The following is a 72089-nucleotide window of genomic DNA, read 5'->3' as shown; positions in this document are numbered from 1 at the left end:
GAACAGTCTTTATTTCCACATCAGAGTCAATAATAACATTGCATATATATATAATTTTGGTACTTTGACATTTCTTAAAACCTTCCCAAATACTGACAAACAGTAATACCATATGGTTGTTGACACTTTGCAGAGAGCAAACCTGTTTCCAAATGCAATACAACAAATATGTTAATGGATTGTTTCATTTCTGAATTTTAAATGTTCAACAGAAAACCAATTGCACCAAATGTACATGATATTTCTTAATGTACACCAATTACATTACAGAAAGACATAGAACTGAAACATTCATTTATTTGATTATGAACCAAGCCATCATCTCTCTGGGTCTCAGTTGAGGGGAAAGACATAAGAGCTAGGATTTCCAGACTTTTGGGATTTAGTAAGCCAATTAAACTAAACGAATCAAGAAGGAACCAACAACTAACATAGGGTTGCCAAGGAACTAAAACACACACACACACACACACACACACACACACACACACAAAAAAAAAAACCCACTATCTATCAGGAAATCATTCATAAATAACCTCAAAATATGAGGAGGGAGACATAGTCTTTGAATTAGAAACATCCTTTAAGTTGAGTGCATTTAACCTGATATTTTAAAATAATCTGCTCCAATGTTCATATTCTTCGGATGCGGCCCTGGAGGGTAAAAGCTGTGTCACTGACTTGTTTTTAGACCATTGATTCTTGACCAAAAGCAACTCCTCCATGTAACTCCTAAATTCTTCCTAGTTCTAAAATGTTTTGATTTTATGGTCCTAAATTTTATTCTAGACTTTTTGTAACAAAGTAGCTTGCAAACACGTTTCAAATCCAGTCTCTCGCACCTCATTGACACCACCAATGAGTGGATTCCATAAATGGGGTCTGGGCACTTTACCATCTAACAGACAGCAAGGGAGGGCCTCCCGAGACCAGGCACTGGGCCATGCAGTTGGGGACACAGAGACACAAAGCACAACTCATGCCACCTAAAATAAAGTTGCTGTAGGGCACATCCAGTGATACACTACAGGAGGTGTGCCTGGGGTGCTTGGAGGTGTTTAGGAGCAGCCCTGTATCCTCAGTGGGGTAGAGGAGGCTAAAGAGCCAGATGTTCTGGATAAGGGGATGCTCACTGTGTCTTGGCATCCGAGGGTTCCCACGACAGCAATGAGCAACTCATGTGAAACTGACCTGCCTCAGAAATCACAGAGAATCCCAGGAACTCCATACCCTGGTGAGTTCCAGAGAGGACAGGTCTACGCGGTGGAGAATCACTGAAGATGCTGGAGAGTCAGGCAAACTCCAGTTCCAGGAGACCTGCAGCACCTCTTTAAGGAGTATGGGCTTCACCCCCAACATATTGGGTCTCACTGAAATGTTTTCATCAAGAGGATGAGACTGAGGCCCCAACTCAAATTTTCAAAGAACCTCCAGGTCAGGAATTCCTTTGTTATTTTTTTGTTTTTTAAGGCTACTTCAGGCCTTCCCCAAAGTACCTCCTCTCTCCTTCCCCAGAGCTCAGCAGCCACAGGCGCTGCTAGATCTACTGTAGAACAGGTTCATGTCTTCATTTAGATGTTCCTAAATATCACAGAGAACAGTGACAAACCACTCAAGGTGCTTCTTTATGTTCAGTTTGTAGAAATATTTGAAAATTATATATATATATGCCATACCTATTTTTTGGAAATTGGGACAGACATTAATTTCGACTGTGTGTCCTCACTATTTCTCGACTCCACCCACCTCTCTGTCTGCGCTCCAGTCCTCCTGTTGTGCCCTCCTTGGCCTCTGTGCCTCCTTGCTTGCCTCCCTCTCATCTCTGTGCCACGCTCTCCAGCCACAGCCCACACTGGCACCAGAGTTTTCTCTTCACACCAGCCTCCCCCAACTCTTAACCCTTTTTGCTCTTGGGCTGAAGAGTGTCCCTCTTCCCAGCCTGGTCTTCTCTCATGCCACCTCCTCCTCCCTTCTTCTGGCTCCCACCACACGGGGAACATGGAGGCATTCTCCCGCCTACCCCCTGACCTTTGTAATTCTGTTTCTTCTGCCTGAGTGCTCTCTCCCCCGCTCCTCTCTCATTGATGTAACTTCTACCCAGCTGAAAGAAAACTTCCCTTGACCTCCCAGGCCAAATCCTGGGCTGCTCTTACACATTTTCGTGGGACTCTGCTTTTTTTTCCCTTAGTCGTTATCCCAAATTTGCAATGCCATGGTTCACTAACATCTGCTTCCAGGGCGGCAGGAGAGCTTCCTGAAGATGGGGCTGGGATCTGTTCTGTTCTTTTCTAACCATAAGAAGAGAGCAGGGCTGACCCAGAACCAGTGATCAATAAATACTATTGAAGGGAGGGAGAAAAATGAGGCTCTTCTGAATGATCCCTTACAGGTCTTTCTCTTCCCCTACGCTGGCATTCAAATACAAGAGGGGATGTCCTGGTCTCAGAAGCGTGCTAACCCTGTCAGGTCATTACCAGTATTTATCAGGAACCTACCATGTGTGTATTGAGCACTTTTTCAGGAACTGGGAGATGCCACAGGGAGCCAAACACACCAATCTTCTCCTGGAGCTTGTACTCTGGGAGGAAGAAACAGTAAACATCCTAGATAAGTAAACTATGCAGTGTATGGAGAAGGTAAAATGCACTGCAAAGGAAAAGAGAGTAAGTTGATGAAAGAGGAAGAGAGAAGAGGGAACCAGCATCCATTCATTTTATGTTAAAAAAAAAAAAAAAAAGAATTGATCGGTGAGACTGAAATAGAGGGGACACCAGGAGGCTCATGAAGTCTAAAACAAGTTTGAAAAAAGCAACAGAAACAGACACAGGAACTCATTAACCTCAGGAGGAAAATTTCACACACACCCGAAAAGAACTGGGTCTAGGCACATGGTGGCTGGTCTGGGGTGGCCCCTCTCACTCCACAGGACTTCAGCACCTGTCTCCAGAACAGTATAAGTTGAACCACTACCTTCTCCCTCTGAGTCCTCTCCCTCTCCTTGGTGCTGTTGGTGGATCTTTCTTCCATGTTCCTACGGCCTTTGGATGGTCTCCCTGCATCTCCCTGTTCTGTGATGATTTATTTTCATAAATATCAGCTCCATCAAAACACAGGAACCATGTCCCAGTGGCCAGTGTCTGGTCATTTTTAGCACCTGATAAATGAGTAAATTGTGGGTAATGACTGAACGAACACACACAGGGCGGGAGTGAGTGTAGCTATGGCAACTAAGAGGCGTCCTCTCCCGACCCACGAAGTCCTCCATGAGTTTTCCATATTTTTGTATGCTAATAATTATGCTAATAATCTTTAGCCTCTGGACCCCAGGAATATTGGAATAGTCAGACAAATTATTCTCTAGAAGGACTAAAAATGCTTGGGTAAGGGCTTACTAGCCAGCTACAAAATCAACTTAATAAGTCCCAAAAAGCATATTTTAGTTAATTAGAATACATGATAAAGTAACAGAATGCATGAAATAAATAAGGTTAAGTGGTTTGGAGACATGTGGCCCACTTTGCTCAGAATAGCCCAGTTTCTTCCTGTTGCCCCCCCACCCCGTCATTACTTTCCAAATAATAACTTCCCCAGTTTGCACAATGAATTAGGTAATCAACTTCATTATACACACATTTGTAGATAATTTATATACTGGTTTGTGAAGTCAAGTGTATTTCTAGCAATGGACATTGTTCAAAAAAAGTGTGAGAAACACTTTTATTCAGAGATTCAAACTTCTAAAGCTCTGGGCGAGTGGAAGGAGGAAAAGCAAGGGAAAATTAGAGGGAAGAAAAGAATATTGTGGATTGCCTGAATAGCCATTTCTTTGGGGTTTTTTTGTACCATGGATTGAACCCAGCAACTCAGTGTACTACTGAGCTACACTCTCACTCCTTTTCTTTTCTTTAGTCTGAGAAGGGGTCTTGCCTAGTTTCTGAGGGTCCCACTAAGTTGCTGAGGTTGGCCTTGAACTTGCAATCCTCCTGCTCCAAAGCTCCTGAGTCAATGGAATTACAAACTTACATTACTGCACCCAACCCCAAATAGCTTTCTAATGCTTATGCTATCCTGTGTGGAAAGCAGAACCTTCCATCTTACAAATGGGGGAACTGAAGTTCTCAGCTCTTAAAGGTTGCCTGGGTCCCTATGCCATCAGATCATAGTGCAGTATTGAAATCTAGAGCTACACATGGAGAAATCAGAGCACTAATCTCTAGGATATATAAAGCACTCGAAAATCTGAATACCAAAAAACAAATAACCCAGTCAATAAATGGGTCAACAAATTGAACAGATATTTCTCAGAAGAAATTGATCAACAAATAATATGAAATAATGTTCAACATCTCTAGCAATTAGAGAAATGCAAATCAAAACTACTCTAAAATTTCATCTCACTCCAATCAGAATGGCAGCTATTAAGAATACAAACAACAATAAGTGTTGGTGAGGATGCAGGGAAAAGGCACACTCATACATTGCTGGTGGGACTGCAAATTGGTGCAACCAACATGGAAAGCAATATGGAGAATCCTTGGAAAACTTGGAATGGAACCACCATTTGACCCAGCTATCCCACTCCTCGGTTTATACCCAAGGGACTTAAAAACAGCATACTACAGGGACACAGCCACATCAATGTTTATAGCAGCACAATTCACAATGGCTAAATTGTGGAACCAACCCAGATGCCCTTCAGTAAATGAATGGATAGGGAAAATGTAGTATATATACACAATAGAATATTACTCAGCTTTAAAAGAGAACAAAATTATGACATTTGCAGGTAAATGGATGGAGCTGGAGAATATTATGCTAAGTGAAGTTAGCCAATCCCCCCAAAAAACCAAATGCCGAATGTTTTCTCTGGTATGAGGATGCTGACTCATATTGGGGAGGGTGGGGGTGGAGCATGGGAGAACTTTAGATAGGGCAAAGGGGAGGGAGGGGAGAGAGGGGGCATGAGGGTAGGAAAGCTGGTGGAATGAGTTGGACATCATTACCCTAAGTACATGTATGAAGACACAAATGGTGTGTACAACCAGAGACTTGAAAAATTGTGCTCTATATGTGTACTGAATTGAAATGCATTCTGTCATTGTATATACCAAATTAGAATAAATAGATTTTTTTAAAAAAAGAAAAGGCATTTCTTTCTGCACACAAACCACAACATTTGTAGCTGCATAAGATTTTAAGAGGGCATAATGGAACACACCTCCCACTCTGACCTAATAAATTTTATGATTCAATAAACATAATTTTCCTTTGGAAATATTTTGTATTTGAGACTACTTAATATTTTGACTCAAATGGCAGTTTTTAATATGAATCTGAAGAAGGGACTGAATATTGGGGATTAATGAAATAAGCCGTATGTTTCAGTCAGCTTTTCATCACAGTAACCAAAAGACCTGACAAGAACAACTCTGAAGAGGAAAAGTTTGACTCATGGTTTCAGAGGTTCAGTCCCTGGCCAGCTGACTCCACAGCTCTGAGACTGAAGGGAGGCAGAACATCATGGTGGAAGGGCGTGGCAGAGGGAAGCAGCTCAAGTCAGGGCAACCAGGAAGCAGAGAGAGCTCCGCCCACCAGAGACCAAATACAAACCCCAAAGACACACCCACAGTGACCTACTACCTCCAACCACACCCTACCTGCCTGGAGTTACCACCCAGTTAATCCATATTAGTGGATTAATTCACTAATTAGGTTACAGTTCTCATAATTCAACCGTTTCACCTTTGAACATTCTTGCATTGTCTCACGCAGAAGATTCTGGGGACATTTCCTATTGGAACCCTAACACCATGCTAGGCAAAGTTACAAAACATGAGCAGTTCTGTGCAGAGTAGTGCATAAGTAAAGAATCCGAAGTCAGACAAACATTCAGTCCAGAGCCACGGGTAGAGCTCACTGGTAGCATGCACTGGAAAGAAACATAAACAACAAAAGTCTTTTTAATTGCTATAGACTGAGAAGAGGTTCTTAAGTTTCTCTGTGCTTCATTTCACTCATCTACTAATACCCCCAAGATAGACCTACCTCACAATATTGTTATAAAGACTAAATGGAAGCAGCATTGACCTCAGTAGTGAGTGAGCTGCAATAATAATAGAAATTCGGACGACTGGAGCCAAAGCCACTTTCTTTTTACTTTTATTTTCACTTCCCTTTGACACACACCTCCGCCTTTAATGGTCTTTGCTTTGTAGTTTGGATCTGAACTGTTCCCGAAGGCCTATGTGTTAGAGGCTATTGGAGGTAGTGGAAGCGTTAAAAGGTGCGGCCTAGAGAAAGGTGTCAAGTTATTGGGGACAAGACTTTAAGGAGAGAGTGGGACCTTCTTCTTCCTCTCTCTCGCTCACGTCCTGTGCTTCACCATGGACACACTGCCATGATATGTTGCCTTTCTGAAAGCAACAGGGCCAATGGGCTCCAAAACTGGGAACCAAAATAAACTTTTTCTCTTTATATCTCAGACTACTTGGTATAGTAGCAAAAAACAAAAACAAAACAAAACAAAAAAACTGGTTATTATAGAGTTCCTCTAACCACAGCATGGTGGTATACTCCTGTAAGCTTGGGAGGCTGAGGCAGGAGGATCGTGAGTTCAAAGACAGCCTCAACAATTTAGTGAGATCCTGTCTCTAAATAAAATACAAAAAAGGGCTAAGAATGTGCCTCAGTGATTAAGCACCCCTGGATTTACTCCCCAGTACCAAAATCAAACAAAAACAAAAAAACTCATTCTGCGTCTAGTTTCTCTTATTTTCCTATGATAACCTCCATTCGATCTTTAGACATTATTTCTTTAAGATATTACTGAATTACTCAATTTGTTAGCAGTTTCCTAATGTTTTTTGTGTCTATCTTTATGAAGAATATTGCTTTCTCATTGTTGTTTTTCTTTTTTTGTTTTTCTTCCCCTTGTGTAATTTGTGTGTCAGAGTTTCATAGCAAGGGGATGCTGGCCTCATAAGATGAATTGGACAGTATTCCTTTCATCCTCTTTTCCTACAAGAGTTTATGAAACACTATTGTATTTCTTAAATATTTGATAGAAGTCACAGGTGAAGCCATCTGGGTCTAAATTTTTCCGGGTTGGAAATTTATTAATTACACATTAAATTTCTTTACCAAATATAGGGCTATTCATGTTTTCTACTTCTTCAGTCAAGTGGCAAGACGTATTTTCTAAAGAATTTGCTCATTTTAAGTTGCTGAGTTTATTGACATAAAATGATTCATAATATTAATTTATTATCCTCTTGATGTTTGTTGTCACTGATGTAATGTGTCCCATTTTTTTTCTTGATTTTATAATAAATTGTGTTTTCTCCCCGTCTTTCTTAATAAGTCTAGCTAGAGGTTTGTAAATTCTGTTGAAATTTTCCAAAAATCAACATGAGATTTATTGACTATCTCTTATTTTTGCTTTGTGTTATGTTGATTTCTGCTTTTATCCTTGTTATTGTCTCACTTTTTCTTTGAATTCAATTTGTACTATTCTTACTTTTTAAGGTAGAATCTCAGATTACTGATTTTAGACCTTTTCTAATATAAACATCTTTTTCTAATATAAGCATTTACTATTATACAGTTCCTTTGAGACAGTGCCTTAGCTCCCTCTCATAAATTTTTATATGTGTGTTTTCATTGTCATTCAAACATTCTCCACATTCCTTGTGATTTCTTCTTTGACCAATGGGTTGTTGGAAGTGTGTTGTTTAATTCTCAAATATTCAGAGATCTCCCAAATGCCGTTATTGACTTCTAATTTAATTTCATTATGGTCAGAGGACATACTTTACGAATTCAACACTTTTAAACTTGTTGGGGCTTGTTTTATGATTAACATATGGTCTCCATTGGTTAATGTACGACGTGAACTTGAAAAGAATGTGTGTTCTGGTGTCATTAGGGAGAGTCAGTTAGGTCCAGTTGTTTGACGGGGTTGTTCCAGTCTTTTATATCCTTGAGGATTTTTCTGTCTTCTTTCTTTATTGATTATTAAGTGGAAGTGTTGAAATCTTCATCTGTAATTGTGGATTTTTAACTTTCCTTTCAGTTCTGTCAGCTTTTGCTATGTGCATTAAGAATTGTCCTATTTTCCCCATGAATTTATAGCTTTATCATTATGAAAGTCCCTTCTTAGTCTTAGTAATATTTCTTTTTACATTGTCTGCTCCATCTGATATTAATATAGCCAGTCAGGCTTTCTTGTAATTAGTGTTTGCATAGTATAACTTCTTCATCCTTTCAGTTCTAACATTATGGTGATATATATTTTTTAATTGATTTTTTTCATAGAATCTAATAAGATATTACTTGTTCTTCAGTCTGACAATCTCTGACTTTTAATTACAATGTTTATGCCATTTATATTTAACATAATGTTGTTAAGTTTAAATCTACCATTTGCTTTGGTTTTTCAAATGTCCCATTTGTCTTCATTAATTTTTCCTCTTTTCCTGCTTCTTTTGAATTAGCACTTTTTAGTATTCCATTTTATCTCCACGGAATCTATATGTACATATACACACAAGTACAGAGAGTCCCTGAATTATGATGTTTCACTTAGGATATTTTTTGTGACGGTGATAAAGAAATATGCATTCAGTTGCTGAGGGCCATTGCCAAGTAGGAATGACGCATGGATATTTCCTTGCCAGCGTACCCCATGTTTAATGGACTTGCCTTGGAAATTTGCTGCGACCTTGCTTGTGTGTTTGAGAAAGATGACCCTGCTCAAGGTGATCGAGGGTGGATCCAGGTTTGAGGAAGTATCCTGCAGGTTTGAGGAAGTATCCCGGTCCTTGGGTTTAGGGTGTTCCCGGTTTAAGACAATAGGGGTTTTAGGGAAGTTGGAGGTTGAAGATTATTGCTGCTGGGATTAGGGTGTTCCTGCTGCTTGTTCCCATTGAGTTCTCGTGAGATTAAAATGGGATTTGGAAAAAAGCCTCGTGGAGTAGGTGAGGCGTGGGGGCAGATTTAGATTTCCCCTGAACCTGTGTGGAAGTCGCTGTGAGTTCGGGAATAAAGAATTGCTGTTTGAATCTACAAGGTGTGTGGTGGCTCGTGATTCTGTGCCAGCCAAGACACTGGCATTCAGTAGAAATTTGGAATCTTGAATTTTACTATTTTTCCTGGGGGAACACTATGTGGTTTATTACTCTCTCCTGATACTGAGCAAAAGCTATAAGACACAGCTTCAGACAGCTAGGCAATCATGAGGGGAAAGAGCCCATATTCTGTGGTATACTGTGTTGCTAAGGTATAACAGTAGGTAGAGAAAGTATATTAAAAGCATTTTAAACTTAATGATATTTGGGGATATAAGCCCACCATAAGTCAAAAAGCATCTCTCTATATAAAAACTCTGTATTTTATTTTTTTATGACTGGATTATTTATAGCGTGCACTTTAACCCATATGTACAAATAATATTATCCCATTTCATGCCATAGACTTCCTTTTCTCCCCATCCGGACCTTCAACCTATTATCAAACATTTCACCTCTGATACTTTTATTAAATCTCAAAAATACACTATTATTAATTAATCTTTCTTTATATAGTCAATTAACTTTTCAAGAAATTTAAAAATGAGAAAACAAAATCTTTTCTATTTTCCCTTTCTGTTATTCATATTCTGGCTAGGCAGACCATAAACTGCCTACTCCATGTGTGCTCTGAGATTTACTCATCTTACCTCTCACCAGTCTTTTTGCCCAACCTTGTGGAGTGTCGTTCTAGGTTTCTAACTGGGTTTCTTACTTTTGCCTGAAATTTTTCCTTTAACATTTTTTGTTGTATATATCTGCCAGCAACCAGTTCCCTCAATGTTTGCCTATCTGATAAAGTTTTCATATTACCTTTGTTTTTGAAGAAGAGAATGTTTTCACAGGATGTGGAATTCTAAGTTTGACTTCTTTCTTTCAGCATTCTAAAGATATTATTTCATTGTGTTCTACCTTGCAAAGTGTCTATGTCAAAGTCTGATCATTCCTTTGTGTGTTTCTCTGTAAATAATGCATTCTTCTTTAACTGCCTTTAAGATTTTTTTCTGCAACACTGATATTCAGAAATTTTATTATGTGCCTTTCTTTCTTTCTTTCTTTCTTTCTTTCTTTCTTTCTTTCTTTCTTTCTTTCTTTCTTTCTTTTTCTTTCTTTCTTTCAAGATTTTCCAGCCTCTAATTCATTAATGTTCTTGGATTTATAAAATATAGGTTTTGTCAAATTTTGAAATGTTTTACACATTAGTTCTTCAAATTTTTGTCCCTTTTGCTCTTCCCACGTGTACCATAGATCATTCGATATTGTCCCACAGATCACTGGACCTCTGATTGGTTGATTGATTGATTGATTGAATGATTGACTGGGCCCAGCCAAGACATTGATTGAGTTTGCTTTATTTGTTCAGGGTCACAGTTCTACGTAGACTGTTGTCCAATGTCCCAATGCAGTTGTTTCACTCTTTCTCCATTTTCCTAGTGATTTATAAAGGGCAGTTATGATCTGTTCCTTGTCACTCCATCGTGACTATCAGAGGATATCCTCTCCACTTATCTTTTGACAGGTAGAATTCTCTCTCTAGTGCACTCTGGGGCTCCAGACTTTCCAAAGGAGATTGGGTGGGTTAGACTGGCTTATGTGGAGCTAGAGAAGTAAGCACAGAATCTCCCTCAGTGACTTTACCTAAATATTTGATGATATAATACATTTTTTCTTGACAGTTGTCCAAGTTATAACAGAAACAACAGAGAGGACTTTATAGGAGAAGGTGAAAGCAGGTTAATCTTGCTAGGTTTTTCTGAATTCATTTGTTCCATCTATACCAGAGATGTGATGATAATATTGGCAGTCCCAGAAAAGGATGGTGAAAAGGTTAGGAAGTGATTATCATTAGCTCTAGATGCTAAATTAAGTTAAGCAAAAGGAATTGTCTACCTATAGGAATTTATAGTTAAAAGAACACATCCAAAGTACAGAAGAGAGAGAGAGAAAAAAAAATAAAAACAGAGAAAGAAATCTTCCAAAAATTTTTGTTTTCATGGTTATTTCTTTATTAAGGAATAGGAACTCCAGTCAACTAACAACAGCAACAAAAAGTTCATGTCTATTTTTTTTTTGGTACCTGATTAGAAAAATATTTCATAAAAAATGTGATGAATCCATTTGCTGAATGAGAATGAGTAATGATAGTTAAGTCAAAGGGAAAGAGAAGGGGAAGAGAACTGGGAAGAAAATAACATCAAAGCTGTGTCAAAACCAGGAGATTTAAGAATCATAAAGAGAGGTAGACAGTTAAAGTAGTCAAGGAGAGGGGCGATGGGAAAGTAAAGGATTTGGAGCACAATAGTATAGGCTCATAGTAGGTGCTCAGTGAAGGTTTATTAGATGGATGATGGATGATGGATAGATTGGTAGATGGGTGGATGATAGGAAAAATATAATAGAAAATGGTAAATGTGATGCTGAGGGTGAGCATTTGATCTTGTTTGTACACAGAGGAATCTAATGGAGACACATGGAATTGTAGCAATGGGTTTTGGACAGTGGTAATCTGTAACTGTTTTAGGTGCAAATAGCACCTCCACACAGAGTTAACTCATGCTCGAAACCTCAGGTCACTTCCTTGAAGATCACTTCCTGAAAGAGTGACATGCCCTGGCCATCAATCCATATTAATTAACCAGTTTTTTTTTTCCCTCTGTGGCACCCTATATTTTTCCTTTATTACACTTATCATGGTTTTTTAAAAGTATTTGTGGGTAACTGTTTAATATCTGTTCTCTCACTAGACTGTAAGCTCTGTGTGGGAAAGAACTAGAGGCTTTTTATTTGTTTGTTTTCTTTTTCTGTTAATCCTGTGTTCTCAGGGTCTGGCATAAATCCTGGCTTACATTAAGCTCTCCATAAATACCTGTTGAACGTATGCAGCATAAGTAAATGCACGAATTCACCAATGAATGAGATTGGGACATTTAGATGTGCAGAGCTCTGGGACCTACCAGTCTCCTGAGACAGAAAGCCTGTTTCCCCAAGGAGTGAGAAAATTTACCCCCAGCCTTTGCCGTTCACTTATTTCCTTAACTAGGACAAGATCATGTATGAGACCTTCTGTCTTCTGAGGCCTTTAATGAGGATCGTGGTTATTATGAAGCTTGGTTGAAGCGTGCTCAGAAGGGCTCAGGTATTTTCTCCCAAGCATCACCTGGAAGGAAGCGGGGTTCACACCTCTGTTGAACCCAAGGCACACTCAAAACAAAAGCAACTTCTTTGAAATAGGCTTCATCGCCAAAGTTCATGAAATCTTACATTTTAGAAAATGATATGTCTGTATGGTTATTTAGTTTTTATGTTGTGAGTTATTCGCTGGCTAATTAATATAACTGTTTTGTCCATTAAATAATTAAATCAAATTGACCCTCCACAGAATTTGCATTATAATCCTTTGGTTTTTCCATATTTTTGAGAAGTGTGGGTTTATGTGAAAAGATGGGTAGATCCTCCCTAATTGTTTGCTGAATCTGAATCTGCCCACAGCAGAAAATCATGGCAGAGCTACCCGGCAAAGCAGAAAATGTAAGCAAGATTCCTTCCCATGGAGGAGAGCCCAGCAGGTTGGTATGAGGGGATAGCTCAAAAGTCAGAAGTGAGAAATCATCTATAACTTCATCTGAATCCAGATAATCAAAAGGAAATAATTATTACTACATTAAATGTAGAAGTTATATAATAAATTATGTATTAATTATAAATCTCATTGTTTTAACAATTTATTACAACATTTAAAATGTTATTACTCTGTAGTATATTAGATTATATAAAGGGGGGGAAAGATTTTTAATTATCAAAGACATTACTTCTATCTTGGTCATATTCTAAGAACCTAATGTAAAACACACACACATACACACACACACACAGAGCTCATCCTTGACTGCTTCCCCAACAATGTGTTAGCATCCCAAACTGGTCAATTCTGCTTCTGAATTAGCCAAGGTGGCATGCCCTACACATTCAGCTGTGGCTCAACTCAGTGAAAACTAAACACCCCATGACTGGAGCAAACTCTCCTACAAACGAATGTGGTGTGCCCTCAGTTTCCTGATTTCAATGGGATGTTACAGTCAGCTTTTCACTGCAGTGACTAAAAGACCTCACAAGAACAATTGTAGAGGAGGAAAAGTTTATCTGGGGGCTCATGATTTCAGAGGTCTCAGTCCATAGAAGGCTGGCTCCCATTCCTCCAGGCTCAAGGTGAGGTGGAACGTCATGGTGGAAGAGTGTGGTGTAGGGAAGCAGCTCACATGATGATCAGAAAGCAGAGAGACTTCATTCCCTGGATACAAAATATACACCCCAATGGCACACCCCCAATGACCCACCTCCTCCAGCCACACCCTACCCACCTTCAGTTACCATTCAGTTAATTCCAGGGGATTAATTCACTGATTGGGTTCAGGCTCTCATAACCCAATCATTTCTCCTCCAAACCTTCCTGCATTGTCTCACCCATGAGCTTTTGGAGGACACCATTTATCTAAACCGTAACAGTGGGATAGCCATACTTGCCTCCCAGGTGGGCTTTGAGCATTCAATGTAGCAGTGCACAGGAGCAGGCCAGGGAAGGGCCTGACACCTTGCAACCCAGCTACCAAGTTCTAGGGCTCATTCACTGCTCTGTCATCAAAGCCCACTGGTTAAAAGGTTAAACTGTCCCTGCCCCAAATCCATACATTGGTGTCTGTTTTCATCCCTAGTGCCTCAGAATGTGGCTATATTTGGAGATAGGGTCTTCACAAAGGAAATTAATTTAAAATTAGGTCATCAGAACAGGTCCTAATGCAGTGTGACAGCTGTCCTTGTGCGAAGAGGAAATTTGGACATAGATAAGTACAGGAGGAAGACAGCATGATGACACAGGGAGAAGATGGTCACTTACAAGCCAAGAGGCATGGAATAGCTCCTTCCCTCAGGGCCATCACAAGGAACTAACCCTGCCAACACCACCTTGATCTCGGACTTCAGCCTCCAGAACTGGGAATAAATATGTTTCCATTGTTTAAGCCTCACATCCATGGCAGCCCTAGCAAACTAACAGACCACTATAATAAAAGCTCTGTGAGGGCAGGGGTTTTATTTTTCTTCTACAATGTGCCCTAAGGGCCTAGAATAGAGTCTGACAGTCAGTGTCAGACTCTAATCCATAAATGTTGAAATATGGCATAAATTCCAGTCCTGAGCTTAGCACAGATATTTAGCAAATATTTGAAGACCAAAGAAAGGATTCTATTTCCCAAATTCCAGATGAGGACATAGCCTGAAGAAAATGTTACCTGATTTGTAAATGAATTTATATAAGCTTTATAAAACTTTAGCTAGCAAGTCACATTAAAATTGCCTTAATTGAAAAGGGGCAAACTGTTGTGAAATCCAAGCTGGTCTTGGAAAAGCCACATTTGGTAGAATAGATGGTGAATTGTTTAACGTCCAAACTCCCTGCCCAGAATTTAAGCTCAGTGCTGTAGAGCGCTCTCTTGCCAGTCCAACCTGAGTTCCCCAAGACTGCTACAGAGTCATCTGTCTCCGCCTCACTTCCAGATGCACCACCTTGCTAGGTTCTGCTCAGATCCTCCCTCATCTCCCACCTTCCTCACCCTCTAAAGCCAAAGTAATATAGTCTTTTCCAACAATTTTCTGAAAACACATCACTTAGTCATCTTTGTATGGCTCTGATTTCCATTCTAGAGTGAAAGTTCTTTGAGTCAGGGACTTTTAAAAATATTCAATTCTATTGCTAAGTAGGAGTCCAGTAAATGTTATAAATAGAGTTTTAATGAAGTCATTGAGAAACAGCATAGTCGGCATTTACACCCAATCCCAGAACTGACAGCAGTAAGAGCCAGAGAAGGCACCGGCAACTCCAAGTCTCTTTAACAACTTGGGCAAGAGGCCCGCCCCTTCAAAGTAGGAAGTAATAGAGTCAGCGGAATGCCGCAGCCTCTGAAAGACAGAATGGCCTTCCTGTTAACATCAGTACAATAAACATACACCATGCTTAGTTTTTGAGTAACACCTATCTGATCAATGCTGGGAGCACCCTTCCCAAAGGATCATATTACTCTTTCCTTTCCCACTGAGCAGGCACTTACCTCAGATATTGAAATCAGCAACAGGATGCAGAGAAGCATCCCATCTATGCTTTCGTGGGTCTTGGCAAACAGCGGAGTGGGTTTATGCCATCACAGGTAGAAGAAACGCCGTAGAGAATTAATTAATGTGGACTCTTGTTTTTTGTACTGTAGATGATTTCTGATTCACTTGGTATGAAAGGAAAATTCTTTCCTCCTGATTTGCTGCAAAGTCTTTAGGAAAACTTAGTGTGATGTTCCTCAAATTCCTTCCTGACCACTTGATCTCATCTTCATATGACCTTGAAAAGTCACACATCTAAGCAATAATGGTAAAAATCACTAAAGACAGGGAAAGGATTCCTAATGTCACACATAAATGTGAATGATACTAGAGTCCAGCTATTTTAGTAAGCATTCCTCATTTAATCCCCAATCTAACTTTCTCCTCTTCCTCCTCCTCCTCCTCCTCCTCCTCCTCCTCCTCCTCCTCCTCCTCTTCTTCTTCTTCTTCTTCTTCTTTTTTTGACACTGGGGATTGAATCCAGGGCACTCAACCACTGAGCCACATCCCAGCCCTTTTTTGCATCTTAATTTAGAGACAGGGTCTCACTAAATTGCTAAGGCTGTCCTTGAACCCACAGTCCACCTGCCTCAGCCTCCAGTCACTGGGATTACAGGTGTGCCCCATTGAGCCTGACTCTCTTCATTTTTATGTTATATATAATAGGGCATTTTACATGGAACTTTTATTTGTGTTTTGAATACAATATTCAATTGTAGTATTCCCCTAGGGAAATAAGGCTCTAAATTATACTATTTTGAGTAAAGTTTATATTTATCAAGCATACTTCAAAGAGCTAGGATGTAAGTCAGTGATAAAGTGTTTGTATATCATGTGTGAGGCCCTGAATTCAATCCCTAGCACCACAAAAAAGGAAAAGAAAAAAAAAAGTAAAAGGTGTTTTTAAAAGAATATACTTCAAAGATAAAAAAAGAAAGTGATATATAATAATAGTGCATAAAATATAAAAATAAAAATCAATACTTATTAGTCATAACAGACATCCTGTTTATGGACAAATACATTTAAATTTTAAAAGTCACTTATATTGTCAAGGAAGTCAGTTGTTAAAATAATATAGAGTTGTCTTTTAAGTACAAAGAGTTGTAATAAAAATAAAAAAAATAAAGCCCTTCCTCTAATTAGCTTATAAATAACTTCTAGAGTTTCAGCTCACTAAAAATATTAACCTCTGGGCTGGGGATGTGGCTCAAGCGGCAGCACGATCGCCTGGCATGCATGCTGCCCGGGTTCGACCCTCAGCACCACATACCAACAAAGATATTGTGTCCGCCGAGAACTAAAAAATAAATATTAAAAAAAAATTCTCTCTCTCTCTCCTCTCTCACTCTCTCTTTAAAAAAAATAAATAAATAAATTAAAAATATTAACCTCAAAGGAGGTGGTAGTAACAATTTAAAGCATAAAAACAATTTAAAATTTTTTTGAAAAGAATTTTCTTTAGATTTGAAAAGAATTTTCTTTAGATTTGAAAAGAAAAATTGAATTACATACATTTTTTTATACAGGAAAGATTTTCTTAAAAATAAGCTTTTCTTTTCTTTCCTAGTTTCTAAAGGCTCTGGAATAGGAAGATTGTTATCTGGAACTGAAATAACGTAATCAAGTGTCATTGGGAAGGCATCAGACACCGTGGTCACTGTTTCTGAATTATACAATGCATCTTTATCACATCATCTGTACTAAATGGTCTAGATTAAATTAACTAGGTGTTTGGTTCCCCCCCACACACACACCAAAGATCTAAGCATACTTTTCTTCATGTACAGAAGAGAAGAAATCATCAAGAAATTTGAGTAATTTTGTGGTTACCCACATGACACTACTCAGGAGAGCTTTCTCACCTAATCAAAACCAAAGAGTCCTGAGCTCTGGACGTTGGAAAGATACTTTCAAATGCTGGACAACAGGGAGAATCTTGGATATCTGATGATGGAAAGAGCCTCTCCCCAGGACACGGTGACAAACTTGTCCTGTGAGACTTGTCCTGTGTCCTCTTATCCGCATCCTCTCAGCACCAAGTGAAAGCAATCTGAAAATTTGCTCCATATGGAAATAAAGAAACAGGGAAATGGAGAAAAACTTGTGTGAATCTGGGGGAAAGCTTCATTTTTTTCAGATATCCACCAAAGAATCAGAGAAACCTGAGGTATTGATGTGGATTGGGGACCCTACCATCATCAGTTTCTGCTTCTTTTGAACTTTCATTTCTCTCGTGTTCGGAACAGAAAAGGGAACTGACCAGATAAATTACTGTGCAATTCTACTAGCGTTTGAATGTATTTCCCTCCTTTTTTTAAAAAGTGAATTTTTCTTTTTAAAAATGTTACGTTATTCTGGTGTAACGGACACTATGACTCCTGGGTGGAATTGCGTATTCCGTTGGGCTAGAGCACTCATTACTTCTTTTAAAATGTGTGCTAGTTTTTTTGATGTTGCGACAAAACACCTGAGAAAAACAACTTCAAGGAGGAAAGACTGGTTTGAGCTCAGTTTCAGAGGCTTTAGCCCATGGTCGGCTGACTCCACTGCTCTGGGCCCGAGTGAGGCAGGACATCATGGTGGGAGGGTGTGGTAGAGAAGATCTGCCTCCATATGGCATCTGGGAAGCTGAGAAAGAGCAAAAAGGGGGCCTGGGGCAAGATATATCCTTCCAGAACACACCCCCAGTGACCTGCTTCCTACAGTTAGGCCCTACCTTCTACAGTTTCTACCACCTCCTTAGACTCCACCAAATTATAATCCCATCAATGGATGGATCCAGGGATGAGATCCCTCATGATCCCGTCACTTCCCCCAAAGTTCCACCTCTGAACATTGCTGCATTTGGGGAACCAAGCTCTCAATAAATGAGTCTTTGGGGGACATTTCAGATCCAAACATGACAGTATTCTTAAACAAACAAAAAAAATAGTATTTTTTATAAACCTGTGAATTTTAAGTGCTAGATTTCATGTTTCACGGCTAATAGATCCATTTGCAACAATAACGAGAAAAATCAAAGTGCAAGTCTAGATAGATAATTTGGATCTTGAATGTCCTCCAAAGGTTCCAGTGCTGAAGAGTTGGTTCCCCAGTGACCTTTCTGGGAGGTAGTGGAACCTTTGAAGAGCAGGGTTCAGCTGGAGGCTGTTAGGTTACAGGGGATATTATGAAATGCCCCATTACTCTCTTTTGCTCTCTAGCCATGAGGCAAGCAATTGTGCTCCACCATGCTCTCCCGCCATGATGTGCTGCCTTGCCACAGACCCAATGCAAGGGGGCCAACCCATCATCATGCACTGCAACTTCCAAAACTATAACCCAAGTAGATAATTTCAGGTATTTCATTGCAGTGCTAACACGGTTCATGTAAAATTATTGAGTAGCTAAAATATTCTTTATAATCTAATAAACTGAATATCATTGTAGGTTTTTTTTTTTGTTTTTTTTTTTTTGTTCCTGTCACAATCAGGTCACTTTAAATGTTCAAAGACCAAAAAAGTGCTATACCTAGTTTGAAGTTCCACGTTTGTTTGTATTCCCCTTCCTTCTTTTTTGAATGTTCTGGAAATACAGTATACGGGAGACGGACACTGTAACTTCTACCTAGACATATTTTAGTGTATTCATGATAAAAGAAAGTATAACACAATGAATTAAAAACTGAATAGATGCCTGCCTTCTTTTGGTCTGAGAACACATAATAAAAATAAAAGTTAAAATTAATTCTGTGAGCATGGCTCAAAGGATGGTAGCTGGGTGGGGGTGGGGGTGGGGCGGGGGAACAGAGTCAGGGAGACAAACAGGATGCTGGGAGGTGAGAAATAAGGGTGGGGAGTAGTGGGCAATCTCAAGAGGAACTAACAAGATCTGTTGCTTATAGTTACCCAGAAAACTTTAAGAACAATAACAGACAAACAAAAGTAACTTAGTCGAGAACAAGAGGGAAGCCAGAGCCCTCCAGCTGAGACCATGCACCAGAATCTTCTTGGCATTCAAGGCTGGAGGTCAGCTCCCTCGCACTCATGTCCCTGAGTGCTGACTCTTCTGTTGGCCTAGGACACAGCACATCTGGCAAAGGGCCACAGGACAGGAGGTGGACCCTGTGCCCTAGGAAGTACACGTCTGCTTTGAGGAATAGGAACTTGGGCTCTGTTCAACTTAGTTTGCTGGCTGTGCTGGCTTTTAGCTTTTTCTCTTTGGAGAGGTTCTCAAGTAAAAACATTCTTTTCAGGAAGAATTCTAGTTCCAAGAAGTTGCACAGGTCCAAATATTCAAGTGGCCATTAAAAAGCCAAAGAGTCAATGAAAGATGTTCACCTCCTCCAGTGCCCTCACCTCCACAGCCCCTCCCCTCAGCCCCCTTTCAAACTCCCAAGAAAAGAACCTCAGAACCTCTGAGTTGCGGATGCTTTCGGGAGACCACCTTGCCAATTGTGCTTGGTCCTGAATTTAGTTATACATAGCTTGCCATTTCTTTCTAGCGCCTTTTAATTTCTTTTTTTTTCTTGTTTCCAAACTATACATGCTCATTAAGAGAGAGAGAGAGAGAGAGAGAGAGAGAGAGAGAGAGAGAGAGCGAGCATTATTATTTAAGGGCAAGTAAAACTATATCACTGCTTTGATACAACCATCATAATAATTTTCATATTTTCTATTTAGTAAATCTCTTTTTTTTTCTTCTTTTTTTGGTACCAAGGATTGAACCCAGAAGCACTTAACCACCAAGCCACATCCCCAGCCCTTTTTAATATTTTATTAGAAACAGGGTCTCACTGAGTTGCTTAGGGCCTCACTAAGTTGCTGAGGCTGGGTTTGAACTTAGGATCCTCCCTCCTTAGCCTCCCTAGTCAGGGGATTACAGGCGAGCACCACCACACCCATCTAGTAAATCTTTTAATATCAAGGCTGATGAAGACTTCCTGGCTGTTCATTAAATACAACTATGTGCTGATTTTCATGGACCAATCAGCAAAACTTCCAAAGCATTTGTGAGTATAGATTGGAAATCCAGGATGGAGACCTAGGAATAGGTTTTAGTCCTCTTTACAGCCAAGCACCTGAAGGCCTGTGCAGCTATGCTTGTGCCTGGAGACAGATGTTTCAAACTTGAGACTTGGGAGGTATAGCTACACAGCCCATGGGAGTGAACAAAGGACAATGCCAAGTCCACATTCCCTGAGCACATTTTACCCACTTGTCTCTTTGCAGGCATAGTTACTGAAGGAGAAGACCCCCCCCCACCTGTGTGTGTGTGTGTGTGTGTGTGTGTGTGTGTGTGTAGAATTAGCAACAAAGAAAAAGGTGGTATATGCATGTATACATATGTACATAAGCAGATGGTTCCTAAATTACAGTAAGTGGTTTGGATTAATGATTTCTCAACGGTGCAAAAGTGATATATGTTGAGTAGAAACCATACTTTGAATTTTGATCTTGTCCAGGGGTAGGGACATATGGTCAGATACTCTGGTGATGGATGCTGGGCTGGGTGGTGAGTGGCAACTCCCAGTCAGTCATGATCCTAGAGTAAACCACAGGCACTCCACAGTGGACTGCGTTGCTAAGCCAGGATGTTTGGTGGGTTAGGTGTAGTTGGTGCATTGATAGTGATATTTTCAGTGTACAGAGGGTTATTGGGATGTAATCCCATCAGAGGTCAATGGGTGTCTGTATGTATTTCACCCACTGGTGCATGTATCACAATTGCTACTACCTTCTGCACTGTTGGGACTTTATGTTAAAGTTACATTCAATGTCATTTGTTGTTGTTGTTGTTGTTTTTAGTTGTAGTTGGACACAATACTTTTATTTATTTATTTTTATGTGGTACTGAGGATCAAACCCAGCACCATGCACATGCTAGGTGAGCGCTCTACCGCTGAGCCACAACCCCAGCTCCCCCACATTCAGTGTCATTTTTATGTGTTATCATGCAACTCACATGTTCGAGAACCTTCCTAGGTTCCCAACATTAATTTCCAACATTCTTTATGATACAGCTTCAGCTGACCAGTCCTACCTTGTCCCACAGCAGCCAGAGTGAGCCATGGAAGAGACTACCTCCTCCGTGAAGATTTTTGGTGTGATTTCATGGGCAAGACTGTAAGCCCTTGGAAGCCGTGCTATGCCGTGCTATGCTGTGCATGCTATGGTCTGGTTATGCTTTGAATGTGTCCCTTCAAGGGCTCACGTATAGAAATTGAGTCCCCATTGTGAGTCATTAAGAGGGTGGAGACTTAATCCCAATATAGCATTTAGAGGTGGGGCCCTTGGGAGGTGGTAAATGTTTGATGAGGTCACCAGGGTGGAGCCCTGTTGATTGACTGGTAGTAGCTTCATAGAAGAGGAAGAGAGAGCAGAAATGATACCCACACGTGCTCCCTGTCTCTTGCGGTGTGATGCCCTGCACCTTCCCGGGATTCTGCCAATAACAAGGCCATCGCCAGACACACCCTCTGCCTTGGACGAGACCAAGTCAAGTTAACGGCTTTTCTGGATGTTTCCTCATTTGTGCTATAGTGACATTGCCAATAGAAAACAGCCTAAGACACCATATATGAATACTCAAATTTTTTAAAAACGGAGTAAAATTTACCTTGTTATCTGTTTTAACACCCCTATCATTTTCCTTTCGAAATATTACTCATTACATTCTACATTATATAATGGTCAGAATAAAATATCACTCCAAATTCCTTGAGTGCGGAGATCATATTCTACGTTTTTCTTACACATCGACTCCCCCAACCCAGACCTATGGTAAATTTCCAAGCAATACTTTAAATTTAAATGCAACACATTTAAATTGAAATGTACTTTTTCCTTAACACAGAGAAGGGCTGGAAACAAAGAGTCTGTCTCGCTTCAAAACAAGCTGAAAAACAGTCTCATTTTTACATGAGGAAAAAGTTTTTCTTATTTCTAGGTCTCCTGTGGGTTTTTTGTTAGTTTGTTTGTTTTGTTTCTCAGTCTGCCTAGCAGCACAGAAATCTAGGTGGCCATGCTATGATTTGACTGCCCACTTCAAAACTCACTGAAATTTAATCGTCAATGTAAGTAGCATTGAGAGGCGAAGACGTTAAGAGAGGATTAGATCCTGGAGGTCTGTCCTCCTGAATGGATTCATATAGGGGGTTCCCGATAAGAGGAAAAAATTCAGCTCCTGTCCTTCCTCTGTTTGGCACATGATTGCTTCCCTTCCTCGGTGTACTGATGCAGCAAGAAGGCCCTTGTCAGATGCCAGCACCTGGATAGTGGACTTCCCAGCCTCCAGAACTGTGAGGAATGAATTTCTTTCCTTTAAAAATTATCCATTGTGCACGTTTTCTGTTACTATGACAAAATACTTGAGGATGCGTAATTTATAAAGAAAAAGGATTTATTTAGCTCACAATTTTAGAGACTGAAAAATCGAAACAGCATGACACTGGCTCTTTTAAGGGCCCCATTGTCTGTATCATGACATGGCAGATGGTGGCACAATGGCAAGAGTGTGTGGGAAGACTAAGAGATGTGGTGAGATAGAAAGTCAGAAAGACACTTGGTCTGCGAGAACTAATTCAGGGTCCCAAGAAAACTACATCAACTCCTTCTATGGGCAAGCCCTCAGTAACCTAAGACCATTAGACCCCACTTTTTAAAGATTCTATAATCTATTAATATTCTCATATCTGGGACCAAGCTTCCAACACACAAACTTCTGAGGAACAAACTACATATAAATCATATGACCCAGTGTGTGGTTAGAAACCAAATTCAGACTATTCCCAACTCACCAATAAGTTACATTCTAAATCTTTATATGTGTGGGTCATTGATTTGGAAATTATAAATTATTTCCCTTTGAAATAATATTTTTTAAATGGAGTTAGCTCTCAATAGACCTTTATTTTATTTATTTTTATATGTGGTGCTGAGAATCGAACCAAGTGCCTCACACATGCTAGGCAAGTGCTCTACCACTGAGCTACAACCCCAGCCCTGAAATAATATTTATACACAATGCTTTATGATCTCTGACAAGTCCCCAAATGCTGATTTATACTCTCAATGATGCAGACATAGCATATTTGCAAGAAAATGTTGAAAGTGAAGCTACTGACATACTTTACAAAAGAAACAACCAATAAACAACCAAATGTGAGTAATTTTTTTTTTTTTTTTGTACCAGGGATTGAACCCAGGGGTGCTTAACCATTGAGCCATGTCCCCGGCCCTTGTTATCTTTTGAGACAGGGTCCCATTAAGTTGCTTAGGCCCTGACTAAATTGCTAAGGTTGGCCTCAAACTTTCGATCCTCCTGCCTCAGCCTCCTGAGCCTCTGGGATTACAAGCATGCACCACCACACCCTACCAAGTGATTGTTTTTAATTTTAATGATCATGATTCAGGAAAATAGGTTTAACTACAGAAAAATAAGTGTATTTCCCAGCTATTCTCTCCTAGTTGCCATCATCCACCCTTTTCTTGGTGCCTGTCTTTCTCTTGTGGAATGAAGATGTAGCCTGAGGGCCCAAATCTTACTCTGGGTCCCTCTGGCTAGTTACTGACCCTAACACCTGTCACTCTGCTCCTGGTCTTCTCATCTTCAGGGATCTTCTCCACGGCCCTCTGTCCTGGCTCCCACAGGCACACCCTGAACCCTGCCAAGCCCCAGGACTGCTTTTATAGGTGGTGTTAGGTACTAATCTCACAGGTCTCCATGCTCTGATAACTCACCTCCAAACCCTCTAGGTCACTCCTTATTCCCAACACATTTGCTCTTCAACTATTTGGAACGTCCAGATTGTGCCTAGGTTATCTCTCTGGACCCTTCCTGTTTTACCTCTCCAGCTGAGATTGCAAGATCCAATCTTTTGTGCCACTGTCCTTGGATCGCATGGTCCTGCCAAACACAACCCTGGACAATTGTCCACATGCACTAGAAATGCTGGAAGCTCCGGGGTGGGTGGCAGCAGGGTGAGGAATGCATGCCCCCAGTTTGATCTTTTTCAGAACTCTTGGTCATTCTAATTCAATCTTGGAAATTCTAAACCGGATGGACGGATGGATAATACAAGTGGGAACTTGTAAAGATGCTGGAATCTCTAGGCCTTTTGTCATGTTTAAGAGATGGATGGCCCTTAGACTAGTATGTCCAATTTAACTTCAAAATATGATCCTGTTCTCCTCTAACACAGGAACCTATCTGTACTGTCCATCATTTCACAAACACATGACATTTTTCTGCCTTTGTCATTTCGCCACCATCCAACGAAAAGGAGAAAAATTCCTGGAGAAGCCATAGAGAAGCTCTAAAAATATAACATTAGAGAAGTAAGAAGAAATCTTAAGAATACCGATCTCTGCCTCAGAATGGTCACCTGCAATGGAACTAACTGTGTGACACAGCCACAGGGGGAAAGTGGGAACTGGTAGTGGCTTGTGTCCGCCAGGCCCCGAGTCAGTTCCAACAGGGTGTTGCTGTCTCGAGACAGTTTAGCTGTTATTCGGGAACCAACAAATGCTTATGGAACACCTTCCCTGGCTAGAGGTTGTTCTAGGAGCTTAGAAAAAAAGGAGAGAATGATAGTATCTCACACACAGAGCTCACACTCAGAAAAAGGGAGTAATAAGTACGTAAGAAAATGGGCAAAGTCACTTTAGTTACAGAGACTTTTTTTAAAAAAAAAAGTAACCCAGATACTAGGGAGGCAGAGTCAAGAGAATTGTAAGTTCAAGGCCAAACTGAGCAAGACTCTGTCTCAAAATGGAAAAACAAAACAAAACCATAAAAAGGGCTGGTGATGTAGCTCAGTGCTAGAGTACCCCTGGATTCAACCCCCAGTACTACAAAATAAACAAATAAATAAATAAAATAGGACAAGAACTAGATAATGAATGGAGAGGGTGGGACATTTCATATTGTGTGGTTGAGGAAATCCTCCCTGGAGAGGTCATATTTGAGCTGAAAACTAAATGGCGAGAAAAGAACCATCCAAATGGAATTCTGAAGCATGGGTTTTCACCTTGTGATTACAAAATGGCTGCAGCTTCAAGCATCACACCCTCACATCACAACTTCCCAAGTAGGTGTGGGAGTGTCCTGTTAGGAGAAAGAGGACTATTTCCCATAAGCCTCTAGTACACTTCCCTTCAGGCTCCAATGGACAGGGTTAGGTCACATACCTACTCTCCAACCAATCACCAGCCAGAGACTGAGATTGCCCTGGCGGGCTGGAAATAAAGATGGTTCCACTGAAACCAGGGAGGCGGAGCCTTCCCTGAGCACATGCCACCCCTAACCTAGCCCAGACCACCAGTTGTCAGCAAGAACAAGGATAAAGCGGCCACTCCAAAGGCTAAGCTTCGATTTGATATTTGATTTACCCAGGATTTCTTGAACACCTGAGGAAGTGCTAGACACTGTGCTAATGTTAGCCATAAAAAGAAAACCTAGGCACCACTTTTACCATCTCTGCTGCTTGAGAACATTCAGTGAGGAGAGCGCCCTCTTTGCTCCTCCTGGGTATTTCAAAGCCCTTGGATTGACCAAGGCACAGTCCATAGCCACATGTGTTCCTGGACCTTCCTCTCATCCCTTCATCTCGGGATGACTTTTCCTGCCTCTCAATTCATAAGCAGTCAGATAAATAAATGTTAAAAACAGTTCCTGTCCTCACAGAGTTTCCATTCTAGTGCCTGAAAGAGAGAACAGACAGTATTACAAGAGGTAAAATGCAGGTGCTCCAGAGCAAAGGAGCAACTCAACTCGCCCAAAGGGTAGGTAGGTACAGGAAGGTGCCACAAGGAGATACATTTTGGAGAAAATGTCACATAAGTCAAGACTTAAAGAATGAATAGAATTAAGGGAAATAAGAGTGGAAATCAGGAGATGGGAGAGAAGGCAAGGAGACTGTTCCACCCAGAAATTGTGAGCAAATGCCCAGGGGTGGGGAGAGTGAGGAAAGGAGAAAAGAACCATCCAAATGGTTCAGCATTACTGAAGGAGAGAGTGGAAGGGGAGAATAGGTACAAATGGGGTCTTGAATGACAGGTAGAGGCCAGGGTAGCAGGAGTGGGAAGACTGGACTTTATTCCAAAGGAAGTAAGCCATGGAACGGACTGACATGTTTAGGTTTGCATTTTAGAAAAGCCCCCTTACTCTAATCTCCTTGCCACACTTCAGCCCATGCTACAAATAGGATGTCCAACAAGGCACTGTGGCAACAGGGTAGACCAGGATTGTGGTCAAGAAGGATTCAGTGAATGATAGGCTAGGACCTGTTAGGGAGCAGGAAGCCATGGGTAACTTCAGGCACTTCTGGTTTGGGCATCTGGAAGGATGGTGGTGTCCTTTGCTGAGCTACCCAGCACTGCATGGATGCAGTTTTTATACATGTCTCATTTGAGCTGACTCCCACAGGGTGCTGAACGCATTAATTAAACTTTTTTATGGCTTTTTTTTTTCTCCTTCACCACCTTTCATATCAAAGTAACTCCCTTCTTACTTTGGATCACATTTTTCTCCAACAGACCTATTTTACTCTTTCCCTTTGGGCCTCTATCCACATGATCAGTGTACAAAACCCATGGTTTACGGGCTTCAACTTATCATCACTCTATGCCCTTTGAGTGAAACGGTATGTTTTGAGCACCTACTATGAGCCAGGCACTCAATGCAAACACTTCCAGCATTCTTACTAGAATGGCTTTTCAGCTACTATAAATCTAAGGCATCCAAGAAGACACTTAATGGTCAGTGATCATTGAATTGCAATTAGTAATTGATACACATTCAACTTTTTTTGTTTTATTCATTAAAAAATAAAACCCTCACCGCTTTACATTTTAAAGATTAATCATATGGGACTGCAGGATGGCACATGAACTGGTGTCAGTTTTGGTTGTCCTCCACGTGGTTACGGAGTACTATTATAACGCCGTGCAGCTACATAAAGAGGCTGAGAATCTATGTATCCATTGCATTTTAAGTAGGACCATGCCAGGATGAAGCATCAAAGTGAGAATGGTGAACTTAAAGGGCTTTTAAAACATCTTGAAGCAATAACAAGCTATAGACTGAAGCAGGGGTGTTTTTAAACATTACACGGGACTAAAACAATTGAACCAATTTGTCCTTTGTTCTTTTTATTGCATTCCTTATTATATTAATGCTGTTTAAAAAGAAATTCAAAAGGCATTAAACTCTAGCACCGAGCTAAGGGCCTGGCTTGGACAGAAAGTGCGTTTCCGTCGTCTCGCTCACATGCAGCGCGTGAAGGCCACTGAGCTCGCTCGCGCTGGCTCCCAGAGAAGCGACATAAATGAAAGGTCGCCAGGCCGAGCCCTCAGCCAGCCGGAGCTCTCGCTCTGGGCAGGAGAATCTCACCGAAGTTTGCCAAGTTTTCTGGCAAGCCGGTCTGAGCGACGGCCGCCTTTTCGCTCCAGTGGCAGGCCTGTGGGAGGTGCATGCCCCCCAGGGGTCTCCCAGCTTTCAAAGAGAAGTCCAGCGAGCCTGGGGGGTGCCGCCCAGGCCACCCCAACGCTGGGCAGACGAAGAGGGGGCTCCGAAGCCCCAGGGCAAAAAGAAAGAGCGCGCCTACAGGGTGTCCGGTTGATCCTGGAAACTCGGGACCCTTTCAGGCTCGAAGTCCCTCCAACTGACCCCCCGCCCCAGCTGCCGCTCGTTCTCTCCCGAATCCGTCCAGGTCCACCCACTTCTGCACCACTGCTGCCTTCGCTGTTTTTTCTTTCAGAGTTGTGTGTGTGCCTGGCCGAGGAGGGGCCGCGCTGGCCGCGGGGCCCAGCCCTTCCCGCCGCGCCCGGGGCCGCCCTTCCCGCCGGAGCCGGTGATTGATGGCCCCGGCCGCCCGGGTCCCCCGCCTCGGCTGGCCCGCGAGCCCGGCTGTGTGTTTTGGAAGCGGCGCAGCGGGCTGCAGCCGTGTGACGCCCGGAGCGGGCAGCGCCGCCCTTCCTTCCCCCCGGGCTCGGGCGGCGGCGCGGCGCGGCGCGGCGCGGCGGCCCGGCCAGGCGGGCGGGGCGCGGGCTCCGGGGCGGAGGGCGCGGGGAGGGGGCGCGGGCGGGGACTCGGCTGGGGCGCGGGGCTGGGCGCGCCAGGCCGGGCGGGGGCCGAGGGCGGAGGGCCGGGGCGGGGGCCGCGCCGCGCACGCCCAGCCCCACGGCCGCGCAGCGCCTCGCGGGACAGGTTCGGCCGGCGGGGCGGCGCCCGCTCCGGGGAATAATGAGTGTCTGTCAGGCCGTCCCCGGGTGACTGGGCGGGGCGGGGCGGAGGCGGCGCGGGAGGCGGGGGTGGCGGGGGAAGGGCGCAGGGCGGGGTGCGTGTTTGCGCGAGTGACTCGGCCGACCCCTCTGGCGGCTGCCTCCACCCAAGTGGGTGGGGACCCGCCCAGCCCGGGCGGCCGCGGCGGCTCCCTCTCCCCTCCCTGACCCTCCCACCCCGGGTCCCAGCCTCTACTTACCCCGCCAGCCCCGGGAGGCTCGCAGAGCGAGCGGCGCCGGCGTCATGTGACTGCCCAGAGTTGGTGCCAGGAGCCAGAGGGGAGCCAGGAGCGGAGCCGCGCGGAGCCGGGGCCCGAGCCGGAGCGCAACGCGAGCGCCCGCCTAGCCGAGCCGAACCGCGCCGCTCGCGCGCCCGTCCCGGTCCCTGTCCCCTGCGGCCGCAGCCGCCAACGCCGCCCGGACTGGACCGCTGACATTACTGCACTCGCGGGGCTCACGGCAGCCGGGATCTGGGCCTTTATTTCTCACCGGCAGCGTTCAGCACCGCGCCTCGCAAAGTAAGTCTCCTCTTCCTCACCTTTGCTCCTTGCCCCGACTCCTGCCACCCCCTTTTTGCCTTGTCTGGTTTTGTTTTATTTTCTCATGGAGGGGGGGGGCGCAGGGAATAGATTGGGGTGCAGCGGGGGTTGCCTGTGGGCTTGGGAAAGTGCTGCTGCTCCGAGCAGCCAGGAGTGGGGGCGGAGGGAAGCGAGGGGGAGGGGGTCCCCTGGTTCGCGGCCAAAAGTGTGGGATTGGGGAGACACCGTGCAGATCTTGGGTGCGGGGGAGCGAGTCCCGCAGCGCCCGCGGCGGCCACGGGGAGGGCGAGGACCGGGGCTCACCTGTGTGGTCCCCCGGCCTCCGCCCGCCCGTTCGCGGTTCCCTCCAAAGCCCCAGAAACCCCAGTGCTCTCCGCGTGTGGCTGCGTTGTATGGAGAAAGGTAGCTCCGGGGCCGCGCGTTCCTGCTCCTCCCCCTCTTGTCCCCCCACCCCCAGCACACACCCGGGCTCCAGCGTCCTTCCCCTCCCCGCCCTCCGTCCGCGCCCCCCCCCCGCCCCCCTTCCCTGGACCCGGCGCGCAACCGCTCGCCCTGCAGAGCAAACTTGGAGCAGCCTCTGGCCCCTCAGGGAAGAAACTTGGGGCAGTTGGGTCTGGAGGAGCATCCCATTCTCGGTCCTGGAACCCGGGAACTGCCGGAGCGTCTGGCTCCTCCGGGCGGGGGAAAAGAGCCAACCGGGTTTGGAGTCCTCCTGGGGGCACGGAGAGAACCTGCCGCAGTGCCTGGAGCAAGGATTGCAGCGTGGCTGGAGGCGGAGAGCGCCCTAGGCGACCGCCTGCAGCGTTAGGGACTCGAGCCGAGAGGGGACCAGGGACTGATCCCTGCACCCGGATCCTTGGGACCTACCTAACATTTCAGAGGGCTGTCTTGGAGATAGCAGATAAGACCTGGAATTGTCATATCCATTTCTTTGGCAGATAACAGAAACACTTTACTGCTTTAAGATTTACAGCAATATACGGTGATACTACATGAAGAATCTACTAAGACATTTTTTTAAATAACTGAGTTAAATGTAAAATTGGATTTACCCACACATTCTTGTATTTTACAAAAATAAACATTTTGCACTGAATTTTTGTTAACTCAAAATTTATTTTCCCATTATTATCACCCAAGACACCTTAAATACATGGATTATATTTTCACAGGAGTCTGGTGTATGGGGAAAAGTATGAAGTGGTATTCTGATTTTATTTACCTTTAGTATGGAATTATTAAGCAAAATCAAGTGGGGCATAGGCAGTTGTTCATTATAGGTTTTTCACAGCAGTTTTGTGCTGCCCTTTTCTGAGTGTATGAATTTGAGGAACATGTTTATAAGAGAATTCCATCTGGATGATGATCTGCCTCACCCTAGGGAAGTCTTGTTTTTAGAAGAAAAAAAAATCTAGTAGCATTAACATTTCCAGAATTTTGCAAGTTAGTGGTATTGTTTAAAGAAAGAGTCCTCAAGTGATTTCCTTGGCTTGAAACATGAAGTATGCATGGTAGTTAACCTTGGACTGTTAATAGAAACCCGGAATAAGATGTTTGATTGATTTAAACTCCCTAGAGAAACTGATTTCTCAATTTCTACAGTCAGTGAGGTTTGCTGTAGAACTATTAGGAGAAAAGAGCCTAAGGTACTATTGGTTAAGTTCAGTGAAGATATTCTATAAACAACATTTGGCCTTGCATGAGGGAGAATGCAAGTTGTAAGACTTGCATTGTGAGAATAACAAAGAAAAGTAGCTTAGACCACAAAACCTTGTCAGATATAAAACAACAGCATAGCTTTGGAGAAAGCTATTGTTATTCTTCACTGCAAAGTTTCTAAATTAAAACCCAGTCTTGTTGCTATGGGTACAGTGATCCCCCACCCCCCTTTTAACCTGTGGTTATGTCTGTACACCAATCCTCAAATCGTTAAGGGTGGAAACCTGAGTTAATCCATCCTGGCTAACAACAGGAAGATAAATAATGAGAATGGGACTATAAATGCACTTTGTTACCTTAAAGGAAAAAACCCTTAAAGGAAAACAGGTATTTTAGGGTATCTAGTAAAAATTGGTACTGTAGTCTGCAGACTGCATTACATTAATTTTGGATTAATGGAAATGTCAGAGACAGAATCACATCTCAAAACATGAATTTCTGGAGATGTTTGAACATGTAGAACAGATGAACATCTCTGTGCAACTATGTCTGTTAACTGCATTTGAAAAAGACAGTGAAAATTTGGGTGACTCTCAGTGGCCCACAGTCTGTGTCTTGGAATTTAGTTCTGTGACTAAAGGAGGCTTAAAACTGGCCCAATTTCAGTTATGTGGGGTAACCCAATTGTAATCTGAATTCTTAACAGCAGGGCTGTATCTTAATTTTCTTCTTGATGACATGAAACTGTAAGGTCATCATTACCCCCCAAATTTGGTTAGGGCCAGGGATTAGCTATTGGGATAGAGCAGAAAGAGACAAAAGAAATCAGGAGGGAGGCTGGTGTTAATTTGGAAGGTCTCTGCAGCTTGACTATGATAAAATCACATGTGCACTTAGGATGTTTACTATATGTGGCAGCTCCTATTTGTAAATAGGGCAGGTCCTCAGTATAAAGCTGGTGTTATTATTCACACCCATAGAACAAACACCTCCACCCCCCTGTTGTTGTCTTAAAAAACTCCAGCTGCTCATGAATATAGGGTCAGGGAGGGCCGGCTAAATGTTTCTCTGTGCTTTCTCTCCAGCACAGCCAGCAGAGCTGTTTCCTGTTCTTTGTTTCAAGGCTGGGGTTTGCGTCATACATTCCAAGTGGCATATGTGTGCTCTTTCCTGTTTCAGGCTGTTTTCTGGTAGATCAGTAGCCTAGACCAGGCCATGGTCCCTGCCCCTAAACTCAGCATCCCCTCCCAGGGAGTTATCATGTCTCTACACACTTGCGATTGCTCAAGATGCCTGTGTTATGTCATAATGAGAAGTCAGTTAACCTTTTTTACATACACTCTTCGCTCCACTGTGTTTATATGGGTGAATCAATACTTTTACCTTTTTAAATTTTTCATTGCCACACTGTGATTTGAAGAAATTTGTGTGCATATTGGCAAAGAAATCTAAAGGGGGTTGTCCTGATTCGTGTTTATAATTCTGTGAAGGTGGGCCAGGTGTTTGTTTTAAGTTAGGCATTTTGCCCTGAAGCTGTCAATTTTGGATCAGGATTAACACCTTACAGTAGAGAAGACCTTGTGTTATCTGGAAGATGTGACCCACCTTTGTTAACATGAACAGTAGCCCAAGGTAGGCTTTCATGAGTGAGTGGAGAATTGAAGCAGTCCTAGCAACCTGGGCCAAGTTAAGTCATGCTTATGTTTTGAAGGAGAATATTTGGGGGAAAAAATTCAAGCAAAGCATATATTGAAAAAATTCCAGGATTATTTCTTTTTAAGGAGAGAGATTAAAATACCAGGACAATTTTTGAAGGACAAAGATTTTACTGTATTCTGGATCTGACTTCCAAACCATTTTAAGAATAAAAAGCTCAAGGGAAAGGGAAACTAGCAATAAGAAATTCATTTAATGATAGTTTGGAAATTTTTAATCTTATATTTTTGAAAACAGAAGAAGAATGCCTCTTGTTCATTTTTCAGCAACAAATTTTTTATAATTCCAATTTTTAAAAATATTCTGTCCGTTGTAAGTCATGAATTTCTGGGTTAACTGTTTAAAACCTACCCTAACAAATTATTTTTCTCTTGGATCTTCAAAAACTTAATTTTAAAGAAATGGTTGGGAAGGAAAAAGCATGTTTTTAAAACTCACTTTGGGATTTTCTTTAAAATCTAAAGGACAGATCTATAGTGTCCTCTAATGGAATCAATTCAAAGAGTTGCAAAAGCAGCAGATCAAGCCTGGTACTCTCAGATGTTGATAATAGAACTTTGGCTTTAAATATCACATCCCATCATACTCTTTCATATAGAAAAGGAAAGTATAAAATATTTTGATATTTAAGTTACTGGTATCAAGTAGTTGGCTACTGTTTACCTTCCTTGAGAAATGATGGGAGATTTAGAGTGTCCCAGTAAGATTTTTTTTTTTCCCCCTTTCTCCTTTGGGAAAAACTACTTGAAATATTAGGCTGACTTGCAGAACAAGAGGCCTTTAAACCGAAATTCGGAAATATCCCAAACTGAAGCAAGGTTTTTGGTTTTTGGTTCTAAAGTTGTTAACCATCCAAGTAGACTTGGTAGGCAGAATGTTGATGTGGCTTTAGCCAGGTCATTCCTTCCTCTTTGGTATGGAGAAGGGGATAATTAATAGGAATGATTAGGGAAAATGGATTCTATCAGGAAAATCTCTGCCAGCTTTTAAAGGCTGTACGAAATAGTAGACGGAAATTATTATAATAGCTACTATTTTAAACAAAAACTGAATACTAATTTTATCTCAGTAGTGTAAATCATCATTCCTAATTTAATTCCATTCCGTTTCTTTATCCTGCTTTTCAGTACTTGCCTTTCTTAATTTTTCCAAATCCACATTTTTGCTGTACAGTGGCAGCTTTCACAGACAGTGTTTCTTGCTCTATTTTCACACCCAGTTGTATTTAAGAAAAATAAATAAATACAAGCAACCTCATCCTTTAAGTACTAGGAATGACATTCTTCTGGAAATGGAGCTTCTTTCTGAACTGCTTCATTTGTCCTTGGTTTAGCTTTATTTTAAAAATAATAGTAATCTCTAGAGTCTTAGAACAGTTGATACCTGGTTTGCTAATAGGTGCTATTCTAGTGGAGGTGCCTCTTATAGTGACTTGGGAAAGGATTATGATGGTCTTTAGAATTCTCATTTTCAAGCCTGGCCTGCCCCTTTCTTAGACCCAGGCCCTGCTTCTCATCTTAAGCAGTCACACTGGAGCTTGAGACAGGAAACCAGACAGCAGTCTGCCCTGATAAGGGAGGGCATTGTCTAAAGGAGGTAGCCCTGCTCCCCCAACCCCAAACTCTCCTTCCTTGAACTTTAGTAGTAATAAAAGACACAATGCTGTAGACAGTTTCTGAACCAGAACTAGAGGTGTTTTCTCCCAAGACCCCCCCCCACACACACACACAAAATGTCTGTCTACCCTTCAGTTGGCCTGTGCTGATTGTGAAATATAACAATCTTTCATGGGACATTGAAGAAATGATCTGTTTTGTGTCCCTTGGCCAGAGTGTTTATAGTGAAGTTCTTTCTTTAAGCATAACAGGTTTCTGGAGATTTTTGAAACTCATTCCATTGTGTTGGTAGGCTGAATACATTATCATTTCCCCAGCTAATTAAGGAGGGCTGGAGACAGAGAACACCAAGCTGTGTGGCCCTTCAGCCAGTTCATTTGGCGGAACTTCTGGGTCTAGTTCTTCTCCTGATTTCCAGGAAAGGGGTGCCCCTTCTCCAGGAGACCTTTTATAAAGAGCTTCACGTAGTCTGGGACATACTAGTGGTGGTTGCCAGTCTCCAGAAGGTTTGAGAATCCCGCCAGGGGTGGTTGAGCTGTCTTCAGCCCCAGTCCGTGGAGTTTGGCCAGATCTAAAGAGGAGCCATGGATTGGGTATTGAGGTTAGTTCGTTCTACCCTGGAGAGCGACCTGTGAATCCAGTGAAGGTTTGTTCTCAGTTGGCCTACGTGTCATTCTTTTTTGCTTCTACCGTTCTTTGAGTCTAATCACTGAAATCCACTCCTTTATATGTTCTTGCATTTTATACACTGGTACCTTCCAAAACTTTGCACCCCAAAGTATTTTCATTAGTAAGATCAAGTTCCTGTTCTGCTTAGTTCTCCAAACAAGGGAGTTTTTTCTCTGTTTCCCAAGCGTCCAAAGTTTTCACATCTACTTCGAATTTTAGAAGGTGGTGTTTCCGGCTGACTTTGGCCCCCCTAACCGGTTTTCCATGTGAAACACCTGCTGTGCAATCATTCCAGGGCCCTTGCCCTTCACTTCATCCTAGCATGTGAGAAGTGTAGTTTGACATCCATTCATTTATTCATCTCCCAAGTATTTATTGAGCACCTACTCATTAGTGCTAATCTCAAATTACGTGCAATCATTATTCTGAGTTATGCCACAGGATGGAGTAGGTCTGCCGTGATCTAACCTGAAAAGGCATTTTGAAATCTTAATTGCCAGTAGGAACCTCCCATGGCACTGCTCAACACAGACCAGTGTGCACACCCACATCCTCCGTGCTGTGGAGTGACCTCAGGATGAGGCGATTTCACCTAAAACTGGGTCCCACCACGCAGACTGTGAAGCAGAACAGAAAGAGCCCCAGTCTGCAGGCAGGCACACTTCTGTACTTGGCTGCAACTCCAACCAGCTCCGCGAATTTGGGCGAGTCATTTCACCTCTGTTCCTCCGTTTCCTCATTTCTAAAATGGGGATGAAGACCTGACCCTTCCACCTTTGTACAGTTATTATGAGGATTTCCGTATTTACTTGGGTAAAGCTGCCAATTTTTCTCAGCAGTTTTATGGACCAATTGCAGGTGCATTGGCTCAGGAAGAATAATAGCCTAATTTGAGGCCTTCGAAATGTGTCTTTGATCTTGCATCCAAGCATCTGAGCATGCTCTCTCAAGGAGAGAGGTGGCAGCTGGGGCCACTTGGTAGTGGCTGAAATCATGTCTATTGGCTACTGTAAGACTGTCACCCTGCTCCCTAATCCCCAAGGACCAGTCTGTTCGCAGAAATCACTGTCCCACTCTTACTGTTCATAGTCTAGTTGCCCTCTGCTTGGAGAGGTGATAGAGTGGAGTGCCACCAGTCTCAAAGTTGGATGATGACCTTGGGTTCAAGTCCTGTTTCTCCAGCTTGGCAGCTGTGTGGTCTTGGGAGGTTAACTGACTTCTGTTTCGGTGTTCTTATCCAATGAGAAGGCAGTAGTACACCTCTCCCGGGCACTAAGTGACACAGTCAGTGTGAAAAAGAACAATACCTGCAATTACCTGTCTCAAAGGTGGTGCTGACCAGCAGAAGGTTGGGGGGGGGGTGTCACTTAGCTCTGTGTTTCTTGGTTAATAGAAGTGTCCTTTTTAAAAAGCCCAGTTTTGTCCCCGTGCACACCTTTCCCCTGGCATTGCTGCCTCCTACTTTCCATTGTCATCTATTTTGGATTTTAAAACAGAGAATAGAGACCTTGACACTGACTTGTTTGGAAGACCTCACCGGGTGGGTTATAAAAGGTTCTTTGAGAATGATACCAGTAAGGACTCTGGAGGACCCTGAGAGGTGAGGTTAAGGTTAGAGACAGTGAGTTTCTTAAAGGAAGTCTGGTTCACTAGGTTTCCTGTGGGGCCAGGCCCTCCCTCACCCCCATTCTTTCCTAAGGAGACTTCAAGTGCATCCAAAGGGAGGTGGTGCAGGACCCCTTCCTGCTCAGGCTGCTTCTCCTGTTAGCTCCCTGGGCCTGACCCATGAACCAACGTGGCATTCCTAAACAGATCCTGAAGGGACCAGGTCTCCTGGAGAGTGGAGAGGCAGTCTCTGAGGCAGGGTGAGGCACCTGCCTGGCCATCAGGTGTTCTCAGTCCTGCTGGTGGTACTGTACATGCCTTTGAGGAAATAAAGCAAATCTAGGTAAGAAGAGGTGGCCTGGCATCTACCGGGGAGCCCTCAGCTGGCTGCCCGGGGTGGGGAGGGCCTTGAGCCGGTCTTTGAAGAATTAGGAGGATTTAGATAAGCCGGAAGGGGAGGGGGGCATTCCTCGCCGGTTGCCCAGCATCAGGGCCAAAAATGAACAAAGACCTGGGGCAGGGAGGGGGAGGCAGGGGGGCCAGCAGGAGGGGCACTTTTTGGAGCAGGGGGTGACCAGTTAGAATGGGGGTGTCAAGCACCTGTACCCACCCTGTAAGCCCTGGGGTCCCCTTGGAGGAGGGTGTGGTAAGCTTGGGAAGGATGAGATTTTAAAAAGAACTGGAAACTGGAGGTGACTAGGGGGTGGGCTGCATGGCTGGGGTAAAAAAAATTCGCAAGGACAGGGGTGTGAGGCCCTAGGGCCAGGCCTTGAGGGCTGGACTGGAGAGGGAAAGAAAGGGGGTAAGGGAGGCTTCACAGATGACCTGAGGTTTCCATGGTGAATGACAAAATCAGGCAAATGGAAGGGTCAGGGACAGCCTCTTGGAGGCAGGAGCCAGGAGGAGGAAGATTTGGGTTTGGTCCCTGTTGAATAGCAGTGGTTCCAAATGCCTTTCTGTTTCTTTTTTGTTTACTTCTGGAGGGACAGGGCAGTGTTAGCTAGAGGTTTTGGAAGGTCCTTTGGAAGGTCCTGTGGTTGTCTGAGATAAACTGTAGTGGAGGATTCTCAGGGGCAGTGGGAACTGCCACCTCCCTGACCGTCTTTCTGGTTCTGTGGAAGGCTCCAGCCATCCTTGTTCAGGCCGGAATTTCCAGGAACTGGCTGCTGCCTGGAGCCAGCCGGTCCCTCCCAGCCTCCCACTCCCTCAGGGTGGGGCTGCATGGGTGGAGGCCCTGCAGGGTGGAGTGGGGTGGGTCTCCAGTGATAGGGAGGGCACCGAGCAGAGGCAGATGAGAGGCCATGTGGCCTCACACAGCCCTTCTGGATTTGATTATATAACGCTGCACAGAGGAGGACTGTGAGGGCTTAGGCGAGGCTTGGGAGCTATGTGCACAGCAGGATTAGACATTGTGGGTATTTTTCAGTTTATCTTGGGTTGCCTGCCCTTAAAACTGAAGCACAAAATCGGCAGAGAGCATAAAGAAGGAAAACAAGTGTGTAACCCTAGTAGGGAAAATGATTCGTGTTTGCTAAAATTTCTTTGAAGAAGGGTGTGGCCTTCTAACCAGGTGCCCTTGAACTTAGGAGTGGCTCTAAAGGGGAGTATGGGTTTGGGTCCCCCCACCCCACTCACCCCTGCTCTGCTGAGCCCCAGCCTGGAAATGTGTAGGGATTTTGCTTGCTTGTTACCTTTGCACCTGTCCTTATTTACATGCAAAATCAATTGCCTCACTTGGTCTTTCCGAAGTACAGGGTGTGGGCAGAATCTTATCTGAAGCCATGTCCTGTTTGGACAAGTTGGACTCCCTTGGCAATTCTCCATGGGGTGGAGCAGATGGGTGGAGGCAGGAAAGTAAAATTGGGTGGCTTGTTCTCTGAGAGAGGAGAGAGGGCGGATTGTTTGCTCACTGGATCATTCTATTTCATCTGAAACAAAATAATTAACTTCTCTCCCATTTATAAAACACATTAATGCAAAATAACTAATTTATGAGGGGCAGAGATTGGGACATATTTCGTGGAATTTTTTTTCCTTTCAAACCAACAATAGAAGACTGAGGTAGGTGGAAATCCTTGGGTGGTATGAAAACGGGACGCCTTTCCAGGTAGGTGCCAGCATTTCGCTGTTCTCAATGAACTTTCCAATTTATGCCTGCCCCCATGTGTCATCGGTACCCTTGTATTTTTGGCCAGCACAACTGCCATTAAATATGATTAAACCCATCAGCGGCTTTCAAAGAGTTGGGTTAAAAGAGTGAAAAGAGAAAAGTTACCTGGGTACGGAAGTTTTACCTGCAAGGACTTCACTTGCCTGCCTGGCAGTCCTTCTGGCTGAGAGAGGGAGAAAGAGGAGTACACACACACACACACACACACACACACACACACACACACACACCCCGGGGTGCGCCTGCCCACAAACTCACCCACACCTATTATTTTAACCCCCTCTGGGGAGTGAAGGGTAGGAGATGGTCACAGTCTTCCTCCTGTAAATTCCAAACACTGAGGAGCGTGGAGAGGATACTTAGAGATGGTTTAATGGTTGCTTTAATGGTACTGATCGCTACACCTGGGGGAGTCAGCTAGGAAGGTTTGCTTTGAGGGAAGCAGGTTAGTGGGGAACCTTAGGTCAGACTGGATGGGGAGAAGGTAAAGCTGGAACCCTTTGAGGATCTGAGGAAAGAAATAGGACATAGTACAAGGGAATGAGGAAGGAGAATGTCCCCAGAAAGGGGGGGGGGCAGCATCCCTCATACTCTGCCTTCTCCCACCCTCGTCCATCCCCAGCTTCTGAGCAGGGGGCTGTTTCTATAATAAAACTCTCTAGACCAGTTAGCTCCCTGCAGAGGAGCTTGTAACCACCGAACCAGCCTTCCATTAAGGACCCTCCCTGTGTTTCTGAGCCCGGAGCTCATGCCTCCTCCCTCTGGAAGCGATGTCCAGGGGGCCTTCTAGGGCTCCCTCAGCTCTGAAGCAGAGCCCTATTGCTTGTTCCATAGTCTGGAATCCACATCAGGGATTTGCCAGGTTTTTAATATATAACCACAGTTTTGCATTTTGACAGAAATCTGACCCTTTTTGACATCTGAAAAGTCAGAAGTGGAGAGAGTGAAGGGGAAATGCTTTTTGTTTGTTTGTTTCTTTCTTTCTTTCTTTTTTTCTTTTTTTTAGGAAAAATTCAGTTTTATGGGCCCTTCCCAGTAAAATAACATAATTGCTCCAGTTGTAGGAAATTATTTTGGCAGTGGTGATATCCTGTATTTTTACTTGTAGGCACCTCAGTAACATAAAGGTTTTCTATTGTTTTTTTTGTTGTTGTTGTTTTGGTTTGGTTTGGTTTTGGTTTTTATTGCCGTTTTGTTGTTCTGGGGTTGCTTGTTTTAGAATGTATTTCTGCTAAGCAAGTTGAATGGAACTGAAATGTAAATGCGTGTGATTGGAAAATAGGAAAAACAGAGCCGTATTTGAGGCCTCCTCATCTGTGATACCCACAGGTTCACAGAGTTCACAGAATGCCTCATCCTCAGCCTGGTTCAAACCCACTGGATTTAAAGACCCTGGGGTTGGCCTGCTCAGTTGGCTGCCGCGCACTAGCCTCTAATACCTGTTTTAGTGCGCCACCTACTGTTCTACTTAAGATTGCTGCTGGTGTTGTGTGGTCGATTTTCTGTAGCATTTCTGGTTTATTCAGCATTCTTTTAAAGCATTCTGATCATATCCCCCAGAGCACTGAGCTGCCCATGGGTAACAAGGGACACCAAATAAGGGATCCTAATTCTCGCAGTAGTGAAGTTACTTCTTAGTTCTGTGGAAGGCACCTTGAAGACACTGCAGTCACTCTTCTAATTCTAGACCAGAATCCATAAAGTCCAGACCAGTGACAAAGTGGTTAGTTCAAAATGTAGAAATGTTTTTGCAAATAAATAAGCAAATCCTGATTATGTAAATGTATTTGATTGTCTTCCTAAACTTGGTTCCTTTCTATCTTAGCGTTTTCTTGCTCCATAGCCTGTGATTATCACTGTAATATCATTTAAGTCATTTTCACAGCTACCAAACTGAGACCAAAGTGCTGTTAGCTATATGGACAGACATTGAACTTGGTGCTGTTCATTGCAATATTTGAATTTTGCAGATTTTTTTTAATTGTCCAGTGATGCATTATTTAGCTAGGCATTTCAGAATTTCTAATTCTGTTATTCCTCCTGAGTTTATTAGATGAAATAGTTCTGTAATTAGAAATATCTCTTCATCACATTTGAATTACTTTGAGGTAGAGTTCTGGACAAAAATAAACATGCTCTGTGGTTTTCCAATAAAAATAAACTTGGTTTTGTTAGGTCCAGTGTTTTATAGTTGACTTTTTTTTTCTCTTACGAATTTAGATAAAATATCAAAATTAAAGGACAATACTGATTTAAATATTGTCTTAAAATGATAAGATACAGCAATATTATTTCTAAAAGGATTTAGTAGTCAATGCCTTAGGCTTTAGACAAAGTCCTTGCAAGTTGAGGTGTAAGGGGTAGAGTTAAAATTTTAACCCAAAGGAACTTCACAGCCCATCATCTGGATGAATTCGATGCGGCAGTTACTGGTAGACAGAGTACAAGGTAAGCTAGTATGGAGATGCCCGCCCAGTTGGGAAGCTCTTTGCTTTAGTCCAGATGTGAAATGACAAGCCCCTGTGTGAGGCCCAGTATAGGGCGGAGGCTGCTGTTAACTTTTGTACTGAACTTAATCTCAGTTTTACTGAAGGGTGGGGGGATTGACTTAAGGCTACGTATGTTATTAGAAAATATCAAATATGCCTCCAGAATTTGAAACCAACCAATCTAGTTTTGTGTGTATAGCATGTACCTGTATTTCCAAAAATTGTGCATATACTTGTGTGCATACTTGTTGGCAGAAACAATTTAGAAGGCAAAACCTTTGTTTTTTTTTTTTTTTTTTTGTTTTTGTTTTTGTTTTGCTGTGCTGGGATTTCTAAGGCACTTTATTACTGAGCTACACCCCCTGCCCCAATTATTTATTTAGACAGGGTCTTGCTAATGTGCTGAGGTGGGCCTCTAACTCAGAATCCTGCCTCAGCCTCCGGAGTAGCTGGATTAACGTGTGTACCACCACATCTGACTTCTGTTTTTTGTCTTTTTGTGGGTTTTTGTTTGTTTATTTGTTGGTTTGGGTTCTGGGCTTTTTTTGTTGTTCGTTTTGTTTTTGTTTTGTTTTGATACTAGGGTTTGAACCCAGGGTTGCTTTACCACTGAGCTCCATCCCCAGCCCTATTTATTTATTTATTTAGACACAGGGTGTCACTAAGTTGCTTAGGGCCTCATTAAATTGCTAAGGCTGGCCTCTAGCTTGCAACTCTCCTGCCTTAACCTCCCCACTCACTGGGCCACTGTGCCCCCCTTGTGGATTTTGTTTTATTTTTTATCTCATTTGATCATCCTAAAAGTTTGAGAAGTAGATACAGGGTGTGGTCTGCATCGCACCTGCGAAGAGTTGTCCCATGGCAGGTTGCAATCTGCTTGGATCAGGGCTCTTTACCCTCATTCACACCTGAGGGTGTGAATGCTTTTATTTAAAAGGGTTTGCCTGGAGATCCCATCTTGATGGGATAGATGAATCTGTAAGTGCATTCATTTTAAAAGCTGGGGTGTAGGGGGTGTTGGTGGGAGCCTGCGGCAGGGCAGCAGGTCATCTGACTTGATCCATCTAAGCAAGGGATCTCACCTTGTGTTTACAGTCTGATGAGGGGCATGGATAACAGTTCTTGGTACCATGACCATTCGAACATGCTATGCTGGGACTGGTTAATAATATATCTCAAGGCACAAAAGGATTTTCATCCTTCATTATGAAGTCGTCCATTTTTCACTGGCTGTTGGTTTGTTCCTGCTGGGTTTACTCATAAGAAGGCAGTGGCACCGTGGATTTGAGCAGCCTGGTATTCAGATTCTGTGATGTAGGAAAATGTCCTTTGGAAGTGAAGGTCATATGTTGTGTTGTGGATGAAGTTCACATGCTGTCATGAGACTCAGAACAGGCTTCCTTCAAATAATTCAATTATACTTCCATAATTGTAGGTGAAGGTGAACTAGCATGACCCATAGATAACAAACTACAGAATTGCTGTCAAGAAGATGTGGGGTGAAGGGTTGTGATACTGAAACATAGGAAGTAACCCAGAATATGGGACTTCTGCAGCTTTTTCAGGTAGAACTCAAATCTAGAGCTTGTTCGCTTTGCCCCTTAAGCCAGGGTGAGGTATAAAGATCTTGCCTCTAATCAAAGCACTGAGCAAATTTGCATAGTAACTACCTGAAGCAGGTTTCTGAGGATCCGAGTGGTAGCTGGGCAGTAATTCTGTGGGTTGTGAAAGGCAGTTGAACGTTGTGCAGATTAGATATTTTGTCCTGTGAAGAGCAGTTGACCTGATGTAGATTAGTATTAAAAGTGGACCAGTATAGAACAAAAAAGAAAGCAGTGTGATTAAAAAGTTGAACAACCGAAGAGAAGCACAGCAGAGAATAAGGGTAGATGTTTCCTTTACATTAGGGTAATTTCCTAAGAAGTGATAAGATTATGTTCTTCATATGTAAAATGTGCTTCGAAAACAATAAGAGAGGGTAGGACTCAAGCCAAAGGGGCATTTCTCAAATGTAAATGGTAAAGATGAATTCTACTTTAGTAATTAAATCAATGTAATTAAAAAAAATTTGTCATTTGAGCCATGTGCAATGGCGCAGGCCTGTATTCCTAGCAGCTAGGGAAGCTGAAGCAGGAGGATTGCAAAGCCAGCCTCCACAACTTAGATCCTAAGCAACTTAGTGAGACCCTGTCCCAAAATAAAAAGGACTGGGGATGTGGCTCAGTGGTTAAGCACTCCTGGGTTCAATCCCTGGTACCAATAATAATAATAATACATTTGAGACCAACAGAATGTTTTGTAAAATATACATGCTTCTAACCCAACAATTCTTCTACAGAAAAAAATTGTCTTAAAAGCTAATAAAGAAAAAACAACTAATGAACATACAGGAAGATACAAGTATAAATAATGGTAGTGCCTGGTAAAAGAGGATGTTAAATTGATTTGTTTGTACAGTGGCATGCTGCTGAATTTGTTGTAGAATAATGCTTACTGAAAAAAGCGTTTTTCACAATAAAGTTTTAACTGAAATTATAAGCACTAAATAGTATGTATTCTTTGCTCCCACTTAAAATGAAGGTTTGATAGGATAAACAAGGATGGTTGGTTTTAGGTTTTCTTTTGGCTCATCTCCCCTCTCCCATGTTTCTGTGATGAACATACAGAAGAAAAGATGTTTAACAGTCCTATGTAATGTGAACTTCTGTTGAGTCACCCAGCGAGATCTTATGCAAGTTTTGCTACTCAAAAGAGGTTGTACATATTGTTCCAGAAATCTCAGGGCCTGTGTATTTGAGTTAGTGACTCTGGTCAACCCTCATCTGGTTATGACCATGGAGTATAGTTTTAATTACATAAAAGGGCATTTTTCGTAGGTAAAGGAAACAAATTCCAGTCTTTCTGAGCATAGAGAGAAAGGGGTAGGCCAAGCCCGGTGGGTGGGGGGATGTATAGAGTATGAAATTTTATTTTTACTAGTTTATATCTGTAGTGACCTTGGAATTTAAATGGACATCTTGTTTTATTTGTCCAGGCCAAACACCAGAGCACCCTAGAAGGTTTAACTAAGAGAATGCTCATGTTTGACCCAGTGCCTGTCAAGCAAGAGGCGATGGACCCTGTCTCGGTGGTAAGTTTTCCAGGGTTGAATACCTCTCCTTGTTTATTCCGAGTCATACCAACACGGGTGTGTCTAGTGTCAGTCCCTGAAGTTACTCACCACTTGCCAGTCATTTGGCAGGTAGAGCAGTAACAGATGAGGGGTGTGCCCCCCCCCAAGCAGCTGCATCCCTTAATGAACGTGACCCCTGCTTCCTCGGTGTGTCCCCCACACCCTCCAAGACATGCCCAGCATCACTCTTAGGCCACAGGAGAATGTGGTTGTCACAGAAGTAGATTTACAAAACTCCCCAAACCTTTTGTATGTAAAACCATATCAAGAGTAAAATGAGTCACTTAAAAATCATCGACAAACAGCCACAAGGGGCTGTGACCACATGAGAGATGACTGAGAAACCAGAGAGAAGGAACTTGGCAGTGAGGACAGAATCTCATTTCATTGGGAAGAATCTGGCTGGGCGGGAATCATGTCCACTGTCATCGAAAACGTCCTCCTGCTAAGCTGGCCTCTCTCCCGAGCCAGGCCATCAGGTACTGTGAGACACCAGGGGACTAGTAACTAGTGCCATGAAGAGGAGACGTGGTGGGCAGAGGGGTGTCTGACTTCAGAGCAGGAGTGGCTTAGACTAGAGGGGATCTGTTTTAGTGAAAATTGAACAACAAGGCGATGCTCCCACTCTGTCTTGGTTTTTTTTCTTCCTCGGGCTTGGAAAATATTCACAAGGGGAAAAACTTGGCCTGGGTTTGTGTATCCGAAGGTTGGTAATGACACGCTTGCAAAATTAGATCATCCTTATGCATTGGCTGAGGGAGGTTCCTGCCAAAACTGTTTATGCGCGGGGGGTCAGTTCGAGGCCCTCGGAACCCAGTTGCCATGGATATTACTAAGCCAGTGAAGTATTTACCAGTGTCTGTAATGAAAAGCTAAGTCAGAGTGTCTTGAAGGAAATGACATTTACATTCCAGCATGATAACTGGATAACCGAGTGTCTGAATGTGATAATAACCAAGCAATAATAATTTTATTAATTGGAAAAGTAAATTTACTTCTCATTTTAGTCCATGCTGCCATTTATCAACCCCTTTTCCCCCAGCCGTGCAGGGTCCTCTTGGAGGAAAATTAAGGTGAAACAATTTCCCCATTAATTCTGTCTTTGAAATGTGAATAGGTTCTCAGTGCTGGAGAATATGACTAATTTGACAAATGATGCAGAACCATCACTGATGGGTTTCACTCTTGGGTGTACTTCCAGTGCTTTTAATCAAGCATGGAAATATGGCTCAAGAGCCTCATTTCCAGCTAAAATGAAGATCCACATTGCTAAATTGATATGAAATAATTAAGTGAAAGGAAATGCACGTAAGTGAAAAATGGGAAATAAAATAAATTGAAAGTAACTATTGTAATGCTATAACTTGTATTAATACATGAAGTTAAAATATATAGAAGTATATTTTTGCAGCTAATAATCTTTTTCTCCTTCATGTTCTGGATTTCAACTGACACCTACAAAATTTAATTAGATATTTTCACCAAAAGTTAATGTCAGTCTTTACAATGAAGGTTTTTCTTTTCCCTTAATTCAGAGAAGAAATTTTAGTTAACTGAAACATTAGAAGAGTAATGAGTTGTAATTATTTTTGTTTTAAAAAGTTAAATAAAGAGCTTTGGTTTCCACTCTTAATCACATCTTCAGATTTCATCTTCTTTACCTTCATAGATGCACTGTATGAATCTAATTTATTATTCTTTTTTTCTTTTTATTTCAGTCTTTGGCTCGAGGGTCAGAGTCTTTGACTACTCAAGTATATGTTATAAATGTTAAGGCAACATGGGACATTTATACAATTTTTTTAAAAGTCCCACTTATGAATAAAAATATTTTATGGTAACTTATTCCCCACCCCTTAAAAGAAGAGCCCAGCAGAAGCAATCTGCTTATTTGGTATTTTGCCATAGCTTAGAAAAAGTGAAAAATGTCATTTTTTTCTCTTACTAAAATATAAGTCCCCATACTATTTGCTGCTGAGCTTATGCTCTGAGGCTTTGGCTCACCCTGTTAGAATGTGTGAGAACAAGGAGTGGAGTATCCCTCCCTCCAGGTCTGCGCCAGGGATCGCTGCTGCTCACTGTCCCCAGGTTGGGAGACTCCCCAGCAGGTCCCTAAGCCTTGATTTTTTTTTTTTTAATTTGTGAAATATGCACATGTAAAGAAATTGTTTGTTTGTTTTACCATTTCTAAAAAGGTTGAAAATTTAAAGGATTTGATTCAGGAAATCAGAAAGCAAATTGTTTTTTAAAAAGCCAATTTTTTAAAAAAAATATCCTTTAATAAATATCTTTTTATAAATATCTTGTGTTCCTATGGGAAGATTACTTTTGAAGAAGTGTGTTCCTCCTTTTTTCTTTTTGGTTTGTGAATGTTGTCTTCTTTCGGACTCTTTAGAGATTGAGAGGTACTTAGAACCAGTAGTTTCCCTTGCTCCATCCTAACTAACTTTCCATGGTTTTTCTGGGCTGGTAGAAAGAGAGCCTTCTGCTTTGGTTGCACAGAGGGGCAAGTCATTTCCAGATGTGTTCAGTCACCCTGCCCACTTAAACAGACTCCTTATGGAAAACTCACCAAAACCTTTCCTAATAAAATAAGAAGCTATGGAAATTCTCATTTTGGTATAAAGCGGTAGACCTTTGGGAAAATTATCCAAACCCTCTGCCTTTTTCCCCAACATATCTCTCCGCCCCTCACCCTCCCGCCAAGATTCAAAAGAATTGGTCCTCTGCTTAGCCTGGCATCGGTGAAGGCCTGCTGAGAGCGTGTTAATTTGCTCCAAGCAGTCGTCAAGTGTTTATTGAGCACCTATGCCAGGCCCTCGCTTCACATTCCAGTGAGAAGCAGCAGCCAGTGACTACATACACGCTGGAGGTGTGGATGTTTGAGTGCATGTTCCAACAGAAGGAAGGAACTTTCCTTCTTAACAGATGGTTTTGAAAACTAGACCCCTTTCCTCCCTTGATGAAGCTGGGGGTTGGGGTAGAACTTGCTTGTGTCTTGTCTTTGGGATGATCTGTTCCAGAACGGGGGGGGGGGGGGGGGGGGGGGGGTCGGCATTGAATGTCCGTCCATGGCCACAAACAACGAATTTTCTGCTTCATCCACCCTTGCCGCTGATTTGGATTTAGGACCAGTACAGCCACGCCTATTTGCATTGCTTTGTTAGAAGATAGGAATGGTCTGGAGCAGAAGGGAAGCAACTGTTACCAGAGTGGACTCGCCCAGGGCACACCCAAGTGGAGCCCTGTAACAGTCCTTACTCTGTGGAGATCCAAATGGTTGCCAGCTGATTGCAGTAGCTCCGTGCTCCACCCAAATAATTAAAGTAAACGTGGCTCAGAGAAGATTCTGATAAACACTGCAATGCAATTTGCCAGTGAACTGGTTTGGAGGACCACATTTCTTCACTCTTTTGTGAGGCAGTTGGACTGGAAATAGTTAATTAGTACTCAAGAGTTGGGTGACTGGCGACATATATATGTCTCCCTGGCACTTCAGAAGAAATACATGTCCAGTAGGGGAGGGGGCACGCATTTGAAAGCAAACTATTGGTAAAAACTGCGTTTTTCTAAAACTGAGCTTCATGTGTGACTTCTTCTTTCTTGATGGCTTGAGAAACCTGAGAATATTAAATTTACAAATCCCCCAAGGTTCTAAATTCCTACTTGCCTTAAACCCATGCCATGGATAGAAAAATCCAGCAATGACAGCAATGAAAGTATGTCCTCATTTTGCTTCCTATTTAGCTGCCAATAACTATTGGCCTTAAAATCTAGGTCAGAGGGAGGTCTTGGAAGAATAGGGCTGAAAATAAGGGAGAAGCTACATTTTGGTAAATAGAATCGATGCTGCCTTCCATTTCCTGAACTTTTCTGCTAGCACCAGGACTTTTGCCCTCTGGAGAATTATAAAAAGCACGTTCAACTTTAGAACTAGGAGAAGCCTGTCTCTTCCCTGAATTTAATTAATTCCTGAACTCTTCATTATGCATCATCTGTAATAATTTCTAGTGAACCTTGTGATTCTTTTTCTTGTTGGTTAATATTTAAATTGAAACATATGTAATATTAATGTTGCTGTGTATTTTGGACATCCCACTTACTGGTATGCTTCTTTGTGATAGGTTCTAAAGAAATGTAGAAATCATCTTCATTCAATCCTTGACATATAACTCAAAGCTGGTGTTAAAATTTTGTGTATTTTGTATTTTCTGATTTTATATCCTTCCTGTCCTTGAGCAGTATTAGCAGTTACAATTCTTTTTGCCCCCACCCCCCACCCCCACTTCAGTCAATCTTTATTCTGTCATTTAGAGCCTTGCTATTCAAAAAGTGGTCTCTGGCACTTTGGACTGCTCCCTAGTCATTCAAAATCCGCATCTTTAACAAGATGCCCAAGTGAATTTGAGTGGACAGAGAAATTTGAGAAGCCTTGTTTGGAATTTCACAGCCCATTACAGTGTACATCTCTTGTGTAAGGACAAGAAGGGACTCCTAAGACAACCTGGTGTGTCAAGTTTTATGTTAAGCTCATTACCTGGTTTATCTCTTCGAATCCAGTTTTAAATTTTGACCTCACAACCTCCAGGAAGTTGGATTTTTGGGTACCCACCTTCAGAGCACCTGCACTTCTGATAGTCATTTTTCTTGCCTTCTTTTCTAGAATTGCTTTTGGGGTATGCAGGGTGTACCAGGGATGGGACTCAGGGGTACTCACCACTAAGCCACATCCCCAGCCCTTTTGTATTTTATTTGGAGACAGGGTCTCACTGAGTTGCTTAGCACCTCACTTTTGCTGAGGCTGGCTTTGAACTCTTTATATATCACTACTATAAGAAATAGAACCATTTTCTCTTACACATTTAAATAAACACATAACCATTTTAAAGCAATAAATGTCATTCTCCTTGAGTATCATAGGTTTCCCCAGTGGGCATGCACCCTGCTGCTATTTTGGGAGATTATACAGATTATCATGATCCAGATACAGAAAGAGCAGAAGAAAACAAAACACAGAAGCATAAGGATAAGGAACGGACATCAAAACCAGATAAAGACAAACAAAGTTAGATAATAAAGAGGTTTCACTGGCTAATCCCTTACTTCTGGGTACTCTGATGATGCTCAGTTGCTTGGAGTGGGAACCAGGCACCTGGAATTTCAGAAAGCGGAGGTGATTCTGATGTGTAGTCAGGTGGAGATGCACATAGTCTAGGCCCAGAGAGGAAAGGTATGGTCCCAGTAGAGCTCTCAGTCAGTCAAAACCACTCCTGCTTCATTCCCCTGCCCAGCTCCTGGTCCTGGGAGTTTAACAGGGGTGCTCTACCACTGAGCTACACCTCCCACCCTAAGTTGTCAAGGCTGGCCTTGAACTTGAAATCCTCCTGCCTCTGCCATTCTAGGAATGGGTTGTTCACAGCTGGAACCCATCAGAAGGTACTATTAGCATAAGGAATGTTTCATGTCCTGCAGAGTTTAAAGATACTAAAGCTAGAGAGTTTCTGCCAGTTGAAGAAGTCCCATCAGAAAAGAAGTCCCATCAGAAAAGCAGCAAGGTTAATGTGGCTTAGCTGGGTCTTGGTGTTTCCTAACACTGAGTCCTAATAATAAAGACCCACAAGCCCTGTGACACAACCTGCTTTAGAGCCTCACCTGGTATCAACCTTGACATTGGACTGGGCAATCTTAGAATAACTAACTGCAGATTTCCCACGTATCCCCAGGACCACACTGGTCTTATTGGTTCTAACATTTTTGCTAGAGCATCTCTCTCATGTTTTTTTTTTTTTTTTGGGGGGGGGGGCGGGGAAATCAATTATATATGTGAACTGTTTTTTAAAGCCCATGTGATTGTGCCCTGTTAGATATTGTTGTTTTACTTTGTACTTCAAGCAAATAACATTTCTCATCTGACTGTGGTGACATGTGTTTCTTTTTTCTTCTTTCCAACAGTCCTACCCATCTAATTACATGGAGCCCATGAAGCCCAACAAGTATGGGGTCATTTACTCCACGCCGTTACCCGATAAGTTCTTTCAGACCCCAGAGGGCCTGTCACACGGAATACAGATGGAGCCAGTGGACCTCACGGTGAACAAGCGGGGTTCGCCACCCTCGGCTGGGAATTCTCCTTCTTCGCTCAAGTTCCCGTCCTCTCACAGGAGGGCGTCCCCTGGGCTGAGCATGCCTTCTTCTAGCCCGCCCATCAAAAAGTACTCACCCCCTTCCCCAGGCGTGCAGCCCTTCAGTGTGCCGCTGTCCATGCCACCGGTGATGGCAGCTGCCCTCTCTCGGCACGGAATCCGGAGCCCGGGCATTCTGCCCGTCATCCAACCAGTCGTGGTGCAGCCCGTCCCCTTCATGTACACCAGCCACCTCCAGCAGCCGCTCATGGTCTCCTTGTCGGAAGAGATGGAAAATTCAAACAGTAGCATGCAAGGTGAGTTCTGCTGGCGCCAGAGCTGCTGACCCCTTCATGTGCCAGGTCTTCCCTGGACAGTGGCGGTGGGGAGGGGGGCGGGGGCACAGGCAAAGCTGTTGAGTTCTGGGAAGGAAACATATAGTGCCCGAGGCACTTCCTTGGTTTTGTTTTTTGTTTTGAAGAGTCCATATTGGAGAGTTAGGCTGTTTACTATCCTGAGATGATTGCTTTCATTATATAATTGTCAGCCTTGGGATAGAAAAAAAACCCTTGATTTTGTACCTTCTTTCATTGAATACTAACATAGTTTGGGGTACAGAAGGCATTTAATAAATACTTTTTGGTCACAGTGATAAATAGTGGCTCTGAAAAGCCACCTTGTTTACCAGCTGGTCTGACACAAGACTACAGGTTGAAAGAGATGACCAGAATTCATAAGGAAGAATCTTTGCAAAGAAGTCCAGGTCCCTATGTTTGCTGCTTGCTTGCAAAACAATAGTCAGGAGAAACAATCTCTCACAAATTTATTCTTGCTCTAATCCTGCCAAAGGCAAATAAATATTCACACATTAATGCTATAGATAGGAGCTATGTAGTGAGCATTTAAAAGCTGAAATTGGCAAATTATATGTAGAGTGACTTTTCCTTTTTTATTTTTTAGTACCTGTAATTGAATCATATGAGAAGCCCATATTACAGAAAAAAATTAAAATTGAACCTGGGATTGAACCACAGAGAACAGATTATTATCCCGAAGAAATGTCACCACCCCCTTTAATGAACTCGGTGTCCCCCCCTCAAGCATTGTTGCAAGAGTAAGTATATTTAGGCGTACCTGGCTTTTTTGCGTCTTGGGACCTGGAGTGGAAAGACAGGTTGCAAAAGTGGCATGCTGTAAATGACCAGGAACTTCTTACATTGTGTTGCATCTAGTGGACGGTAGCTCTGGTCAAAGACAGAGACTCTCTCCAAAAACAGTGCACTTTCTAGCATTGCGACAACAGTTACCTCAGCTTTTCAGTGAATTTGTCACCCATGATTTTTCACCTCACCACATAAATCTTTTTGTTTGTTTTTCCTATCCTTCCTGGCTTGTGTGCATAGTTTTCCTGTGCAAAGGGCGAATCCTTGCATAGATTGGATCATGTGTTCTAGAGAGTCCACGTAGCTGGGGTCATGAAATGGTTCACGTGGACACACAGATTCCTCTCTGGTGTCATTCCTGATATGTCTGTTATGGGAGATGTCTTTAATCAAAGTCTTCCAGCCAGCCTCAAGCCCCAAAGAGGAGTTCCAAAATGAGTCCTGTAAACAGCACTGGCAACAGAAGCTTGTTCTTGAGACCCAGAGAAGCTCAGTGCTGAAAGGACTCTAGTCTAAGATCTTCATAGCTGCCTGCAAGGTGTTCTGTGTCCTGTAGAATTGCCATCCGCAGGAGGCCTGTGCTGTGTGCACGTGCTCTGACACAGGTCAAATAGTATCCCCTGTGGGATCGGCCACTGTAGACATCCTTGCCTTGGCCAGGTGGTCACTCTGCAGGCTATGTTTGCGGTTGCTGCAAAGATGGCCTTTGAATCCTGGCTGCTCGCCACGTGTATGACCTTGGGCTAATCACTCCTCTTTACTTTCATTATTGATTAGAATCATTGCTGTTGTAATTATGTTGTGGTGCTTCAGTTCAATGGCCTAGTTCAAGGGCAATAGCCATTGTCTCTGCTGGGTCCCACCATCATCTTCTTCCCGTATCACTTTTTTCTCCACCTTGAATAAATGCTCTATCCATCTTTTCACTTCTCTTCTCTACCTTCCTCTTACACACTTAACAGCCAAATCAAAGTCTCTGGTTTTAGAGGAGCTGTTTTCTAGTGACTTCAAATATAATCTACTGGTACCCACATTTAGCCTGGGGAGATGCCTTCGTGGTAGCCCACTTTTAATTCTCCCCTGCAGTGAGCTGTAGTCTTTTTTGTTTTTGTTATCATTTATTCCCTGATAGATGAAGTAAAGAATGCATCTTCTTACCCAGCTACAGCAGCCAGCAGGGAGACTGTCTGAGAGAGTTGTATACTGTTACTGCTCACAATTACATAGTGCCCTCCCTAAAGAGACTTTTCCAGGTATTTGCAAAGGAATTGTTTCCTTCAGGGTAAATAGAGAACTGATGAGCTAGACGTTCAGTCACTGGCCTTAATCACAGTTTGCTGTGGGGACCTGCACTTGATCTGTTCCTGATGAGTGCTGCCTCTGCTGTCTTGTCCATAGCTAAGGAGCTGACTGCATCTATTTAAGCACTCAGGTAAAAGGAAGCACAGTGACTGAGTAAAATGGTCACATCTGGAAGGCTGAATCACCTCTTTCTGATGATGAGGGGTATCTCTGGCAAGGTAACATGTAATTGTTAACTTGTAATTGTTCCTGCCGCCCGCCCCCCCCCCCCCCCAGAAAAGATACCATGTAACTAAATAAAGCCAAGAACCAACATAGGGAGAAATCCATTGACTGAAAAAGTATTGTCCAAAGTCTAGGCTATTCCGAATTATAATTCAAAACATTTTAGAAGCATATTTGAAAGCAGTCTCTCATTTTCTGGGTGATCTCAAACCCAATGGCTTTTAATGAGGAATGAGTAATGTGCTTATTTTAATGCTGACCTAAGAAAGCATTTTGCTCCAAAAGGGGAGAAAAAAAAAAAATTCAGATTAGCCACAACTGGGACATGGACTCTTTAAGTAATTCTCTTACAGATGTGATTAAGTAATGTCTTGGAGTGGGCCCAGTAGCAGCCCACATAGGAAACCAGCTAGCTAGGAACGGGTCACTTGAACCAAGAGCCCAGGACTATTGCAGTGAGGCAGACACAGGAATATTTGCCTTAGGAAGCACCTCTTCCCAAAGACTGAGGTTACGGCTTTAAAATTCATTTGTTTGATCCTAGAGTTAGAACTTTAGCCTTAACAGCACTCACAGGTATATCAGATGCCTCTTGTTATATATTTGCATATGTGAAGCTGTAGGTAGAACAAAAAGCTTAAGGATCCAATTGCTCTGTCATCTGTATTGTAGCAAACTTAGGAGAGGTCAGCCTAACTCAAAACAAAGACCAGATAAACAGCGATCAGGTATCTGATACTTGATAGCTGTTCTCACTTCTTGGTTATGATCCTGAATCTCCTCTTAAGAATGAGGAGTTAGAAGACCAGAAAACTGTGAGGTCTCAAGACCCTATCAACAGCTATCATTTAGGAAGTTTACCTCTGGGGCAAATGTCATTCTTAGGTGCTTCGTGCACATTTCCTACAATAACCTTTGAAGAAAATACTGTGTCTCCCAAAAGCCCTCTGAGGTAGCATTGCAATCATCGCGCCTGTTACAAAGAAATTAAGTACCTGGCCCAGCATCACAGATGCTATCAGTGACAGAACTGGAATTTAAAGTTGGAGCCCAAAACCTTTCAGTGTATCCAGATCCACAGCTAGGAAAAGCAATCGTAATCACTTGTGCTAAAACTATTAGATTCCTGTCCCATAAAGTCCAATAAAATTGCAAGAGATTTCTAAAGTTATCCTGGGATAGATATTTGCCCCGTATCCCAGAGACTTAGGAGATAGAGTTAACCATTGAATTTCTTCCTCAGCATTTGGTTTCCTAGAGTTGAAAGTTAAAAATAAATTGATACATTTCTTTTTTATGAAGGATTGTGAACGAATAATTCCGCATTTAAAAAAATTATGTCTGTAAACCTCTGGCTTCTCTGTTTTCCCCATTATTTGTAAGTGCGCGCGCGTGTGTGTGCGCGTGTGTGTGTGTGTGTGTGTGTGTGTGTGTGTGAGAGAGAGAGAGAGAGAGAGAGAGAGAGATATTAAAGACTTTCTCTCCATCCCGCCCCGAGTCTCTAAACACTCCTGGTTTGTCCATCTGTTCCCTCCTCCCTTCCAGGCATCAGGGTAGGAAGGCCAAGTGACACTCGCAGCTGACAGTTTTCTTTCCTAATAGGAGTGTCAGGAGTAAGTCAAGGTCACTTAAAATAATCATATCTTTTGTTCTTTTTTCTCATCACTTCTTAGCATGCCTGTCAACCTTACTGACAAGGGATGTGTATTCAGATTTTTAAAAGACAAAAAACAAATCTCATTTCAGGGACTCCCTTATTGACTGCATGATTTATTTGTTTGGGTCTCAACAACTTGAGTGTTCACCCTCATCAAATCCTTGTCTTTTCCCCTTTTCACCAGTCTTTTTTCTCCTCCTGCACACTCTCACAAAACATTCCCATGTGATCCAGAACATCTTTAGGAGCGAAAGACATCTTTGGTCACAGCTGGAGGCCAGCACGTGCCCCTGTAATGTGTAGAGTGCTCCATCATCAGGAGAGTGAATGGGCGGTTGGAGCTTCTTGGTGGCAGATACTGTCAGAGGGAAGCCTGAGAACATGAGGCACAGCTTTTCTCAGCCTTTCCCCAGCTGCCTTTTCTCTCAACCAAATTTCCTTTCTGAGAAAGACACAGTTGATAGTAATGATGCTTAATGGAATTTGATTTCAGATCCACCTAGGAAAATTATGCAAATTCTGGAATGTGAGAGAAAGTAGGAAGGATGTCAGGCATCCCAGGGGGAGCTGGCAGGTTGATGCTGGGGAGCTGATGTCATGGGGAATGGCCTTCCTCTCTCCCCTCTAGGATTTTTTTTTTTTTTTTTCTCTTTTGAAATAGGGTCTCACTCAGTTGTTGAGGCTGGCCTTGAACTTGCTGTTCTCCTGCCTCAGCCTCACATCACCAGCCTTACAGGTGTGTGCCACCGCACCTGGCCCTCACCCTCCCTCCTAACGCTGCAGTGGAACTCTTTCTAGTGCAGGAGTGGTAGTGCCAGCACAGGCTGCTGTCAGTCTTCTATCCCACGTATGTGGAGCTCAGTGAGCAGCCAGAGGCTTGGTTACTGTCTGTACTACACATTTATGTTTGTGAAGATGGCAATGCCAACATTTTTTTTTTCCTCATAAGAGCCAGCATTTGAAATTTGAACGTGAATTGGCAGTCTTTAAAAGATGCTGCTAAATGTTAGTTATATAAAGGATGAAATGTAGAGACATCCTACAGTATTGTTGCTCGAGATATAAGAATTTGACTTTTTCTATTTTTCCCTAAAGAATAATAACAAAAATCAGTGCCACCAATGGAAAAATATAGTACCATGTTCAGCATTGCCTAGTACCATGAAATCTTATCGATAGGCAGGTTTTTACTGCAGGAAAGATCCTCTCCCAGCGTGGCACCTCCCTCTAGCATAGCATCTAACCCTTCTTGCTGTCATTACTTATCTCCATGTCTGTCTCCCCCTAGAGTGTGAGCTCCTCGAGGGCAGGAACCCTGTTTTTATTCATCTTTGTGTCCTGGTGCCAAGCCCAGTGCCTGGCTCATGGTAGGTGCTCACTCAATGTTTGTTGAATGAATATAGCAGTGCTTCTTGGGTTGAACGGCTAAATTTTTTGTTGTTGTTTATTTTGTTGGGTTTTTGTTTGTTTGTTTGTTTTTGCCCAATGTTGTTAATGCTTTTAGTTGACTGAAGAAAAGGCAGCAGCTTCACTCAACAGTTCTCACTTGACCTTGGCTTTCACAGGAATCACCCCTCAGTCATAGTGCAGCCTGGGAAGAGACCTTTACCTGTGGAATCTCCAGATACCCAAAGGAAGCGGAGGATACACAGATGCGATTATGATGGATGCAACAAAGTGTACACTAAAAGCTCCCACTTGAAAGCACACAGACGAACACATACAGGTAGTAGAAACACTGGCCCCGCTTCTATCTTAAGAAGTAGGCAGGTGAAAGTCAACTTCTGGCTTCCACCATGTTTTGCAGGTTGAGCATCCCTAACCCAAAAATTAGAAATCTGAAGTTTTTGGAGCACTTTGGATTTCTGGATTAGACCTGCTGAACTGATAAAGTCTGTGCAAACTTTCCAAAATCTAAAAAAACTCTGAAGTCTGAAACACTTCTAGTCTCCAGGGTTTTGCATTAGGAGCTCTCATCCTGCATGTTGAAAGTTTTCCAGGCCTCTGCAAAGTTACCACAGTCACCCACAGATGTCTCTGTCAGTCATAGAAGAGCAGTTTTTATAATGTTTGCCTTTTGTAATGAATTTGAGTAGATTAGAATAATCCCTGCAACCAGGTCCCCACAATCTCTTGAAGTACTGTCCTCTAGCCAGGAAAGGGATGGAGACTTTGTTGCTGGAACAGAAGGGGAAGCGCTCTCACCACCAAGGATGTGGCCTTCCTGTGAGCTCTTGTAGCATATGTATATGATAAAATTTATCATAGCAAAGCACACTTCTTTACACAGAGCAATAAAATGCAACAGTGCCAGAGAAATGGAATTCAAATAGAATGCTGTCCTCCATAGAAATAAAAATTGAATATATTCAGGTAGTGTCCATCTTTTAAAATTGAAGGAACTCCTATGCCATTGCCTACACTATTTGTTCTAGGAAATCTTCCATTTTGGTCAATACTGAAAATAGATAGTGAGTAGCCAGATCATATAAACATTGTTACATAGATGGAGAAAATGTGCACTTGCTATCACTGCTTTCCTGACTTAAGGAAATCATACAGAAACGTTTTCAATAGCCTGATTGATTGCAGTCAGTATTGATGATTGATGTGTACAGTAAGCTCATGTCACCTCAGACTGTCCAATGTAAAATTTTGGTTTAGCAGCAATTTGCCTCTCTGTACATTTTCCTGAACTCAGAATGCAGATTGCCCTACTGAATTTTGAGAATTGTTCTTATTAGGAACATTAACTAAGAGAGGAATTTGGGGTTTGGAAGCATCCTGAGATGTCGGTGAGACTCAGGCATGGTTAACAACTTCCAGCCTAAAATGAGGAAGGCATTGAAATATTTAGATGACAATTCAGATGTACAAATATACCTCTTGTTATGTGTATTCTGTGGGCAAAGGAGATCCTATAAATCTAGCAAGGTTTCTAGAGAGCGGGCATGTTAATCTGATACCCAGTACCCTCGACAGGCCGAGTATCCCTCATCTGCTATCTTGGAGCCAGATGTGATTCAGATTTCAGATTTGATTGGAATTTGAAATATTTGCAAATACATAATGAGATATCTTGGGGATAGGATCCAAGTCTAAACACAAAATTTGTTTCATATGTACCTTATTTATATACATGGCCTGAAGCTAATTTTGTACAATAGTTTAATTTTCTGCATGAGACGAAGTTTATGGTGTAGAATTTTCTACCTACGTCAATGTGTCAGTGCTCATTTTGGATTTGGGATTGTTGGGTTAGGGATGCTTAACCTGAATTGGTCCTTTTAAATGTTAAGATTGCTATTAATAGCGCTTTTTATTAGTAAGAGCTTTCAGACTGGTTCTCCTCATCATTTTCCCATAAGGGTCTTCTAATCATCACCTGTAATTATCACTAATACAGGAGGGTGATGTAGAAACCTAGCTTCTGAGAGGTGGCATATTATTTGAAAACTTTTGAATAGTTATAGGAAAATACCTCAAACTTTGAAATTTGACTTATTGAATCCGTAGTACTACATATAATTAAGCTCTCAAGTAGGTTGAAGACTTAGAAAAATACCAGTATAGATCACCATGTTCTTCAGATTGGTAGTCACTCAGAATGGATCTCATTTTCTTTATGCTTTAAGAACTCTTAAAATCCATCTCCATTTGGGGGTTTTGTTTTGTTTTTGCTAGCAGTCATTTAAACATTAGAAGAATTGATTCGTTTTTTTCTTATTTGTCCCGAAATGCTTTACAGACCAGTGTGTTATCGAAGGGACAAATATATGACCTTCTCTTGGGAATAATATTTTTCAATAGCATTAACTCAGCCTTTACCATCTTTTCAAAAAAAAAATTAAGCTCTTTTCTCTTTCCTTTTGCAGGAGAAAAACCCTACAAATGTACATGGGAAGGATGCACATGGAAATTTGCTCGGTCTGATGAACTAACAAGACATTTCCGCAAACATACTGGAATCAAACCTTTCCAGTGCCCAGACTGTGACCGAAGCTTCTCCCGTTCTGACCACCTTGCCCTACATAGGAAACGCCACATGTTAGTCTGAAAGCCTCCGTCTCCGCCTCATTGTGACTCCCCACTCTCCTGGCTCTCTCTCTGTCCTCCCTCCCATTATCTAACTCATTTTTTACATGTACATTTTAATTTTGATTCAGCTGGTCTGAATCTCTGAATTTATATCATTCAAAACTTCCATATGGTCAGTAGTCGATACTCTCTAATCCTCCCTCTCCTTACCACGGGTCAGACCTAAAGAATGTGAACACTTTTTTTTTTTTTCCGGGGATGCTAAGCAAACCCTTCTTACGTTTAATGTAATGAGAATAAGGGAACATGTAAACTAACATACCAATTGTCAGTTTCTCCATGTATTCCTCAAAGAATGTCAAAGTAAATGTGTTAGAAATACAGTATCAAGCCTGCTAGTCCTTGCCAGAGACATCCTTACCTCTCTGCCTGGTGATCCCATTTTATGCTTGACAGCAAAGAGAAGGGTGGCCCCAATCACCAGTTATAGGAGGACATGCAGCAAGATGTCACATGAGCCCAGTCAACTCTGCCATTGTCCTTCACACATCTTCCGTGTGGACCTGGATTATTGTCACTTCTAAATCAATGCCCTCTTGTATGCCGGAAGCTACATGGAGGGCTGTGCCACCATTGGGTGATGAGCCAGGGATGCCAAATTAGGTGGGTGATATGTGACAGCTCAAGACATGGGATACTGCTGTACCTTGTAACAGCAAGCAGTAGAAGCAGAGAAGCATTGAGGGGAGATGCAGGGTGCAAAGTGGGAAGTGGGCAGTTCCTCCTGAGCTAGGGCCTGTCAGTGAGGTGTCCAGATTTGGTCAGCTGTGCCGTGCATCTGTAGAGCTTCAGTCTCTGCAGAGTGCAGAACCATGCTGCAAAACCAGGTGCCTGTGGGGTTATCCACACAACTGTCTCCATTCCTCTACGATATCCTTTGGATGGTCAAGTTTGAGAATAAGGAATCCACAGAAATATTTGCCCAGTAATGATTAAAAAAAAAAATCTTTTGGGTAAGGGTATGAATGGTCTTTCTTTTATCTAACTTACTTATAGCTTTTTTGCATACAGGGAAACATTGAGTGGTACTTGTATTCCCCTGTCAAATCAGTCGCATAGCTTTCTGTGTGAGCTGGGAGGTGCCAGACTGGCTGTCCTTTGTGTTCATGGCACATATCATAAGTGAGCATCTGCTAAGGCTTTAGGAGATTGATTCAGTTAACACGTGAGTGACACTATTTGTAAGTATAACTAGTTGTGAAGCACACATACCTTCATTTTAGGAACAGACTTTTGAAAAATATAGAAAACCACAGTTCAGGGATTTATATATGTAGCTTGAAAATTCCCAAAAGTTTACTGTCAGAACTAGGAGTTTCCCATCACTATCCATTATCCTGTCAGAAGAAGAAACTGAAAATAATGACTCGTATTTAAGAGAAATAGCACCATTATCGGAAAGTTTTTCAAAAGCAGGCTTTTGAGTTCCACAGTCCAGTAAAAATAATTGATAAGTAGAAATGTCATTAGTCTTCAATTCGAAGAAAATGAGCAAAGGTCTTCAATATGGTTGCATAACCAAATGCCCCTTCATCCCTCCATGAAGGATGGAGGAGGAGAAGAGAGAAGAATGGAATCCTGAAGATTCATCCCAGCCACAGCTCAGGATCCAACACAATCTAAACTGGGAGGAATACATAACTGTTTTAAAACATCATTGAATGAATGATTCTGGAGGCCTGCAAATCACCCGGGGAGCTTACTTTGGTGGCGCTGTTTAAGTTAGCTGTAGGGCCGGCACCCCTGTCAGCTCTGTGAACCAGCTGGAAGGAAATGTAGATGAGAAACGCAAAGAAATTTGTTTATCTTGGCACTTGGATTTCTTTTCTTTCAGCACTGCAAAATGTTTAGAATATTACAACATGCTAATCGGGGATTTTGTTTGTTTTCCTTTTTTTTTTTTTTTTTTTGCAATTAAGAAATGAACTAAGGAACAGAAATGACTTCTTTTCTAGCAGGTATCATCTGTATTGTCAATGCTTAGTCACATTTATGCCAGAGTGTTCATGTCTTGAAGTGGTTTTTCAACAATACACTGAAGAATTGAGAGGGAGTGCAGGGGATTTTTTTGTTGTAGGGAAGATCACCAGCTTGTGTTCCAGCCCATATAAAGCGGGGAAAGGAGACAAGAAAGGGTAGAATTGATCTGTGAAACAGCTCAAAGTCTGAGTGCAGTTAATAGAAGGCTTCATGGGTTCTCATGAAATTTGATGTCTGCTACAGCATATTTAAGTTTTGTTCAGAAGACTGTATTATGTTACTATGCAGCTTGCTTCGATCTTTGTTAATAGTTCATTAACAAAGATCCATTTTCACTCTGAAAGAAAAGCAGCTCAGAGTGGCCATTCTCTGTTCCCATGCTGGTTTGATATTCTTTAGATGCCATTGGCCCTTACCAAATTTTCTTATATATATATATATTTGTATTTTACTATGATAGTTGAGAAATTTAGTCTCTTAGTCATTTAGCTATTATTGTGGAAAACCTCAGATATGAGATAAGATGCCCTTGAAACATGGTTTGTTTTTTTTTTAATGATTCGCCATGTTATTCTCAATCATTATTTAATTGCAATATTTTAATTTGGTGAGAATGATTTGTAAACATGAAGTCGTTGTCATGTAAATTGTTAGTTTATTCAATTATTGCTCAAGTGTCATCTTGGAGAAGTCATAAAAACTAAATCAGAATCCATCATATTAGAGTTTCAAAATGTGAATTTACATCATAAATGGGCATTAACATTCTAATTTGCTTGGTTTGGAGAATGTCTGCAGCATAGCTATGTTCAACCAAGGAGATGCTAAATATGCAGAAGTTTCAAGAGCCTTGGAACAGAATTACAGGGGAACTATATGTGTATATGTATGTTTTATTTAACACCCATCTGCACTATCAGTATTGCACTAATGTGGGATTTGAAAGACTATATTGCTGAGACTGTATATCTGCACATCATTCCTGATTAGATTGGTTTAAAGACAATCTCAAAGATCTAAGGTTTAAAACAATTTGGTTTGAAAATACACAGTTGTCTTGAAGGAATTGCTGTCACACATAAAGTCACTCAGAGTTGTCTTTATTCTCTTCTTGGTCAAGGTTAACAATTTCTAAATGATTGCAAATTCACTTAATACATTTACAAAGCCATTTTACATGCATTAAACGAGGGCTACAACATGTTTTACAAATACTAGCACTTTTTTTTTTCTGTTATGTACTTAGTGTTAGAGGGTCAAAATAATCTTTCTGCTTAGCATCTCTTAAACCATACCTGCAAGTATAGCAGGATTATTACATTTACAGTACTTTAATACTTGTATAAACTATGCAGAAATTTTTAATAAAGTGTAATATATTTTATAAGCTAATAAGACTGAATGGGTAAAGGTTTTTAGCATGCATTAGTATACTTGCAAATACTGAAACATTTTGGTAATCTTTCTTACTAAAGATGTGAATGTTTAATGTACCTTCTCTGTTTCTACTCTGTAGTCCAATGGGAATTCAGTAATGACATTTTGTCATGTCAAACTGTGAACATAAATTTGTACTGTACAGTCCTCATATACTATATACAGTATGCAATATATGTATTATATACTTGTTAATAAAACCATCAGAATATTAAATGTGATCATGTGATTACTATGTAAGCAGTGATCACTAAGAGCAAAAAAGAACCATAAATACCCTGCTTAGAAATTTTGAAATAAGTCACTCTGAGCACTCATTGATGGAAGAAAAGAAAAACAGATCAACTTCATGTTGCACTCAAGGAGTTAACTCTTCCCTAAAACTATAACCCAACTAGCAGGAAGTCTAAGCTCAAACCATAAAACAAACAACCCAGCATAAATCTATAAATTCACCTAGTGCATTCTTGAAATATTTATTTGTTGTAAGCCCTACGTATTTCCAAGATGAATTTGCAGAGCCTCCTGGGCTCTGGTTTGAGTCTGTCCCTGAGAAGTGTTGGAAACTTAATTCCTCAGTACAGAGGCACTGAGGTGTTGGGCCTGGTGGGAGGTGCTTGTATCATAAGGGTTGAGCCCTCCTGAATGGATTAATGCCTTCTCATATGACTGTTGATTCTCATGGGAATTAGTTACCTGGAGAGCGGATTGTTACAAAGGGAGGCTGCCTCGGGTTTTGTCTTTTCCACACACAACCACTTTCCCTTCCTCTTTCAGCTTCCACTATGTGAAAGCATAAGGACCTCACAAGATGTGTGGCCACCCTCACCTCCCCATCTTGAACTTTGGACCTCCACAACCATGAGGCTAAATAAACTTTTCTTTTATAAATTATCCCGTCTTGGGTATTCTGTTTATAGCAACAGAAAATAGACTTGAGACACAAATGTGCTCTAAATTTTTAAGTAGGATAAAACCTCACGACTCATCACTTGGGGTAGTCAGGAACAGGAGTGTAACCACATTAAAGAGTTAAATAATAAGTCAATGATTCTGGAGCAGTATGATTACTGTCCATGCCTTTAGTGACCACATCCATGGACATAGTCTTTGCAGCCTCACAGGGACAATAGGAAGTTTCTGATAAGGATCTAGAATTCTTTTGGGGGCAAAATGTAATAGCCTTCTCCTGCCCACATTCCACCCAGGCAGTGGGAATGGGGTTCCCCTCAGTGGAATGGGCTGGCTGAAAAAATAAAAGCTAAGAGAAATGAGCGAAAAAACCACAGAACACAGAAAATTTCAAAGCAGGAGCAGGATGAGGCAAGCTGATCAGATGGATTAAACTGGCAAAATGGCCCCTGCGTCTGCCTTTTTACATTGGGAGACATCAAAGAGATTGTATAGAATGTTCCTTTCCAAAAAAGGTTAAAGGTGGGCTGTTCAGTTCCTGAACAGCTACCGTGAGGAACCTTCCTAGCAGAGTGGAGGGAAAGCTCATGTGCACTGGGCAATCTATTGCTGGGAGAGCAAGGGAAAGTTCCCAGTGCCAGGCCTACCTCTCCTTGGCATCCAGGCAGAGAGATCCTCATGTGTTTCACAGATGGCTTCCAGCAGCCTCCCCTCTTCTGCATCTCCAGCTCAGTGTAAGTGAAAAGATCTCAGCAGCTTCCTCCAGCCCCAACTTCACCTTAACATGAAATGACATCTGACCTGCACTTACCACATGACTCACCTTCAACAGTCACCTATGATCACCTACATCATAAAGCAGAGAAGTTCCCTGTTAAATCCTAGTGGAATCTTGGCTGGGACTTACCCAGAGGACTGACTGACATTATCCTACTGAATTTCTAATGTATTGACGACAGGACACTTGCCAAGTTCAAGAAGACCTGTCCTCCTTCAAGGAATGGGTTCTGTCCAGGTGAATGATCAGGATGGTGGCAAATACAAATCTACAAGAAAAGTATTTAAGGAATGCTTGAACAAAGTAAGGATGCTGGACACCAAGAGATAATACATAATCATTGCCCAATTGTTTAAATGCAGTCTGGTTGAAGAAAGCAGGATTAGGGATCTTGCTGGGTCAGTGGGGGTGGGGGTGGAGGGTATCTTTCTCTCTCGTGTGAATTAAAGGAGAGAAGGAACTGTTTAGGGAAGGATGATGTCATCCCAGTGACTCAGGAGTCTGAGGCAGGAGGATTCCAAGTTCAAGGCCAGCCTCTGCAACTTTGTGAGGTCCTGTCTCAAAAACAGAAAAGGGCTAAAGATGTAGCACAATGGGAAACTCCTGGGTTCAATCCCCAGTACTGCAAAAAAAATTTAAAAAAACAGATAAACTTGGGTAGGTTAAAATTTTAAACAGTTAAAAGCAGACAGCAACTAATGGGTCAGACATTGTGATCACCAGTAGTTGGGCTCCCATCAAGAGGGTATGAGAGAAAAACTGACCTGCTGAACTGGAAAGTCCATGATTTGACATTGGCGGCTTCTGATAGGTGTAATTTCTAGCTAGAATTCAATTGGCGGTTTCTCATTGGTTAAATCACTGCCAATTAATTGGTGGTTTCTGATTGGCGAAATCTCTAGCTAGCAATCAAGGCAATTTCTGATTGGTTAAACTTTCCCCAGGCTCTGACCATCCCCTGGGTTACCTTTCAGTTTGCTCATGTGGGAACCCAAGGCTCTGGAGCTGTCTCAACTTAGTGGCCTCCTGGTTTAATCAGGTTTGCACTGTTGTGACTGAAAGGCCTAAAACCAACAGTTTTAGAGGAGGAAAAAATTTTTTGGCTCACAGTTTCAGAGGTTTCAGTCCATCATCCACTGACTCTGTAGCTCTGGGTCCAAAGTGAGGCAGCACATCCTGGCAGAAGGTCATAGGAGAGGAAAGCAGCACCAGATATGGCAAATAGGAGAGAGAGAGAGAGAGAGAGAGAGAGCTCCCCTCACCAAGGACAAAATGGAAATCTCAAAGGCATGCACCCAGTGACCTACCTCCTGCAGCCACACCCCTTCTGCCTACAGTTACCACCCTGTTCAGTAGATCCATCCACTGTCAGGCTACACCTCTGATAATCTAATCATTTCACTTCTGAATGTTCCTGTATTGTCTCACACATGAACTTTTGGGGGACAGGGCGCCTCTAAACTATAACACCTTCCAATTCCTTCTTCTTAGCAATGGGCTGAGTTGGTAGTCAACACATATAAGCATGTAAGTTAAACTACTAGGGACCAGAGTATGCACCAAACTCAACGGTGAATTGTCCCTCGCGGGCACATTCACTTTAAGATGTGTCAACCAAACCTGTTGTCTTCTATCAGAGCAGGTCATGGTCGCAGTTGATAATGTCTCTGTATGTACAGAGAGAGATTCCCAAACTGGGATGACGGGTGCTATAAATGAGAACTATTTTTAAACTTATGACCTAGGGGTGGGAGAGCAGGGGCCAGTCCTCAAACAAGTGGAGACAAGTTGACTGTTGTGAATGCTTCTGAGTTTGACATCCTGGTTTTGCCTTCCCTCCAGCATGGGGTAGTAGTTAAAAATAGAAGGCAGAACAGGCTCTTCCTGCTCCTAGATCATGTCCTTTGCATGCACATATTAGTGCATTCGATGCTTCCTCCTTCTCTCAAGATTCAGAAATTCCATCCACTCAGGGACTAGCATCTAAAGACGCCAAGCCTTGCTGCTCTTCTCCAGAAGAGACCTGACCTGCTGCTGCCAAGCCCAACAGCTCGCCTCGGTGACAGGCCGGCTGGGCTGTGCTCAGGCTATCTTTCACCCGAACTGCAGACCCCAGCACTTTCAAACCAGCTGCCACCGCATCACCGCCAGTGCTCACCTCCCGCCCAAGGCGCAACCCTGCACACCCTGATGGCTGCCCAAGACCCTTCTCTGCCTGGATCTCAGTCCATGACCGCACTGGGAATCCTTCCACTTGGGTCCTGGGCACCACAACCAGAGAAGGCACTGTGAGATAGTTTTTGAAAGAATAGGAGGATCTGAGGTCTGCTCCCAGCTGTGGCCTTAGCCTCTCTCACCTTTCACATGCAACTGGCCACCGTGAAACCTTCTCCATCTGCCTGTCCTATCCTCTGCCACCATCCTGGCCCAGGGCAGGCCTCTTTATTTCTTGCTTGGGATGCACAAGGATCTGGTTTTACTTAATTCAGCCTTGCCTCTTGTAAAAACCTCACCTATTACCACTGAAGTGTGTGTGTGTGTGTGTGTGTGTGTTCCACTCTAACACTCTTCGAACACTTTCCAGATTCTGACTCTGATGGATTCACAAGGTATTCAGGGAAGTATTCACCAAACTCCAATTTACCCCTCAAAACCCCCCTCAAAAGTAAAGGCTTTGGGGGGTTTTCCTCAGGTTAACGCCACTGACTCTCTTCACAGAAACACTCTTAATTCCTTCCATGGCCCCATAGTCCTTGTTTTCTCAGTTATTAGAACTTATCACCCTATATTGTCAGTTTGCCCCACATGCCTTCTTCACTAGATCTCAGATGTCCCAAACATATTGCTACTCCAGGGGCCCAGCCTCCAGTCCCCAGGGCTAGGCACAAAGTGTGCCTGGGTGTGCATTTGGAAGTATGTCAAAGAGGTGTTTGAAGGAGCCCATGAATAATAAGAACTAACACTAACTGAGCACTTACTATATCCCCAGCACTAGTCTGTATACTTTACAAGTATTGATTGGTTGCTTCTCATCATCATAAGACATTTAACTATTAATCTCTTTTTACATATGGAAATTGAGACACTGACATAGTAATCTACCCAAGCTCACAAAGATCGGAAGCAGGAGAACTAATTTCAAATTCAGGCCATCTACCTCCAGAGGCTACTCTCTCGATTATCACATGCATCTCTGGATGGCCTCCAGGACATATTAGTGCTTCCTCTCAAAATTCACCCACTACGTGCTTGCCCCTATTCAGCCACCTCCTGGAATTCCCTCCCGCCATCCCAGGCCCCAGTCCCATCCTGGGCTAGAAGAATACTAATTCTTCAATAACTACAAGATCAGAATTCCTCCAAGGGGTGAAAGTGAGGGGTGGGTAGGTTTGACGGATTCTGTAAACAAGCGGTTTGGTATTTTTTTAAAAAATATCAAATAGAACTTACATAAAGTAAAACCACGCTTTTTAATGTACATTCCAATGAGTTGGGCTTTGGTTTTGATGCTGGGGATTGAACCCTGCAGTGCTCTATCACTGAGCCACATCCCCAGCCCTTTTTATTTTTCAGTTTGAGGCAGGGCCTTGTTCAATTTTCAAGGTTGGCTTTGAATTTGCTATCCTCCTGCCTCAGCCTCCTGAGTCGCTGGGGTTGCAGCCATGTGCCACTGCATTTGGCTCCAAGGAGCTTTGACAAACACATACAGTAGAGTCACAATCAAGTCACAGCTCGATTATACCTTTCCCTAAAATCCTCTTGGGCTCCTTTGTAGTCAACCCCACCTCCGATCTATTGATTCCCTGTTTTTTCGCCTTTTGTATATGTCTGCAGCTGTTTTGAGTCTGACATCTCTTGCTCAGCACTGTGGGTTTGAGATTCATCCATGTGCCTACATGTTTTTGTTCCTTTTAATATTGAATATGGATGTCCCATGATAGGCTTTATGTATTCACCAGTTAAAGGCTATTTGATTATTTTCAATTTGGGAGCAATTATGAATAAAGTCACTATAAATATTCATATACAGGCTGTGCATTAACCTTTTTGTTGTTCATTTTTAATTTATGTTTTTGTTCATTGTTCATTTGCTGAAGAGTGGCATTGCTAGATCATGCAGTAGGTGAACACTTGGCTCTTTAATGGCTTCTGAACTCCAGAGCAGCTGTGCACTTGCACTAGCACACCTCTCCAGCTTGCTATCACCAAGTGCTTCGTCTCAGTCCACCTACTAGGTGGAGTGAGATCTCACTGTGGCCTTAATTTGTACTTCTCCTGTGACTTACAATGAGCATTTTTCAATGATTTTATTTGCTATTCGTCTATCTTCTTCGGCAAAGGGTCTTTTCAAATATTTTGCCCATTTTGTATTAGGTTGTTTGTTATTGTTCAGTTTTGTTTATTTGCTTGTTTTGGTACCAGGGATTTATCCCAGGAGTGCTTAATGGCTGAGTCACATCCTCAGCCCTTTTATTTTATTTTATTTTTTAATTTTGAGTCAGGGTCTTGCTAAGTTGATTAGGGCCTCTCCAAGTTGCTGAGACTGGCTTTGAACTTGGGATTCTCCTTCCTCAGCTTCCTGAGCTCCTGGGATGATAGGTGTAGGCCACCATGCCTGGCTGTTAGTGTCAAGTTTTGAGAAGTCTCTATATTCTGGACATTAAGTCTTGTTTTGCTAATCTTTCCACCCAGTCTATAGTTTATATTTTGACCTGGGGAAGTTTTTAATTTTTATTAAGTTTATTAATTTTAAAAAAATTTTATGGAGCATACTTTTCCTGTTCTAAGAAATCTTTGCACAACCCAAAGTCATCAGGTTTTCTCTTATTTTGTCTTTCTCAAGATTTTTATAGTTCACTCTTCTTTCTCACTGCCAAGTGCAATGGCAGAGGCTGTGGACCAGGACCCTGTGGGCAATACCTGCCCAGCACAAGCCCCAAAGATGCATCCTATCCCCATTTTCAATCAGAGTTGGGAGAGGGTTATGGGGAGAAGGGAACAGAAGAAAGTGGTATTTAAATCCAAGACTGAAGTCCTAGCCTCATCTCCAAGGCGACCACCTCTGAAAACACTCTGAGAATTGGACTGTGTAGAAAACCACCCAGGTCTCAGACTGGCCTCTGAGAAGCATGAGGTTCATCAGACCAGAATGTACTACACAGGTTCAAAAATGAAATTAATATTCCAATAACAGCCCACAAAAGTGGGCCAGGGTTCAGGTGTGTTCTATACCTAAACAGATTGCTTGTCTGCTAAGATAGAAGGTTCAACTGGAGTCTCCTAATACACAGATTCGAAACTACAATCCAGAGTTACTCTAAATAGGAAGAACCAGGAAAATCTCACCCTGGTCGAGGAAAAAAAAAAAAAAAAACAAGCACTAACTCCCAAATGACAGAAATGTTGAGATTATCTGATAAAGATTTTAAAATCACTATCATAAAATTTCTCCTTAAAGCAATTATAAATGCATTCTTGGAAGAAATGGAAAACTAGAAAATATTAGCAAAGAAATAAGAGTCAAAAGACAAATTCTAGAACTGAAAAGTACAATATCCAAGGTAACAAAAACCTACCAAATGGGCTCAACAAGCAAAATAAAGATTTGAGGAAGGGATCTGAAAACTCAAAGATAGATCAAAGCAAATTGTCTAATCTGAACATCAGGGAGGATATAAGTTGACAAAAATGAACATAGCCTCAGAGACACGTGGCAGAAGGACAGAAGGTGTCATGCCATGTCACTGGGGTCCCAGAAGGGGAGAAGGAAGTGCAGGGCTGAAAAATATTTGAAGAAATCACGTCTGAAAACTGCCCAAATTTGTTGAAGACAGAACCCAAGGATTTAAGAAACTTAACAAACTCCAAAAAGGATAAATCCAAAGACATTCCCACCGAGACACGTCATCATCACACTGCTGAAAAACAAAGACCAACCACAAACAACAAAATGTGGTGTCAGACACAACATGCATGGAGCTTGATATTGAATTTTTATACAGAAACTAGATTGATATTAGCTCCAGGAAGAGTAAGTGGTTTTATGAGAACTTTTAAAAGTATTTAATTGTAGGAAACAATTAAATAAAACTTCCCAGGTTCCCCTCTGTCCAGACCTGTCGCCTTCAGTGTCAGGAGTCTCCTTTATCACAGGTGTTGTTCCCATTAAGCCACCTGCATGCAAATCTGTCTTTGTGTGCATCTCCAGGTGACCTGATACAGGTATGTGCCATTGGCATAGTGGCAGGGAAAGAGTGTTGAGAGCCACAGCCAAAGGGGCCCCAGCAAACTTCCAGCTGCCAGCAAACTTCCAGCTACCGGCTGATGATTGGCTCACAGCAGCCCCAGCAACATCTAGCTGATTGGCTCCTCTGCCGTGATGTTCATTGGGCTGTTTCCCTGCCCTTCAGACTACGGAACTGCTCATTGGGGGACTTCTTTGGCTCCGCCTACGCGACCCAGCCATCGGCCTCAAGAGCAGGAGGATTGTGGGAGGTGGGGAGGTTTGTGTGGGTGAGAGGCTTGTGGAAGCCGGTGGTGGCAGTTGGGCTCTGAGGGTTTTTTCTTCCTGAGGAGCTGTTTTGCTTGACGTTTGTAGTTCTAAAAATAAAGTTAGTTTCTTTTGACAAGTGGCTCCTGAATTGTGCCATTGTTGGCACAATTGTTCTCCTTTATCACAGGTGTTGTTCCCATTAAGCCACCTGCATGCAAATCTGTCTTTGTGTGCATCTCCAGGTGACCTGATACAGGTATGTGCCACTGGCATAGTGGCAGGGAAAGAGGACCCTGGTTTGCTCTTTCAGATGGTGGTGTGGTGAGACCAACAGTGGTGAGCTGGCTGGTGGATATTATTATTAAATGTACTCCCATTTTATACTTTATTTTAAATAGTTTGGTTTAGATTATGTGCATGAATATACATATTTTTCATTTTTCTTTCTTTTTTTTTTCTTTAGAACAGGGTCTCACTAAGTTGCTTGAGTCCTTGCTAAATTGCGGAGGCTGGCCTCAAACTGGAGAACCCCCTGCCTCAGCCTCCTGCATCGCTGGGATTATAGGCAAATGCCACTGCACTTGGCTACATTTTTTTTTAAGAGATGGGGGAGTCTCACTATGTTGCACAAGCTGACCCACCTCCTGAGCTTGAGGGATCCTCCTGCCTCAACCTCCTGAGTAGCTAGGACCACATGCAAACTGTGACCAGCTTTAGTTTTAAATATTTAAACATACAATGGGTCTTCATTTGAATTCTTGTGCCAGATCCCACGAATGTTTGGAGTGGTCTTACTCTTCTCTCCTTGTTTCTATTACCATTTCTAGTTTCTGCTGTAGATGAACACTATTGGCTTTATTATATAATCTTGCATCTGGGAAACAGGCTATACCATCTAATTAGTTCTATTCCTTTGCCTGATGGTGCTATGGGTTTATTGCTGTTATTGTTCTAATACTTGCAATAACTACAGTAATAACTATTTAATTTTTCCTCTCCATCCCCATATCTCGTATACTCTTCTCTCCTCTTCTGATGTTGACCAAATTACACAGCTCCATGTTAAGAGTTAGTGGCAGCTAATGCTTCTTAACCCCATCATAAGCTGATCACCATCCTGATGATCTTTATGGAAAAGTGCCTAAACTTTCCAATACCATGATTCTGTTATGGGATTTGGGGTACACAATCTTTATCTGAAAAAGAAGTTTCTTCCTTGTTTTTTTTTAAGTAGTTATTCTTTTACTTGTTCTAGTTAATTATTACACACGACAGTAGAATACCTTTTGATATATTGTACACAAACGGAGCACAATTTCTCCTTCCTCTAGCTGTACAGGGTGCTGAGTCATACCAGTAGTGTAAATTGTCTGTTTGCTGTTTTTTTTTTTTTTTTAAATTTTGTTTTCTGAGCATTTCTAAAGTAAATAGGTATTGAACAAATGTTCTTTCTTCATATTTTTAGATACTCCTAATTTTTCTTCCTTTGATCATTAATATGGTAAATGGCTGTGATAGATGTTTTTTAATTTGCAGTCATCTTTGTATTTCTTATGTAAAGCCTACTTGCGTACAAGATACACACAGTTTATGAATATATATATGTGTGTGTGTGTGTGTGTGTGTGTGTGAATATAGACATATGTGTGTGTGTGAATATAGACATGTGTGTGTGTATACATATACACACACATATATATGGCCAGTTTTATTTAGGATTTTGTATCTATGAAAATAAGTGAATGAGCTTACAATTGCCTGATCAAGATTTCACTACCTTCCTAAACTTTGTGGAATAAACAAAGACCGAACA

The 72089-nt window shown here is 42.3% G+C and overlaps 1 protein-coding gene across 2 annotated transcripts; it reads left to right on the top strand.

The window, feature by feature from the left end:
• Positions 1–28558: 28558 nt before the first annotated feature.
• Klf3 (KLF transcription factor 3) lies at positions 28559–62345 on the top strand. 2 transcript variants are annotated; one of them, XM_026386361.2, is made up of 6 exons: positions 28559–28992; positions 43972–44067; positions 50062–50548; positions 51192–51345; positions 56144–56304; positions 58454–62345. In XM_026386361.2, the coding sequence occupies exons 2-6, from the start codon at positions 44011–44013 to the stop codon at positions 58633–58635; spliced, it is 1041 nt and encodes a 346-aa protein (XP_026242146.1). In that variant the 5' UTR covers positions 28559–28992; positions 43972–44010; the 3' UTR covers positions 58636–62345. The 2 variants fall into 2 exon arrangements, with proteins under 2 accessions (XP_026242146.1, XP_026242155.1); XM_026386370.2 differs by lacking the exon at positions 43972–44067.
• Positions 62346–72089: the final 9744 nt, after the last annotated feature.

The sequence above is a fragment of the Urocitellus parryii genome, chromosome 10 (genome assembly GCF_045843805.1).
Source record: "Urocitellus parryii isolate mUroPar1 chromosome 10, mUroPar1.hap1, whole genome shotgun sequence".
Lineage (NCBI taxonomy): Eukaryota > Metazoa > Chordata > Mammalia > Rodentia > Sciuridae > Urocitellus > Urocitellus parryii.
The sequence above is the reverse complement of the archived record's forward strand: the minus strand, read 5'-3'. Positions and strand labels throughout refer to the sequence as shown.

Bases quoted from the DNA above. Each gene is read 5' to 3' on its own strand.
- Klf3 (XM_026386361.2), top strand. From the start codon at position 44,011: ATGCTCATGTTTGACCCAGTGCCTGTCAAGCAAGAGGCGATGGACCCT. The intron at 44,068-50,061 runs GTAAGTTTTCCA...TCTTTCCAACAG, and splicing joins CGATGGACCCTGTCTCGGTG to TCCTACCCATCTAATTACAT. The intron at 51,346-56,143 runs GTAAGTATATTT...TGGCTTTCACAG, and splicing joins CCTCAAGCATTGTTGCAAGA to GAATCACCCCTCAGTCATAG.